A 72,089-nucleotide genomic window follows, 5' to 3' on the forward strand; every position below is an offset into this window, starting at 1 on the left:
CTGCCTAGGGTCTTTGTTCCTGCTGAGGTAATTAAAAAAAAAATAGAGTCAGTAGTGGGTGGGACTATCCTGAACTCTCTTTCAGTGCTTTGCTGAGTCGTGCAAAGTCTTTTGACTTCAGGGGATGGGTAGTTCGCTTTTTTCCTGATTCTGGGGGTGGATTCTTTACTAATCTCCCCTTTGTTCTCTGTGACACTCCTGCCTGCGGGAATTTGTGTGGAATCTGCTGCACTCCCCTGTGGCACTTTGACTAGGTGAGGCATCACCCTCACAGTTTCTCTGCCCCATAAAGGTATTTCTTTGTCTCTGCAGGTTCCCGTAAATGGTGTTAGCAACTCTAATGGGGTGCTTCTAGTGTCTGCATTTCCATAGGAGGATGTGGGGTCTAACTTTTCACATTTGTCGGAGTTGGCTGACAGGACAGTAGGGGTTTTCATCTGGAATTCCTCCTGGACTTCCTTTAACCTGCCCTCTTGGTCACTTTTACCCTTCCTTGTCTAACCTTTTGCCAACCTTGTGCCTGCCTGTCCCTTACAGTTCACCAGCTTTCTGCTGGAGGGTCCTCCTAACACTGGTACAGGACTTAGGGGTGCAGGTTTGTTGTGGGAGGAATGGGTTCTAATTCATGGGACATTGGTACCAGTACTGGGGAAGGAGGGAGCTGTTCCAATGGGATGGACTCCACCTGGATCATGCTGGGACCAGAGTCCTGGTGAATCACATAACTAGGGCTGTAGATAGGGCTTTAAACTAAATAGTGGGGGGGGAGGGGAGGGTTCAGTTGCATGGAAAATTAGGAAGTTAAAGGAAAAGGTAGGAGTGCAGGTTAGTGATGAGGCTGATTGTTACCAGAAAATAAAAGGTAGGGACAGAACGTGTGGACATCATATTGCACCAAGGAATCATACAAGAGTCGGGAAATTTGATAATAGAACAAACTTAAAGTTTGCATGAAGCATTCAGAATAAAATTAATGAATTAACAATGCAAATAGAGATGACTGTGTATGATTTGGTGGCGATTACTGAGACGTGGCTGCAGGGAAACCAGGTTTGTGAATTGAATATCCAAGGGTACTCAGTATTTCGGAAGGAAAAGGAGGTGGTGTAGCTTTGTTAGTAAAGGAAGAGATCAGTGCTGTAGTGAAATGATATAGGCACTGGAGATCAAGACGTAGAATCAGTCTGGGTAGAAATAAGAAATAGCAAGGGAAAGAAGTTCCTGGTGGGAGTAATCTATAGGTCCCCAAACAGTAGTTCTGCAGTGGGGCACAGTATAAACCAGGAAATACTGGGGGCTTGTAAGAAAGGTACGGCAATAATCATGGGTGATTTTAATATGCATATAGACTGGATTAATCAAATTGGCAAGGGTAGCCTCGAGGGAGAGTTCATTGACTGTATTAGAGATTGTTTTTTGGAGCAATATGTTGTGGAACCAACCAGGGAGCAGGCTATTCTAGATGTAGTATTGTGTAATGAGGTGGAATTAATTAATTATCTCATAGTTAGGGAAGAATGATCATAGCCTGCTAGAATTTCAAATTCAGTTTGAGGGCGAGAATCTGGAGTCCCACACTAGCGTTCTGGAGTTAAAGGTAATTACATAGGCACGAGGACAGATTTGGCCCTAGTGGACTGGGCAGGAAGACTAAAAGGTAGGACAGCTGATGAGCAGTGGCAGATGTTTAAAAAGATATTCAATTCCTCCCAACTAAAATATATTCCAGAGAGGAAGAAAGTTTGTAAGAGAGGGAAAAAATATCCATAGCTAAGCAAGGAAGTTAAGGATAATATAAAGACAGAATCTAAGGCATACCGTATTGCAAAGGCCAGTGGCAGGCTGGAAGATTGGGAAACTTTTAAAGATCAACAAAGGGTTATTAAAAAAGTAATAAAAAGAGAAAAGGTAAATTATGGAAGAAAACTAGCGCAAAATATAAAAACTGATAGCAAAAGCTTCTATAAATATATAAAAGGGAAGAGAGTAGCTAAAGTGAATGTTGGTCCCTTGGAGGATGAGACTGGGGAGTTAATAGAGGGGAACACAGAAATGGCAAAGACACTAAATCAGTATTTTGACTCAGTTTTCACGGTGGAGGACACTAGTACCATCTCAATAGTAACAGGTAATGCAGAGGTTATAGAAAGGGAGAAACTTGGAACAATCATCATCACGAGGGAAAAAGTACTGAGCAAACTATTGGGATTGAAGGCAGACAAGTCCCCAGGGCCTGATGGCCTACATCCTAGGGTCTTAAAGGAAGTGGCAGTGGAGATAATGGATCCATTGGTTATAATAATCCAAAATTCTCTGGATACGGGAATGGTTCCAGTGGATTTTTTTTAATTCATTCATGGGATATGGGCGTCACTGGCTAGGCCAGCATTTATTGCCCATCCCTTAGGTTAGGGGAAATTTATTAGCTTGGATAGAGGATTGGCTAACCAACAGAAAACAGAGAGTCGGGATAAATGGGTCCTTTTCTGGTTGGCAAGATGTAACTAGTGGGGTGCCACAGTGTTTGGTCCTCGGCCCCAACTATTTGCAATCTATATTAATGACTTGGATGCAGGGATAGAAGGTACTATAGCCAAATTTTCAGATGACTCTAAAATAGGTGGGATAGTAAGTTGCAATAAAGAAATAAGAAATTTACAAATGGATATGGATAGGTTAGGTGAATGGGCCAAAATTTGGCAGATGATGTTTAACATGGGTAAGTGTGAGATTATCCATTTTAGCTGGAAGAATAGAAATGCAAATTATTATCGAAATGGAGAGAAACTTCAGAGTGCTTCAGTGCAGAGGGATCTGGGTGCCCTCGTGCATGAATCACAGAAAATTAATATGCAGGTGCAGCAGGTAATAAGGAAGGCAAATGGAATTTTGGCATTTATCACTAAAGGAATAGAGTATAAAAGTAGGGAAGTGTTGCTGCAACTGTACAGGGCATTAGTGAGACCACACCTGGAGTATTGCGTACAGTTTTGGTCCCCTTACTTGAAGAGCGATGTAGTTTCATTGGAGGCAGTTCAGAGGAGGTTCACTAGATTGATTCCAGAGATGAGGGGTTTGTCTTATGAAGAGAGATTGAGCAGTTTAGGCATTTACTGTCGAGAGTTTAGAAGAATGAGAGATCAAATTGAGGTATGTAAGATGATTAAGGAGATTGACAAAGTAGAGAGGATGTTTCCTCTGGTGGGGCAATCTAGAACGAGAGGTCATAGTTTTAGGAAAAGGGGTAGCAGATTTAAAACAGAGATGAGGAGAAATTACTTCTCTCAAAGGGTCGTGAGTTAGTGGAATTCACTACCCCACAGTGTGGTGGATGCCGGGGCATTGAGTAAATTTAAGGAGGAGATAGACAGATCTTTAATTAGTAATGGGTTGAAGGGTTATGGAGAATGGGCAGGAAAGTGGAGTTGAGGCCAAGATGAGATCAGCCAAGATCGCATTGAATGGCGGAGCAGGCTCGAGGGGCTGATTGCCTACTCCTGCTCCTAGTTCCTCTTATGTTTCACTGTAGCTTGGGGTTTCCCCTCAACCTGGCACATGTGGCAACTCCTGCAGTACTCCACCACATCTTTGTGGAGTTTTGGCCAGTCAAACTACTGTCTTTAGCATGCTTTGGTCTTTCGTATACTGGCATGTACAGCTACTGTAGTCTCGTGAGCCCTTCTTAACATTCCTCTCCAGTACCTCTGTGGCACCACTAACTGGTGAACTACTGTCCACTCCTCGCTCTCAGTTCTGTGAGGAGAACTCCATTTCCTCATCAGTACCTCATTCTTTAAATAGTAGCAATCAGGGACACCCTGTGTTTCACTTTCAGACTGGGCAGCCTGTGCTAACTCTTGCAATACTGGGTCAGCTCGCTGAGCCTCAGCTAGGGAAAATCCATTTAATTCATTTTCTGGGTCTCCTAACTTTCCAAAGAAAGTCTCAGACAGGCAGACCTCATGGTCATCTGTCTGCAGTGCCAATGCAGTCTCCACTGGGGGACTGGTTTGATCATGGCCTGATCCGCTACACATTCAGGGAAACTGCAGGGGAACATCTCCGCCACTGCCCTGTCTCTCTGACCTCCTGTGGTCTTTCTTTCACCACTGGGGGGTGGTTACCACCTTCCCCCCACCACCCCCCTGCCAGATCATTACCTCAGAGCAGGACAACCCCGTCCACAGGCAAACTAGGGACAATCCCTACAGTTACTGGTCCCGAAACTAGGTCGCACTCCAGGTGCACCCGGTGTACAGGTGCAGGCATACACTGCCCTCCAATACCATTCACCTTTTCCCAGTAAAAGGGATCTAGTGGCCCCTGTGTCCCTGAGAATTACTATGGGCTTGCTGGCCCCACTCGAGGGATATGGAGTTACTTTCCCTTAAAACCAAAACCCTGACAACCTTCAGGAATCCTATTAGGTTTTCCTGCACTTGCAGTCGTAAGCTTCCTGGGTCTCACTCTTACTGCAGTTAAAGCCAAGCTTGTTCTGCTGTGCTTTCCATCAGGGTGCTGTCTTCACTGAGCGGGTGTTCCCTGATTAACCCTACCAGTTTTACCTTTAGTTTCCAGCAGTCAGCTCTTAAATGCCCTGCTTTATTGCAATGGAAACACACAGGTCTCCAAACATACGAATTAGGAGCAGGAGTAGGCCACTCGGCCCTTCGAGCCTGCTTCGCCATTCAATAGGTTTATGGATGAACTGATTACTCCACACTTCCACCTACCCCGATAACCTTCCACCCCCTTGCTTATCAAGAATCTATCTACCTCTGCCTTAAAAATATTCAAAGACTCTGCTTCCATCACCTTTTGAGGAAGAGAATTCCAAAGGCTCACAACCCTCAGAGAAAAAATGTCTCCTCATCTCTGTCTTAAATGGGCAACCCCTTATTTTTAAACAGTGACCCCTAGTTCTGGATTCTCCCAAAGGGGAAACATCCTTTCCACATCCACCCTGTCAAAACCCCTCAGGATCTTATATGTTTCAATCAAGTCACCTCTTACACTTCTAAATTCCAGCGGATACAAGCCTAGCCTGTCCAGTCTTTCCTCATAAGACAGCCCGCCTATTCCAGGTATTAGTCTAGTAAATCTTCTCTATACTGCCTCCAATGCATTTACATCCTTCCTTAAATAAGGAGACCTGTACCGTACACAACACTCCAGATGTGGTTTCACCAATGCCCTGTATAGCTGAAGCATAACTTCCCTACTTTTGTATTCAATTCCCCTCGCGATAAATGATAAACTCTATTAGCTTCCCTAATTAAGTGTTGGACCTGTACACTAATCTTTTGCGATTCATGCACTAAGACACCCAGATCCCTCTGCATCTCAGAGCTCTGCAATCTCTCACCACTTAGATAATATACTTCTTTTTTTATTCTTCCTGCCAAAGTGGACAATTTCAAACTTTCCCACGTTATACTCCATTTTCCAGGTCTTTGCTCACTCACTTAACCTATCTATATCCCCTTACGTCCTCTTCACAAGTTACTTTCCTACCTGTTTTTGTCTCATCAGCAAATTTAGCAACCATACCTTCTGTCCCTTTATCCAAGTCATTTATATAAATTGTAAAAAGTTGAGGCCCTGTGGCACGCCACTCATTACAACTTGCCAACCAATAAATGATGTATTTATGCCTACTCTCTGTTTCCTGTTAGCTTGCCAATCTTCTATCCATGCCAATATGTTACCCTCTACACCATGAGCTTTTATTTTCTGCAATAACCTTTGATGTGGCACCTTATCAAATGCCTTCTGGAAATCTACGTACAGTGTATCCACTGATTCCCCTTTATCCACAGCACATATAACCCCCTCAAAGAATTCCAATAAATTGGTTAAACATGATTTCCCTTTCACAAAAGCATGTTGACTCTGCCTGATTACCTTGAATTTTTCTAAATGCCCTTCTATACCGTCTTTAATAATCACTTCGAACATTTTCTCTAAGACAGATGTTAAGGTAACTGGCCTGTAATTTCTTGCTTTCTGTCTCCCTCTCTTTTTGAATAAAGGAGTTACATTCGCTATTTTCCAATCTAACAGAACCTTTCAAGAATCTAGGAAATTTTGGAAAATTAAGATTAATGCATCAACTATCTCACTAGCCACTTCTTTTAAGACCCTAGGATGAAGTGCATCAGGATCCAGGGACTTGTCAGCCTGCGGTTCCAACAATTTGTTCAGTACCACTTCCCTGGTGATTGTAATTTTCTTGAGTTCCTCCTTCCTTTCCATTTCCTGACTTACAACTAATACTGGGATGTTACTTGTATCCTCAGTAGTGAAGACAGATACAAAATATCTGTTCAGTTCATCTGCCACCTCCTTATTATCCATTATTAATTCCCCAGACTCACTTTCTAGCGGACCAATGCTCACTTTGTTAGCTCTTTTAAAATATCTATAGAAACTCTTATTATCTGTATCTTACTATCTCTGGGTCTCACTCTTGCTCACAGCACCTTCCTTTCTGGCTAGAGGAGGGCCCCCTGTGTCTCCTCCTTTTCTTTCCCTCCCAGGACTGCTTTGGCTGCTATCACCTTCCCACCCCTTGTCCTTTTCGGATTTGTGGGGGTGATTAGGAAAGGTTCTCCCCTGGGAAACTGACTTTTAAATTAAAGCAAACTCATCAGCCAGAACGGCCGCTTGCCGGGCTCTCTGGAACCACTGTTCCTCTATATGAGTCTTTATTGAGAGTGGGAGACAGTGTTTAAATTCCTCTAACAGAACTACTTCCCTGAGAGTCTCCTAGCTGAGCTGTATTTTAAGAGCCCTCAGCCACTGGTCAAAAGCCAGCTGCTTACTTCTTTCGAGCTCCAGATAAGATTGATTAGCTTGCTTCTTGAGGGTTCTAAACTTTTGGCAATAGGCTTCAGGTACTAATTCAGATGCCCCTATGATAGCATTTTTGGTCAGTTCATAATTTGATGAACTCTCATCTGGCAACAGGGAATAAACCTCATGGGCTTTTCCAGTTAGCTTGTTTTGTAGTAAAAGTGACCAGGTCTCAGCTGGCCATTTTAGCTGCCTTGCCAGTTTCTCAAAGGGCACAAAAAATGCCTCCACAGCTTCCTCATTGAATTTTGGAATTAGTTGAGCTAGTTTTAGCAATTCTGTACCCAGCCCTGACTTCTGCTCCTCCATATTGACCATGCTTTCACTGGGGCTACTCTGTCGTCCCCTAGTTAACTCAAGCCGCTTCAACTCTCTCTCTCTTTGCATTCTTTGCAGAATGTTCTTTCTCCCTCTCTCTCTCTCGTGTCCTTCGCCTGTCTTTGTTTTTCTTCACATTCCATCTGGAAGGCTCTCTCTTTCTCACTTTCCCTTTCCTCAAGTTCAAGTTTCCTCTGTTCCAATTGTATCTTTGCTAACAATACCCTGTCGGATTCTGCTTCTAACCCTGTTTCTGCTTCATCAGATTCAAGGGAAAGTGTTTGGCCACTAGCCTTAGGAGTTCAGTCTTCCTAGCTTTGCCACGTACAGTGATCCCACACTGATCAACCATTTTCCTCAACTCATCCCCAGACAGTGCTTTTAACTTATCCCAAGTTACTTCACCCTGGCTTGGGGAGCTGCTAGCTTTGATGCAGACATGTTAGTATTCAATCACACACAACCACAAGGAAACCTGTATTGAAAACTTGCTCTTTTTTTTGATTGGGAAAAATTTGGCTTCCCACTTCCAATTTCTCTCGTTTGTCTGTGGGTCAATTCCGGACGCTAGCACCCAAATTTCTGTTATGACCAGGTGAGAAAGAGGTCTAGGGTTCCCTTTCAGCCTTCACCTTGTCTTGCTGTAACAGGGTTTAATTTTAAACACACTGTGTTTTTAGCTCCTCCTTGGTGAATCCTTGTTCACCGCTTTCCAATTATTAGGCAAAGAAACCAGCACAAACAGACTTTCTTAGGTTTAAAGAAGAAAAGTTAAATTTTATTCAACTTAAACTTAAACTCTAATTTGGTTAATGACTACAGATACATGCCATATCCCATGCTAGCATACAGACGCAATACACACATGCAAATAGAGACAGAAAAGAGCAGAAAAAATAAAATGGAAAAGTTTGAGGCAATATCTGAAGAGTTGTTGTTACGGGTCTTCGAGCTCACTGTAGAGTCCTTGATTGTAGATAGATCTTGCTTTTCGTTGGGGTCCAGTATTCGTCTTAAACCTTGTTCATTGTAGGAGACTTTCTCTCTTGGGGTTCATGTTTTCGTTCTGTGAGAAAGAGATGGGAGCAGACAGGAGAGGCTGCAGTGATCCAGCCAGGAGAGGTCTTTTGAATCCAGGAGCCAACAGCTTTCTGCATGCTCTTAGTTCCAACTCTACAATTCAGAAACCCCCAGGTTGCCAAGCAGGTTAGTCATGTGACTAACTGGTCTGACCATGTCTTGGCTCTGTGTATTGTATGTCAGGGAATGGTCCTTTGTCTTTTCCAAGCACTGTCTGTTAATATGCAAGTGTATTTTTTTTCCAGCCAAGGTCTGGCAGTCCTTGTAACAGGCCTTCTCTTCTTCCCAGCAACAACTTGAAATTTAATGTCGATGTGGTGAAATGAATGTGCCTCATTCTTGGCAGATGGGAGCCTGCATGACAATATTTAAAAAAGAAAAGTTAACAAAGTGAGCGTTGGTCCTTTAGAAAGTGAGTTTGTGGAACTAATAACAGAAAATAAGGAGATGGCAGATGAATTGAACAGGTATTTTGCATCAGTATTCACCATAGAGGATACAAGTAACATCCCAGAAATTGCTGTAAATCAGGAAATAGAAGGGAAGGAGGAACTCGAGAAAATTACAATCACCAGGGAAGTGGTACTGAGCAAATTGTTGGAGCTGCGGGTTGACAAGACCCCGGGTCCTGATGGACTTCATCCTAGGGTCTTAAAAGAAGTGGCTAGTGAGATAATTGATGTGCTGGCTTTAATTTTCCAAAATTCCCTAGATTCAGGCAGGTTCCATTAGATTGGAAAATAGCCAATGCAACTCCTTTATTCAAAAAGGGAGGGAGACAGAAAGCAGGAAACTACAGGCCAGTTGGCTTAACATCTGTCATAGGGAAAATGTTAGAAGCTATTAGTAAAGATGTTATAACTGGGCATTTAGAAAAATTCAAGGTAATCAGGCAGAGTCAACATGCTTTTAGAACATAGAACATAGAACATAGAAAATACAGCACAGAACAGGCCCTTCGGCCCACGATGTTGTGCCGATCCTTTGTCCTCTGTCAAGGACAATTTAATCTGTACCCCATCATTCTCCTTTATCCATATACCTATCTAAAAGCCGTTTGAAAGTCCCTAAAGTTTCTGACTCAACAACTTCCCCAGGCAAGGCATTCCATGCCCCGACCACTCTCTGGGTAAAGAACCTTCCCCTGACATCCCCCTTATATCTCCCACCCTTCACCTTAAATTTATGACCCCTTGTAACGCTTTGCTCCACCCGGGGAAAAAGTTTCTGACTGTCTACCCTATCTATTCCCCTGATCATCTTATAAACCTCTATCATGTCACCCCTCATCCTTCTCCGTTCTAATGAGAAGAGGCCTAGAATGTTCAGCCTTTCCTCGTAAGACTTATTCTCCATTCCAGGCAACATCCTGGTAAATCTCCTCTGCACCCTCTCCAAGGCTTCCACATCCTTCCTAAAATGAGGCGACCAGAACTGCACACAGTACTCCAAATGAGGCCTTACCAAGGTCCTGTACAGCTGCATCATCACCTCACGGCTCTTAAATTCAATCCCTCTGCTAATGAACGCTAACACCCCATATGCCTTCTTCACAGCCCTATCCACTTGAGTTGCAACTTTCAACGATCTATGCACATAGACCCCAAGGTCTCTCTGCTCCTCCACATGCCCAAGAACCCTACCGTTAACCCAGTATTTTGCATTCGTGTTTGTCCTTCCAAAATGGACGACCTCACACTTTTCAGGGTTAAACTCCATCTGCCACTTTTCAGCCCAGCACTGCAACCTATCCAAGTCCCTTTGCAGACGACAATAGCCCTCCTCGGTATCCACAACTCCACCAACCTTTGTATCATCTGCAAATTTACTGACCCACCCTTCGACTTCCTCATCCAAGTCGTTAATAAAAATCACAAACAGGAGAGGACCCAGAACTGATCCCTGTGGCACGCCACTGGTAACTGGGCTCCAGGCTGAGTATTTACCATCTAAGACCACTCTCTGCCTTCTATCAGTTAGCCAATTCTTAATCCAACTGGCCACATTCCCCACTATCCCATGCCTCCTGACTTTCTCCATAAGTCTACCATGGGGGACCTTATCAAATGCCTTACTAAAATCCATGTACACCACATCCACTGGTTTACCCTCATCCACTTGCTTGGTCACCTGCTCAAAGAATTCAATCAGGCTTGTGAGGCAAGACCTACCCCTCACAAAACCGTGCTGACTGTCCCGAATCAAGCAGTGTCTTTCCAGATGCTCAGAAATCCTATCCCTCAGCACCTTTTCCATCAACTTGCCTACCACCGAAGTAAGACTAACTGGCCTGTAATTCCCAGGGTTGTTCCTATTCCCTTTCTTGAACAGGGGCACAACATTTGCCACCCTCCAATCACCTGGTACCACCCCCGTCAACAGAGAAGATGAAAAGATCATTGCCAGCGGCTCTGCAATTTCATCCCTTGCTTCCCATAACATCCTTGGATATACCCCGTCAGGCCCGGGAGACTTGTCTATCTTCAAGTTATTCAAAAACCCCAACACATCTTCCCTCCTAACGAGCACTTCCTCGAGCTTACCAGTCTGTTTCACACCGTCCTCTTCAGTAATACACCCCTTCTCATTCGTAAATACCGAAGAGAAGTACTCATTCAAAACCTCACTTATCTCTTCCGGCTCAACACACAGTCTCCCGCTATTGTCCTTGACCGGACCTACGGTCCCCCTAGTCATCCTCATATTTCTGACATACGCGTAAAAGGCCTTGGGGTTTTCTTTTATCCTACCCGCCAAGCATTTTTCATGCCCTCTCTTAGCTCTCCTAATCCCTTTCTTCAGATCCTTCCTGGCCATCTTGTATCCCTCCAGAGCTATGCCTGTGCCCTTTTTCCTCAACCTTATATACGCATCCTTCTTCTTCCTAACAAGACTCTCAACCTCTCTTGTCAACCACGGTTCCCTCACATGACCATCCCTTCCCTGTCTGACAGGGACATGCTTATCAATGGCCCCTACTATCTGCTCCTTGAAAAAGTTCCACATTTCGACCGTGCCCTTCCCTGCCAGCATATGCTCCCAACTTATGCTCCTCAGTTCCTGCCTGACAGCATCATATCTACCCTTCCCCCAATTGTAAACCTTGCCCTGTTGCACATACCTATCCCTCTCCATTACCACAGTGAATGCTACAGAATTGTGATCACTATCTCCAAAGTGCTCGCCCACCAACAGCTCTATCACTTGCCCTGGTTCATTACCTAGTACCAAATCCAATATTGCCTCCCCTCTGGTCGGGCAGTCTACATACTGAGTCAGAAAAGCTTCCTGGACATACTGCACAAACACTACCCCATCCAAACTATTCGATCTAAAGAGTTGCCAATCAATATTTGGGAAGTTGAAATCCCCCATAATTACTACCCTGTGACTTCTGCTCCTTTCCAAAATCTGTTTCCCAATCTGCTCTTCCACCTCCCTGCTGCTATTGGGGGGCCAATAGAAAACTCCCATCAAGGTGACTGCTCCTTTCCTGTTCCTGACCTCAACCCACAGTGCCTCAGTCGGCAGATCCTCCTCGAAAATTCTTTCAGCAGTTGTTACACTATTTCTAACTAACAATGCCACCCCCCCACCTCTTTTACCACCATTCCTAATCTTATGAAAACATCTATAACCAGGTACCTCCAAGAACCATTCCTCCCCCTCACCTATCCACGTTTCAGTGATGGCCACAACATCGTAGTCCCAAGTGCCCATCCACGCCTTCAATTCACTCACCTTATTCCTGATGCTTCTTGCGTTGAAGTATAGGAAAGGAAAATCATGTTTGACCAATTTATTGGAGTTCTTTGAGGGAGTTACATGTGCTATGGATAAAGGGGAACACGTGGATGTATTGTACTTAATCTCCAGAAGGCATTTGATAAGGTGCCACATCAAAGGTTATTGCGGAAAATAAAAACACATGGTGTAGGGGGTAACATATTGACATGGATAGAAGATTGGCTAGCTAACAGGAAACAGACAGTAGGCAAAGATGGGTCATTTTCTGGTTGGCAAGATGTAGTGAGTGGGGTGCCGTAGGGATCAGTGCTGGGGCTTCAACCTGTTACAATTTATATAAATGACTTGGATGAAGGGACCAAAGGTATGGTTGCTAAATTTGCTGATGACACAAAGATAGGTAGGAAAGTAAGTTGTGAAGAGGACAAAGGAGGCTACAAAGGGATATAGATAGAATTAGAATTAGAATTAGAATATTACAGCGCAGTACAGGCCCTTCGGCCCTCGATGTTGCGCCGATCATCTGACCTACACTATTCCATTTACATCCATATGTCTATCCAATGACCACTTAAATGCCCTTAAAGTTGGCGAGTCTACTACTGTTGCAGGCAGGGCGTTCCACGCCCCTACTACTCTCTGCGTAAAGAAACTACCTCTGACATCTGTCCTATATCTTTCACCCCTCAACTTAAAGCTATGTCCCCTCGTGTTTGCCATCCTCATCCGAGGAAAAAGACTCTCACTATCCACCCTATCTAACCCTCTGATTATCTTGTATGTCTCTATTAAGTCACCTCTCCTCCTCCTTCTCTCTAACGAAAACAACCCCAAGTCCCTCAGCCTTTCCTCGTAAGACCTTCCTTCCATACCAGGCAACATCCTAGTAAATCTCCTCTGCACCCTTTCCAAAGCTTCGACATCCTTCCTATAATGCGGTGACCAGAACTGCACGCAATACTCCAGGTGCGGCCTCACCAGAGTTTTGTACAGCTGCATCATGACCCCGTGGCTCTGAAACTCGATCCCCCTACTAATAAAGGCTAACACACCATATGCCTTCTTAACAGCCCTATTAACCTGGGTAGCAACTTTCAGGGATTTATGTACCTGGATACCAAGATCTCTCTGCTCATCTACACTACCAAGAATCTTCCCATTAGCCCAGTACTCTGCATTGCTGTTACTCCTTCCAAAGTGAATCACCTCACACTTCTCCGCATTAAACTCCATTTGCCATCTCTCAGCCCAGCTCTGCAGCCTATCTATGTCCCTCTGTACCCTACAACACCCTTCGACACTATCCACAACTCCACCGACCTTCGTGTCATCCGCAAATTTACTAACCCACCCTTCTACACCCTCATCCAGGTCGTTTATAAAAATGACAAACAGCAGTGGCCCCAAAACAGAACCTTGCGGTACACCACTAGTAACTAAACTCCAGGATGAACATTTGCCATCAACCACCACCCTCTGTCTTCTTTCAGCTAGCCAATTTCTGATCCAAAGCTCTAAATCACCTTCAACCCCATACTTGCGTATTTTCTGCAATAGCCTACCGTGGGGAACCTTATCAAACGCCTTACTGAAATCCATATACACCACATCCACGGCTTTACCCTCATCCACCTGTTTGGTCACCTTCTCGAAAAACTCAATAAGGTTTGTGAGGCACGACCTACCTTTCACAAAACCGTGCTGACTATCGCAAATGAACTTATTCTTTTCAAGATGATTATAAATCCTGTCTCTTATAACCTTTTCCAACATTTTACCCACAACCGAAGTAAGGCTCACAGGTCTATAATTACCAGGGCTGTCTCTACTCCCCTTCTTGAACAAGGGGACAACATTTGCTATCCTCCAGTCCTCCGGCACTACTCCTGTCGACAATGACGACTTGAAGATCAACAACAACGGCTCTGCAATCTCCTCCCTGGCTTCCCAGAGAATCCTAGGATAAATCCCATCTGGCCCAGGGGACTTATCTATTTTCACTCTTTCCAAAATTGCTAACACCTCCTCCTTGTGAATCTCAATCCCATCTAGCCTAGTAGGCTGTATCTCAGTAATCTCCTCGGCAACATTTTCTTTCTCTACTGTAAATACTGACGAAAAATATTCATTTAACGCTTCCCCTATCTCCTCTGATTCCGCACACAACTTCCCACTACTATCCTTGATTGGCCCTGTTCTAACTCTTATCATTCGTTTATTCCTGATATACCTATAGAAAGCCTTAGGGTTTTCTTTGATCCTATCCGCCAATGACTTCTCGTGTCCTCTCCTTGCTCTTCTTAGCCCTCCCTTTAGATCCTTCCTGGCTAGCTTGTAACTCTCAAGCGCCCTAACTGAGCCTTCACGTCTCATCCTAACATAAGCCGCCCTCTTCCTCTTGACAAGCGCTTCAACTTCTAGGTTAAGTGAGTGGTCAAAGATCTGGTAAATAGAGTATAATGTGGGAAAATCTGAAATTGTCCACTTTGGCAGGAAGAATAAAAAAAGAAGCATATTATCTAAATGGTGATAGATTGAAGAGCTCTGAGAAGCAGAGGGATCTGGGTGTCCTAGTGCATGAATCACAAAAGATTAGTAGGCAGGTTCAGCAAATAATTAGGAAAGCTAATAGAATGTTATTGTTTATTGCGAGGGGAATTGAATACCAAAGTTGTGAGGTTATGCTTCAGTTAAACAGGACATCGATGAGACCACATGGAGTACTGTGTACAGTATTGATCTTTTTTAAGGAAGGATGTAAATGCGTTTGTAGAAGTTCAGAGAAGGTTTACCTGACTAATACCTGGAATGGGCGGGTTGTCTTATGAGGAAAGGTTGGACAGGCTAGGCTTGTATTCACTGGAGTTTAGACGAGTAAGAGATGTCATGATTGAAACATATAAGATCCTGAGGCGTCTTAATAGGGTGGATGTGGGAAGGATGTTTCCCCTTGTGGGAGAATCTAGAACTAGGGGTCACTATTTAAAACTAAGGGGTCACTCATTTAAGCCAAAGATGAGGAGAAATTTTTTCTCTGAGGGTCGTGAGTCTTTGGAATTCTCTTCCTTAAAAGGCAGTGGAAGCAGAGTCTTTGAATATTTTTAAGGCAGAGGTAGATAGATTCTTGATAAGCAAGGGGGTAGAAGGTTAACGGATGTAGGTAGCAATGTGGAGTCATGGTTACAATGAGATCTGCCGTGATCGTATTGAATGGCAGAGCATGCTTGAGGGGCCGAGTGACCTGCTCCTGCTCCTAATTCGTATATTCGTTTATATGTTCATATGCCTTGGTTGTCGTAGATGAATTTAACAAGTGTATTGAGGCCTTCCCCCGTAGATTAAACACTGCACTCACTGCTGCCAGAATTTTATTGAGCAAGGTGATCTGTATGTGGCGACTACCACTACAGATTGATAGTGACCAAGGGTCCCAAGTTACAGTTCAATTTTGGGATGCAAGGGGAAGCATTAAAAGCAGTAGCTCAGTTTGGGCAGCCCATACCACCTTTGTCTCTAAATTTGAAATCTATAATAGAAAGACTGATGCCAACCCAAAAGCATCTTTGGTGAGGCAGAACAACGCACGAAGGAAGAAGCGATTAAATGATTGGGAGAAAGTAATTGGTGGGAGACCATGTACAACATAGGTCAGCACCCTTGGGTGAGGATGTTACCCCTAATTCTTTTGCTTGTGAAAGTGAGATTGATTGTACTTTCTTATTCTTGCGTTGCTTCATTAAAAATGCATTACCAAAAGACTTGCCCTTAGAGGCCCAATGTTTAATGAAATTACCTAATTAGGGGAAAAGTGATTAATCGTGAGGAATCAGTGCTATGTGCATTTTATCTTCAAGGTGGGGACTGTAAGAAATGTGAATTCTGTCATTTTTATTGGCCTTTTTATATCTTTTGTATTATGAATTTTATTAACTTTCATATATATAAAATGTTTTGTGTAAGCTTTTGGTAAATGAAGAGTTAATTTTAGCTGTTTACCTTACTGAAAAAAAAATGCTGCCTCGACAGTTTGAGTCAACCAGAATTACTTTGTGACACAGACTAATAACAAACAGATAAAGGGGAAGAAAAAAAATCAAACTATGTGACAAGTTGTGATCAAAATGTAACAGAAAAACAGGATGAGTCTCGCCGGAAATGTTTGATTTGATAACATGAACAGTTAAGGGGAAAGAAAAGAACAGATATCAAAAACTATGTCACTGAAAAGCAGGATGGGGCTCACCAAATATGTATGACCTAATGGACCTCAAGGTTATAATGGACAGTTTGTACACATTGTTTTGCGCAGGTGATCATGATTAATGTATAAACAGAAGTACTGACAAGTGTAATGGCAGGACCAATCGAAAAAGCAATATGTATGAACCAACCAATCAGTGCACAGGAGGAGCCACTGGCTACAAAGAATAAAGGAACAGCCCAGGAGAGGTTCAGTGCACAGATTTGAAGCTGACATCAGGAGAGACAAGGGAAGAGGAGTCATAAACCGGTACAGCAGAAAGGCCACCGTGACTAGGATATTGACTACCTCAGATTTGTTAAGAATTGCTTTTAGCCTTAATAAATCATCCTGATCGTACTACATCAGGTGTCTCTTTGTCCAAATTTTTATTTTCTGGTTCAAGAACAAATTATAAGTAAGGTTCTAAATCTTACAGATCTGATCGCTTACCAAATAAGTGAGTCTGTATAAATGTAACTCAGATAGAGACAGCTTGTGTCACAGTTCAGTGAGATCCGATCACTTACCGAGTATGTAAAACATAGCTCAGATAGAAACAACTTGTGTCATAGTTCAGTGAGATCTGATCACTTACTAAGTGAGTGAGTCTGTATAAATGTAACTCAGATAGACACAGCTTTTTAGAATAGATCTGGGAAGAAGAAAGCTCTGCACTAACCACTTGACGTTCTGTTCACCACAGTTGGGAAAAGGTGCCTTTTTCCATACATTCAAAACTATTAATAAATTCATGAAAGATCATTTGTTGTGAGATGATTTTTTTTGGTAAAATTAGAGTTACCAAGTGAGACTGACCCACAGCCTGAGTCACCACATTAAGGACAGGAAGACAAAAATCAGGAGAGGAGAAAAGAATTCGTAGTAAAACGGGTGCTGAATCTGGAACATTGAGCAGAGAAGGAGAGGAATGTGTGAGAGACAGGGATTTATAGATTTGGGGGAATGAAAGGAGGAAGAATATTCCATTAAAATTAGAATGGTCTGTTCTGAATTCCTATCCTTTAATTACAGTGATGACTTTTGTAAACTCCTTGTACAGAGTGTTAGAAGGGGAGCATTTGCAGATATGAAACTGAAACCAAAAATCTTGGCAAGATCTTACAGAATCACATAATTCCCATATGATTGGCCTCTGATTATGGAAGGAGAAATGTTTATTTATTCTGTCTGTGGGAGTAGATTTAAATTATCATTCAGGCTGGAAAAACATGCGCACACACACGCACGCACACAAGAGTGTTCCAGTGCACTGACTGTGGAAAGAGCTTTATCCAATCACACAGCCTGAATAAACATTGCACCATTCATAGCAGGGAGAAACTGTACACATGTTCTTATGTGCACAAGGCTTCAACCAACCGTCCAATGTGGAGAGACACAAGGGGATCATAATGGAAATGTTGGGTCTGTTAAAAGGGATCCAGTTGCCCATCCCAGCTGGAAACTCATTGAAGCAGTTACACTGGGGAGAGGTTGTTTACCTGCTTATGTGTGGGAAGGGATTCATAACAACATCCAGTCTCCAGAAAAATTAACATATTCACACCAGGGAGAGGCTGTTCACTTTCTCCGTGCATGGAAGGGATTCACTCAGTCATCCATCCAGCTGAGACACCAGTGAGTGACTGCAAGGGTTGGATTCTGGTGTTATTGCTGTTGCTAACCACATGTAACAATCAACTTTCATGTAACGCTTTTACCATGGTAAAACATCCCAAGGAGAAATATCAAACAAAAATTGACATGGAGTGACATAAGGGGCGAAAATTTGGGCAGATGACCAAAAGCTTGGTCAAAAAGGTAGCTTGGAAAGTTGTAGAGCTGGAGGAGATTACAGAGATAGGAAGGGCTGAGGCCATGCAGGGATTGAAAATGAGGAGGAGAATTTTAAAATCAAGGCATTGCTTGGGAGCCAACATAGGTCAGCGAGTATAGGGATGATAGGTGAACAGGATTTGGAATGTGTTAGGACACAGGCAGTAGAGTTTTGGATGATCTCAAGTTTACGGAGGGTAGAATATGGGAGACTGTGTTGGAATCATCAAGTTGAGAGGGAACAAAGGCAGAGGTGAGGTTGTGAGCAGCAGATGTGCTGAGTCAGTGGCAGAGTCAGGCAGTGCTACAGAAGTGGAAATACGCAGTCTAAGTGTCAGCGCAATATGTGGTCAGAAGCTCACCTCAGCATCAAATATGACACCAAATTTGTGAAAAGTCTGGTTTAGTCTCAGACAGTCGCCAGGGAGATTGATGGCGTCGGTAGCTTTTTTTTTACACAGGATGTGGGCGTCACTGGCCAGGCCAGCATCTATTGTCCATCCTTAATTGTCTTTGAGAAGGTGGTGGTGAGCCACCTTCATGAGCTGCTGCAGTCCATGTGATGCAGGTACACCCACAGTGCTGATAGGGAGGGAGTTCCAGGATTTTGACCCAGCCCATGAAGGAATGGTGATATAGTTCCAAGTCAGGATGGTGTGCAGCTTGGAGGGGTACTTGCAGGTGGTGGCGTTCCCATGCAACTGTTGCTCTTGTCCTTCTAAGTGGTAGAGGGTATGGGTTTGGAAGGTGCTGTCGAAGGAGCCTTGGTGAGTTGTTGCAATGCATCTTGTAGATGGTACACACTGCTGCTACTGTGCCTCAGTGGCTGTGGGAGTGAATATTGAAGGTGGTGGATGGGGTGCCAATCAAGCGGGCTGCTTTGTCCTGGATGGTGTTGAGGTCTTGAGTGTTGTTGGAACTTCACCCATCCAGGTAAGTGGAGAGTATTTCATCACACTCCTGACTTGTAGTGAACAGGCTTTGGGGAGACAGGAAGTGAGTTACTCACCTCAGGATTCCTAGCCTCTGACCTGCTCTTCTAGCCACAGTATTTGTATGGCTGGTCAATGGTAATCCACAGTATATTGATTGTGGGGGATTCAGCAATGGTAATGCCATTGAATGTCAAGGGGAGATGGTTAGATCCTCTCGTTGGAGATGGTCATTGCCTGGCACTTGTGTGGCGCGAATGTAACTTGCCACTTATCAGTCCAAGCCTGAATCTTGTCCAGGTCTTGCTACATATTAACATGACTGCTTCAGTATCTGAGGAGTCATGAATGGTGCTGAGCATTGTGCAATCATCAGTGAACATCCCCACTTCTGACCTTATGATGGAAGGAAAGTCATTGATGAAGCAGCTGAACATGGCTTGGCCTAGGACACTACCCTGAGGAACTTCTGCAGTGATGTCCTGGGACTGAGATGATTGACCTCCAACAACCACAACCATCTTCCTTTGTGCTAGGTATGACTCCAACCAGTGAAGAGTTTTCCCCCTGATGCCCACTGACTCCAATTTTGCTCGGGCTCCTTGTTGCCACATTCGATCAAATGCTGCCTTGACGTCGAGGGCAGTCACACTGACCTCAGTTAGGAAGTGAAAACAATGGCTTCAGTCTTCCAATATTAACCACTTTTAACCACTCTTTCAACCTGTCCTGCCATCTTCAATGACTAATGCACATATACACCTAGGTCCCTCTGCTCCTGCACCCCCTTTAGAATTGTACCCTTTATTCAATATTGTCTCTCCAAAGTGAATCACTTCACATTTTTCTGCATTGAACTTCATCTGCCACCTGTCTGCCCATTCCACCAACTTGTCTATGTCCTTTTGAAGTTCTACACTATTCTCCTCACAGTTGACAATGCTTCCAAGTTTCGTATCATCTGCAAACTTTGAAATTGTGCCCTGCACATCAAGGTCCAGGTCATTAATATATATCAGGAAAAGCAAGCGTGCCAACACTGATCCCTGGGGAACTCCACTACAAACCTTGCTCCAGCCTGAAAAACATGCATTAACCATTACTCTTTGTTTCCTATCACTCAGCCAATTTCGTTTCCACATTGCTACCATCCCTTTTATTCCATGAGCTACAAGTTTTCTCACAAGTCTGTTGTGTGGCACTGTATCAAATGCATTTTGAAAGTCCATGTACACCACATCACTCTCATCAACCCTCTCTGTTACCTCCTCAAAAAACTCCAGCAAGTTAGTTAAACATGATTTTCCCTTTAGAAATCCATGCTGGCTTTCCTGAAATAACTTTCATTTGTCCATGTGACCATTGATTTTGTCTAGAATTATTTTTTCTAGACGTTTTACCACCACTGAATTTAAACTGACTGACCTGTGGTTGCTGGGATTATCTTTACATCCTTTTTTGAGAAAGGGTGTAACGTTTGTAATTCTCCAGTCCTCTGGCACCACCCCTGAGTATAAAGAAGACTGAAAAATTATGACCAGTGCCTCTGCGATTTCTACCTTCACTTCCCTCAGTATCCTTGGATGCATCTCATCTGATCCACTTGAAGTACAGACTAATACTTCTTCTTTATCAATTTTAAACCCCTCTAGTGTCTGACTTACCTCCTCTTTCAACATTGTCTGGGTTGCATCTTCTTCCTTGGTAAAGATAGAAGCAAAGTATTCATTTAATACCTCAGCTATGCCCTCTGCCTCCATGTGTAAATCCCTTTCTGTTCCCTAATCGGCCCCACTCCTCTTTTTACTACCCTTTTACTATTTATATGCTTATAGAAAACTTTGGGATTTCCTTTAATGCTAGTTGCCAGTCTCTTCTCATGCTCTCTCTTTGCTTCTCTTATTTGCTTTTTCACTTCCCCTCTGGACCTTCTATATTCAGCCTGGTTCTCAATAGTATTTTCTTCCTGGCATCCGTCATAAGCACACTATTTCTTCTTTATCTTAATCTCTACCTCTTTTGTCATCCAGGGAGCTCTGAATTTGTTTGCCCTACTTTTGCCCTTCGAGGGAACATACCATGACAGTGCCTGAACTATCTCTTCTTTGAAGGTAGCCCATTGTTCATCTACCCGTTTTCCTGCCAACTTTTGACTCCAATTTATTCACCCCAGCTCCATTCTTACCCCATTTGAAGTTAGCCAGTTAATTATTCTTACCCTGGATTGCTCCTTGTCCTTTTCCATAGTCAGCCTAAACCTTCTGATACAATGATCACTGTCCCCTAAATGCTCTCCCACTGATACTTCATCCACTTGGTCCACCTTGCTGCCAAGAACTAGGTTTAGCAGTGCCTCCTTTCTCATTGGACTAGCAACATACTGTTGTAGAAAATTTTCCTGAACACACTCTAGGAACTCTTGCCCTTCACTGCCCTTTACAGTACAATTATCCCAGTCTATGTAAGGGTAATTAAAGTCCCCCATTATAACTACCCTATAATATTTGCACCTCTCTGTAATTTCCTTGCAAATTTGTTCCTCCATGTCCTTCCCACTAGCTGGTGGTCTATAGACAACACCGAGCAATGTAACCGCACCTTTTTTGTTCCTTAGCTCTAGCCAAATCGATTCTGTCCTCAACCCCTCTGTGACATCCTTTTTCTCCAGCACCAAAATGTTCTCCTTAATCAATACTGCCACCCCTCCCTCTTTTTTCCTTTTCCTATCTTTCCTGAACAGCTTGTATCTAGGAATATTTAACACCCAGTCCTGACCTTCTTTGAGCCAGGTTCTGTTAAAGCCAAAACGTTATATTTCCACAAGGCAATCTGCGCCTGTACCTCACCAGTCTTATTAAACACACTCCATGCATTCACTTACATGCACATTAACCCTGACTCAGACTTTATTACTTTCTCCATTACTCTGACCCCAACTAATAACTTACTATTCTCTACTCATGTGATATCTTTCTCTCTCAGTATTCTGTGCTCCTTGTTATTCCCCTCTGATACATGCTCCTGGTTCCCACACCTCTGACAAGTTACCAGTTTTGCTTCCCTCCAATCTGAGCTCCAGCTCAAGTTCTCATCCTCTTGATAATTTTGTTTAAATCCTCTTTAAGAGGGTTAGATCTTGAGGAAAGATTAGATAAACTAAAACTCTATTCCCCTTGAAATATAGAAGGTTGCTCACTTTCAACCATGGGAGGACTGTACTCAAAGTTGATAAGTCACCGGGACTGGATGAGATGCATCCAAGATACTGAGGAAAGTAAAGGTCAAAAATGCAGAGGCACAGGCCATAATCTTCCAATCCTCCCTCAATAGAGGGGTGGTGACAAAGGACTGGGGAATTGTAAATTCCTTGCTCAAAAAAGGTTGTAAGCACAAGTTTACCCTTGGTCGTGGGAAAGCTTTTAGAAACGATAATTCAGGACAACATTAACTGTCATTTGGACAAATGTGGATTAATTAAGGAATGTCAGCATGAATTTGTTTACAGCAAATCATGTTCAACTAACTTGATTGAGTTTTTCGATGAGGTAAAAGAGAGGGTCGATGAGGGTCATGTGGTTGATGTGGTGTACACGGACTTCCAAAAGGTGTCTGATAAAGTGCCACATAACAGGCATGTCAGCAAAGTTAGAGTCCATGGAATAAAAGGGACAGTAACAGTATAGATACGAAGTTGGCTGAGTGACAGGAGAATAGTGGTGAACAGTTGTTTTTTTGGATTGGAGGAAGGTACTTAGTGGAGTTCCCCAGAGGTTGGTATTAGGACCACTGCTTTCCTTCATCTATATTAATGGCCGAGACTTGAACGTGCAGGGCACAATGTCAAAATTCGAAGATGACACAAAACTTGGAGGATAGTGATAAACTTCAAAGAGGACATAGGCATGTTGGTGGAATGGGCAGACATGTGGTACATGAAATTTAATGCAGAGAAATGTGAAGTGATTCATTTTGGTAGGAAGAACGAGAAGTGGCAATATAAAACAAAGGGTACAATTCTAAAGGATGTGCAGGAGCAGAGGGACCTGGAGGTATTTGTGCACAAATCATTGAAGGTGGCAGGGCAGGTTCAGAAAGCGGTTCATAAAGCAGACTGCTTCATAAGTAGAGGTATAGAGTACAAAAGCAAGAAAGTTAGGGTAAAGCTTTATAAAACAGTGTTCTGCCTCAACTGGAGTATTGTGTCCAATTATGGGCACCACACTTTCGGAGGGATATGAAGGAAATAGAGAGGGTTCAGAAAAGATTTACGAGAATGGATCTGGGGATGAGGGACTTCAGTTATTTGGACAGGTTGAAGAAGCTGGGGCTGTTCCCCTCAGAGAAGAATAAAAGGAGATTTGATAGAGGTGTTCAAAACCATGAGGGGTCTGGACAGAGTAGATAGGGAGAAACTGTTCCCATTGGCACAAGGGGCAGGAACCAAATGACACAATTTAGGGTGATTGACAAAAGAAGCAAAGGCAACATGAGGAAAATCTTTTTTACTCATCGAGTGGGATCTGGAATGCACTGGTTGAGAGTGTGGTGGAGGCAGATTCAATTGTAGCTTTCAAAAGGGAATTGGATAATTATCTGAAGAGAAAAAATTTGCAGGACTACGGGAACAGGGCGAGGGAGTTGCTCATACAGAGAGCCAGCTCGGACACAGGGGCCAAATGGTCTCCTTCTGTAACCATTCCATAATTCTATGAGAGACCATTTAAACATTCTGACTGTGAGGAGAGCCTTAAAAGCAAAAGGAATCTGCTGAAATAACAACCCACTCACACTGCGGTGAGGCCGTTCACCTGCTCCCTGTGTGAGAATGGATTGGATGAACGTGTGACAGAAGACATTTAATGCAGAGAAGTGAGAAGTGATGCATTTTGGTAGGAAGAACAAGGAGAGACAATAGAACAAAGAACAAAGAACAGTACAGCACAGGAACAGGCCACTCGGCCCTCCAAGCCTGCACCGATCTTGATGCCTGTCTAAACTAAAACCTTCTGCACTTCCGGGGTCTGTATCCCTCTATTCCCATCCTATTCATGTATTTGTCAAGATGCCTCTTGAACATCGCTATCGTACCTGCTTCCACCACCTCCCCCGGCAGCAAGTTCCAAGCACTCACCACCCTCTGTGTAAAAAACTTGCCTTGCACATCCCCTCTAAACTTTGCCCCTCGCACCTTAAACCGATGTCCCCTAGTAACTGACTCTTCCACCCTGGGAAAAAGCTTCTGACTATCCACTCTGTCCATGCCGCTTATAACTTTGTAAACCTCTATCATGTCGCCCCTCCACCTCCGTCCTTCCAGTGAAAACAATCTGAGTTTATCCAACCTCTCCTCATAGCTAATACCCTCCAGACCAGGCAACATCCTGGTAAACCTCTTCTGTACCCTCTCCAAAGCCTCAACGTCCTTCTGGTAGTGTGGCGAACAGAATTGCACGCAATATTCCAAGTGTGGCCTAACTAAGGTTCTGTACAGCTGCAGCATGACTTGCCAATTTTTATACTCTATGCCCCGACCGATGAAGGCAAGCATGCCGTATGCCTTCTTGACTACCTTATCCACCTGCGTTGCCACTTTCAGTGATCTGTGGACCTGTACGCCCAGATCTTTCTGTCTGTCAATACTCCTAAGGGTTCTGCCATTTACTGTATACTTCCCACCTGTATTGGACCTTCCAAAATGCATTACCTCACATTTGTCCGGATTAAACTCCATCTGCCATTTCTCCACCCAAGTCTCCAACCGATCTATATCCTGCTATATCCTCTGACAATCCTCATCACTATCCGCAACTCCACCAACCTTTGTGACGTCCGCAAACTTACTAATCAGACCAGCTACATTTTCCTCCAAATCATTTATATATACTACAAACAGCAAAGGTCCCAGCACCGATCCCTGCGGAACACCACTAGTCACAGCCCTCCATTCAGAAAAGCACCCATCCACTGCTACCCTCTGTCTTCTATGACCGAGCCAGTTCTGTATCCATCTTGCCAACTCACCTCTGATCCTGTGTGACTTCACCTTTTGTACCAGTCTGCCATGAGGGACCTTGTCAAAGGCTTTACTGAAGTCCATATAGACAACATAACCTAAAGGATACATTTCTAAAGGGGATGCAGGAACAGGGACCTGGGGGTATCTGTGCACAAATTGCTGAAGGTGGCAGGGCAGCTTGAGAAATCAGTTCCTAATCCTAATTCCTAAACTGAACATCCTATCACCTACCCACAATCACTGTCTCCAATCCTAATCAATAACCACTAACCCCAACCACTGACCCCATGCCAATTAATAACCACCAACCCCAACCACAACCACTGAACCTACACCCTAACACTAGCCCTTAACCCCAGTCCCTGAATCTAACCCCAGCCCCTAACCCTATCCCAGCTCCTAGTCCCTGACCCTAACCCCTGCCCCAACCCTGACCCCAGTCCCTAACACTAATCACAGCCTATACCCCTAAGCCTAATCCCAGTCCTTAACTCTAACCCCACCCCTAACCCCAGTCAAAGATTATTAACAGGGATCAATGGAGGAGCTAAAGAATTTATAAAGGAAGAGATTAGATTAGAGATACAGCACTGAAACAGGCCCTTCGGCCCACCGAGTCTGTGCCGACCATCAACCACCCATTTATACTAATCCGACACTAATCCCATATTCCTACCAAACATCCCCATCTGTCCCTACCACCTACCTATACTAGTGACAATTTATAATGGCCAATTTACCTACCAACATGCAAGTCTTTTGGCTTGTGGGAGGAAACCGGAGCACCCGGAGAAAACCCACGCAGACACAGGGAGAACTTGCAAACTCCACACAGGCAGTGCCCAGAATCGAACCCGGGTCCCTGGAGCTGTGAGGCTGCAGTGCTAACCACTGCGCCAGTTTGAAATATTTCTCTTGATTAAAGAAGTGGTGCAAGGTATGTTCGTAACAAGAGATTAAATCAACAGGACCATCAAAATTAGCAAAGATAATGACAAAGACCAAAACATTCCACATGCACTGGGTGTGGAGGAGATTTAATAAATCAGATCCAAAAAGGGTGGAATGATACAGAAAATAAGAGATTTCAAATCTTATACAAGAGAGGTCTATGGTTCAAAGGAACTCCAGATGTGTGTAAAGTGAATCACTATGGTGCAATCTATGACACACACAAGCTGCGAACTCAAACGGAACAAGCTTGGGGTTTGATATGGTGAAAGGTGAACTAGATGAGAATTGACATAATCTCGAGTAAGGAAATGTCCAAAAAGTGAACAGTTAGTAACTGAATATGAATTAGTCTCCTCTTACCATGGAGAAAACAAATATTCCACATAATGCGTGTTTGAAACAAAGCTGATTTATTGAATATTTTACACCAGAATATTAAACTCCAGCCCTGTTACAGGGATTATTAACATCAGCAGAATCAAGCCCCAACTGTCAGAATGAACATGGTTCAGTCCTGGATGTAATTAACAGCAGCAATAACAGCAGAATCCAACCCCTACAGCCACTTGTGAACTGGCTGGTGTGTCAGCAGCTTAGATGACTGAGTGAGTCCCCTCCCACACGTCATCGTCATCGGCTGTCCCTCGATTTGAGGATGACGTCTACTCAAGTTTGCGAGTTTCTGCCATGGGTCTTCAGGTGACTGAACAGGCCGAATCTCGACCCCAAAGATCTTTAGACACATGCAGCAGGTAGTGGGATCCGGAGTGCAGGATTTGCTTCCTTTTCTTTCCTTCTCTGCTTCCGCTCTGCCTCATCATTAAGGCGTTTGGAATCAAAGCACGATGCAGCTCAATGAACAAGTTGTCGCCATTTTGAACGATTGATAGCAAGCTCCTCCCTGTCATCAATGTCAATGCTGCAGCGCTTCAGAGAGCTTCAGAGTGTCTTTGAAGCGTTTTCTTTGTCCTCCCTCGACACTTAAGAGTTGAGAAAACAGGACCTGGTGGGGGAGATGGTTTTTGGCCATCCGGACACAGTGTCCAGTCCATCGATGTTGCTTTTGCAGAAGCTTTGCCTGAATGCTGTGGAGCTGGCTTCAAGAATGACACTAATGTTTGTATGATGGTCCCCCCATTGAATCTGGAGGGTGTGGCGGAGATGTTGCTGATGAAATTTCTCTTAGCTCTCTTTTGTTTCGCTGATACACAGTCCAGGTCTCACTGCAGTACAGGAGCGTGGTGACAACAACTGCTCTGAACAATAGGACTTTTGTTGACATGCGGAGGTCTTTGTTGTCAAACACTCACTGCTGTAGTTTGGAGAAGGCTGAGCTGGCACAGCTGATCCAGTGTTGGAGCTCCTCGTCAATGGTGGCCTTTTGAGAGAGGTGGCTGCCAAGGTATGGGAAGTGCTCAACATATTCCAAAGTCTCTCCTCCAGCACATATGGGAGGTGGAGTATTTGGCTGACCAGGTGTGGGTTGATGTATGAGTTTCATTTTAGCAGCATTCTGGGACAGGCTGAGTCTCTTGTATGCAGAATTGATGAGATCAAAAGGGGCTTACAAATCTGATGCAGAGTGGGCAACGACATTGCAGTCATCCGCAAATTGTAGATCATGTATGTCTATGGTGGTCAGTTTAGTTTTGGCACGGAGGCGGCTGAGGTTAAAGAGTTTTCCATCTAAGTGGTATTTAATCCTCACACCAGAGGGCAGCTGATCATTCATGAGGTGATTAGCCACTGTCAGGTAGATTGTAAATGGTATGAGGTCTATCACACAGCCTTGCTTGACCCCAGCCCAAATTTTGAAGGCATCGGTTTCAGATCTCCCACTCAAGACATATCATCATGGAGCAATTGCAGGATTGTGATGACGTTTCCCAGACAACCAAATCTTTGGAGCTCAATCCACAGAGCCTCGCGATTTACTGAGTCAAATGCTTTGGTCAGGTCGATGAATGCAATGAAGAGTTCCTGGTGTTGTTCTCGACATTTTTCTTAGATTTGTCGGGCAACAAGGACCATTTCGGAGATTCCTCTGGAAGGTCTAAAGCCGCACTGTGTCTCTGGGAGGATTTCCTCAGCCACAGGAGTAGGCGAGTCTGGAGAATGCATGTCAGGATTTCCCTGCTCTGGACAAGAGGGAAATACTTCGATAGTATACACAGCGTGATTATTCTCCCTTCTAAAAGATAGTTACAATTGTCACATTCCTGATGTCAGAGTGGGGTGGGAATGGAGGGGGAGTTCTTTTTCCTCACAAATCCATTGGATGAGTACATGGAGTCTTGATGTGAGCAAAGGCCCACCAGTTTTGAAGACCTCAGCTGGAATACCATCGGGGCTCCAGGCTTCGTTATTTTTCATCCATTTGATTGCTTGTTGCAGCTCTCCCATCGATGGTGGTTCATTCATAGATTCTACCACAGAATACTGGGGACTAGCCGAGAGAATATCAGCTGCAATTGTGGATTCGTGGTTGAGGAGTTGTTGAAAATGTTCTTTCCAGTGTTGACGGATGGCATTGCCATCCTTAAGAAAAGAGACCCCATCCTGTGAGCGAAGGGGATTTTGTCCTTTTGACCTTGGTCTGTAGATGGCCCTGGTGGCTTTGAAAAAGCTTTGCATATCATGATGGTCGGCATATTGTTGGATCTCTTGGGCTTTCTCTTCCCATCACTTGTCCTTTATCCTCCAGACTTGTCTTCAGGTGTCAGCCTTAAGCTGTTGGAATTCTGCCTTCTTGACTTGTGACTTTGGGTTGTCCAGAAGGTCACATATTTCAGCATGATTTCGTTGAACCAGTCCTGGTGACGATGATGCTCGAACCCAATAGGCTGGACACAGGAGTCTAGTACAGCTGACTTTATTTGTTCAAACTGTTCTGAAATTGTGTTGGATGCGGGAGGATTTTCCAGATCAATTGTGAGCTGCATCTGGAATTCCTCTCTTCGGTCGGGCTGCTTTAGGGCTGAGACATTGATCTTCTTCCTCTTGGACTTTTGGTTTATGCAATGTCATGGTGCTAGGTGAATGTTCATGACCGATCAAACAAGTTAATGATCTGTTCAGCAGGCATCAGTTCCTGCATGAATCGAGTGATACAGACATCACTTTGACACAAACAATGACATAATCCAGGAGGTGCCAGTGCTTTGATCTAGGATGCCTCCACGTGGTTTTGTATTTGCCCTTCTTGCAGAAGGGGAATTTGTTATAATGAGGCCAGGCTGAATACACTTCGTCAGCAGGAGGACACCATTTGCATTGGCTTTTCCCACCCCATTTTTCCCACCCCATTTTTCCCAATGTTCTCTCCAGACATCGGAGTCATGGCCGACCCTGGCGTTAAAGACCCCAGAAGGATGATCTCTTCTTTTGGGATGGCAATGAAGACTTCATCAAGGTCAGAATAAAACTTTCCTTAACATTTTCATCAGAGTCAAGGGTCGGGGCATAAGCACTGATGATGGTAGCATATTGATTATGGCTGAGCTATAGGTGAAGTGTCATGAGTCTCTCATTTATGCAGTTGGGGAGTTCTGGTAGTGCATCCAAGATCCTGTTCCTATGGTCTCTGATCAGTGTGAACTTGCTGGTGTTGCTGTAGATTGAATGACCAAGTGAATTCCTTCCCAAACACAGAACCGGTGAACGACCTCTTCCCGGTGTGACTGCGCTGATGAGTTTCCAGCTGGGATGGAGAACCAAATCCCACCATCCCCACATTTCCACAGTTTCTCCGTGGTGCAAGTATCCTTGCGTCTCTCCAGGTCGGATGATCAGTTGAAGCCTCGTCCACACACAGAACATGTGTACAGCTTCTCCCCACTGTGAATGGTGTTATGTTTTTTCAGGCTGTGTAACTGGTTAAAGCTCTTTCCACAGTCAGTCACTGGAACACTCTCACTTGGGTGTGTGTGTCTCGGTGCTTTTCCAGTCACACTGATGTTTGAAATCTTTTCCCACAAACAGAACTGACAAACATTTCTCCTTCCACATTCATAGGCCGATGATGTTAAGGTCCAGATGAATCGAGTGATTCTGTAAGATCTTGATGTGATGTTTGTTTCAGTTTCCTGCCTGTAAATCCTCTCCTTCTAATATCCTGTAAAAGGAGGTTGCAAAAGTCATCACTGTACGTACAGAATAGAAATTCAGAACAGACAATCCTAGTTTCTTGTTACCCTGTCTATAAGACACTCTGTACCCAGAGGTGCCTACCGGTCATGAAAGGTACCAAGTGTACCAATGGATACCGTAGGCTCCCTTTGCAGGTTGACATGGGCATAGACAAAACCACGGAAGAGAACCCGGCAACGAGAATAACCTCCCACCCCTGTGGGCCCCACCCACCATGGACCTACGTATTGCTCTTTTAACCAGGCCCCAAAGCAGGTCCAGGAGAAGATCCTCCAACTTATCCACCCCCTTCCACATGGGGCAACCAAAGATTAGGAATGTGGGGCTAAACTGTAACCAAATGTTGAGGAGTGACCCCTTCAGCACATGCAGCCTGGCAGTGGGTGAAGCTGCCTAAAACCCTGTTGTCCAGGTTGCTGCATCTCCTGGGCACTATGATCCAGTTGGGAACAGAGACCATGAAGCCCATCCACTCTCCTTGCCCTCACCAAGGTGGCCGCACCTGTGCCCTGAACCTGCCCTCTCCAAGATGGTGGTCAGTGCCCCCGCTCCCCCGGGCCTGTCACCGCTGGGTAAACACGTGGCCTGTGGGCTCTTATTCGGGGCCTCAGGCCTACCCAAGTTGTTTATGAAGCTTCCCAGCCCACCCACAGCTCCAGTTCCTCCTCTGCGCCCACAATCTCCTCCCGCCTCCTGAGCTGCCTGTTCCATCTCAGTCTGTCTTCACCAGCTGCGTTGTGCATGCTCAGAGCACAATCTGATCCTGCGCTGGCGCACTGGGCTCCTGTAGTCATTGATAGGGGACTTGCTGATCTGCGGGGAGACCTAGGTAATTAATCCACCATTAAAAGCTCTAATTGTTGATTGGATGATTATTTTCATGTCATCCCATCGAGATTGGAGAGGCAATGAAAGAAATTATTAAATAAACTGGACAGAAACGAGTGCCTGGTGTTAATTGCCTATCAATTGTTTCATTATATGCAGGTGGAGCGTGTTATTTGAGGTCTGATTTTAGCATGTATAAGGAGACACTTACTGAGACTGGAGGAGGTTTTTGACTAAGGTGCCATATATTTGTAATCCTTTTACTTTGTAAAATAAATGTAACAGTGAATAAATATTGGCTCCAGTATCATCTTTCAACAACAGGCTGTCTGAAATTTAACATGGTAGCAGAGGATGGTTGTCTCAAGGGAAAGTTAGAAACTATTTTTTTAATAAAAAACTAAAATTTCAATGGCTAGTATGAAAAAATTGCAGAAAACAAGTTTAAATTGTCAGGTTATGATTACCCTCCGATGTTCTCTGAGTCGGAATCATATGAGCAGTGGAAGAATGAAGTGGATTTGTGGACACGGGTTACATCTCTATCAAAGAGGAAACAAGGTATGGCCTTGGCGTTGTCACTTCCGACCAAAAGTAAAATCAGAAGTAAAGTGTTTTGTGAACTGGATGCTCGTCAGCTGGATACTGATGAAGGGTTGGCAGTGAACGATAATGACCTGGAACTTGCAGCCTATCAGGGTGATGGAAGCAGAGACGATCAATGATTTCAGAAGGAAATTGGATGGGCACTTGAGGGAAATAAACCTGCAGGACTGCGGGAATAGAGCAGGGGAATGGGACTGAGTGGATTGCTCTACAGAGAGCTGGCATGGAATCAAAAAACTGAATGGCCTCCTTCTGTTCCATAATGACTCTATGACTCATTTTTGTAATCTCTCCTTGTAATTTAACCCTTGGAGTCCAGGTGTTATTCAGGTAAATCTACACTGCACTCCTTCCAAGGCCAGTATATCCTTCCTAAGGTGTGGTGCCCAGGACTGAACACAGGACTCCAGGTGTGGTCTAACCAGGGCTTTCCAGTCACATTGATACTTGAAATCTTTTGTCACAAACAGAACAAATCTTTTACCTTCCACATGGTATTCAGGTCCTGAAGAATCGAGTAACTCTGTTACATCCTAATATGATGCTTGGTTGAGTTTCCTGTCTACAAATCCTCCCCTTCTAATCCCCTGTAAAAAGAGTTTACAAAAGCCGTCACTGTCAGTCCAGGATAGAAATTCACAACATTCTCTCCTCCTGCTTCCAGGTCCAGGATGGCCGTGCGTGCTCCCTGCTGCAAATTGCCTCCTAGAAAGATGGCGGATGTTAACCCGGGCCTATCACCGGGAGAAGCCCTGTAGCTGCCGCCCCGCTCGGTGCAAACATGGGACTGATAACTTCTTGTTTGGGTTTGAGGCCCACACCAGGTGATCATGAAGCCTCCCTGCCCACCCGCCAGCTCCATCGCTCCCTCTGCCTCGCTGTGACTCACACGCATCTCTCCAACCCCATCGCTCACACTGCGCCTGCACCAAACACTGTTTGGCACTGCACCTGCACACTGGTCTCTTGTGCTGTGAATTGGGACCATTCTCCACTGCAGAGAATGTGGGGTGAAAAGCTGCCATTGAAGGCCCCACTGGGTGAATTGTGGTTCTTTTTTTGCTCTAATGGGGTGAAGACTGGGGCCGGACCAATCAATAAGATTAGGAAGTAATTTATACAGAAATCCCAGTGCATGGACCCTCCATTATTCACCAGAAAGAAGGGGAATAAAATTAGTGGAGAATGGAGAGTTCCCAAAACAGCAGCAATAACAGCGGAACCCAACTCTTGCAGTCACATGTGAACTCAGTGGTGTCTCAACAGGTGGGGTGAATGAGTGAATCATTTAAATCACCTCTCTCCAATAAGAATGCACCGATCATGCATCAAATCCTTCGAACTATTGAAGCTCAGATGTCAATAGGTGGGAAAAATACAAAAATCCCTTTGCACATGTGAACTATCTGAACAGTCTCTCTCCAGTGTGACAGTGCTGATGTATCAGTAAATGGGATTACCAAGTTAATCCCTTTCCACATTCAGCTGGTGAACCCCCTCTCCCCAGTGTGACTGAACCCAAGAGTTTCCAGCTCAAACAGACAAACAAATCCCCACCCAGTCACCAACAACTTGCATTTATATAGCACCTTTCACATAGTAAAAACATCTCAAAGCCCTTCACGGAAGCATTAAAAGTGCTTGCATTAAATTCATATGAAAGGTCATCAGCCAGAAACATTAACTTGTTTCTCTCTCCACAGATTCTCCCAGACCTGTTGAGTATTCCCAGTATTTTGTTTTTTATTTCAGATTTCCAGCACCCACTGTATCCTGCTTTTGCCCCACATTAAGACTTTTGCTTCACAACACTTGTAACCCCAATTTGGTCCCCAAATCACTGCTGTAATTTCCATACAAATAAAAATGGAAAAGGACATATTTTATGAGGTCCTGCAGACAGATTTTTGGGAGCTAGGAAGGAGACTAGCAAATAGGACCTCAAAGAGAGTAATCTCCAGATTGCTCCCAGTACTATATGCTACAGAGTATAAAAGTCGGAGGATAAAGCAGATGAATGTAAGGCTGGAAAGATAATGCAGGAGGGAGTGCTTTAGATTCCTGGGACATTGGGACTGTTTCTGGGGAAGATGAGACCTTTACAGACTGGACAGCTTGCACTTGAACATAGCCAGGACCAATGTTCTTGTGGGATGGTTTACTAATGCTTTTGGGGAGGGTTTAAACTAACTTGGCAGGAGAATGGGAACCAGGAGGTAATATTGGAAAGTAAAACAAGGTGCACAAAGAATTGGGAGAGACAGATAGCACTAGAGTAAGGAAGAGTAAGAGGGAATGCAATAAGGTTTAAATTAGGTTCACTGTACATGTATGTGAATGTAGGAAGTGTGGTAAATAAGGTTGGTGAGCTGCACGCACTGACAGTGATGCTGTGGTGATAACGGAGACCTGGCTCAAAAAAGGGCAGGACTGGGTACTGTAAGAATCCGGGAAACCCCTACATCAGGTTTTCTTGCTAACCAACAAAAACTAACTTAAGTACTATGACTGACTGTACACTTCTTTAATTTCATTGTTATACTGAACTATATTTTTAATCACGTTTGTAATGCACCCTGGGGAAAAGCAGCTGAGAGGTGACATGATGGGAAACTGCAGTTTGGGTCTTCATTGATCACAATGTTCTATTGGCCTGAAAGTTGTAAAAGGAGTTTGGTCAAAAAACAAAATGCAGGAGAAATCTAGTAAAGTGTGAAAACAGACAACCTGCTGCATGGGAACTAAAAGATAAGTACCTTCCAGGGACCCAGATGCAGCTAAGGCCAAGACACGATGAATGAGTGCCAAGGCCACCGTTTGTCCAGCCACGAGCATTGGAATGTTTATGAGCCGGTAGTTGCCGAATCATGGGAAACCCAAGATGTTGAGAGTTTGACCTGGCTTGCGCAGGCACAGATGATTCAATGACATATTCTGGAATTGGTCTGTTCAAATATAGTGAGGTAATGATTGGGTTAAATCAGGCTCCATAGACTTTGCTGAGAACGGAAAGTATAAAAATTGATCTCCTGGGCAGGGAGAGATATTCAGCCATAGGAGGTTTGGGATCATCCTGCAGATGGATCTTCACACTACAGCAGGACTGGCGAAGGCCGGAAGTGTGCATGTCACATTGACTGGTGTGACCAGGGAATGATTATGTAGAGATTACGCTTCTACTCAGAGTGGAATGGGAATGCTGCAGTGCTTTGCTATTGCTGTTCAGACATCAGCACGTGTCAAGTCTCACTTATACTGAATAAAATATAACCACTATCACCAATAAGGGTCACCACGTTGAATCATTTCAGAATTTGTGCAAAGGTAAATTTACTCCCTAATCCTGAATCCCGACAGTGCTAAATATTTCTGGATTAAAGGTGTTCAGGAAAGATAGGGAAGGAAAGAAAGGAGTAGGGGCTGACAGTATTGATTAAGGATATTATTACAGTGCAGGAGAGAATGTAAGTCCCAGTGGGGTCAAGGACAGAATCTATTTGGTTAGAGCTAAGAAACTATAGAGGAACTGTTACACTACTGTGTATATTCAATAGGCCAGCAACTAGTGGGAAAGATATAGAGGAACAAATTTGCAAGGAAATTACGGAGTTTGCTGGAAAGGGTGGGCGTATGACAAATGGAATTTAATGCAGAGAAGTGTGAAGTGATACATTTTGGCAGGAAGAACAAGGAGAGACAATATAAACTAAAAGATACATTTCTAAAGCAGATGCAGGAACAGGGACCTGGGGGTATATGTGCACAAATTGCTGAAGGTGGCAGGGCAGGTTGAGAAATCAGTTTCTAATCCCTAAATCCTTAACCTAACATCCTATTGACTACCCACAACCACTGACCCCAATCTCAATCAATAACTACCAACCCCAACCATTAACCATAATCCTAATCAATAACCATGAACCCTCAATCACTGACCAAATCCTAATCAATAACCACAAGTCCCAACACTAACCCCAGAACCTACACCCTGCATCTAACCCCAGCCCATGCATCTAACCTCAACCCCAGTCCTTATTGGGGAGATGGTGACGTAGTGGTAATGTCACTAGACTAGCAATCCAGAGCCCAGGCTAGTACTCTGGGGACATAGGTTCGAATCCTACCATGGCAGATGGTGAAATTTGAATTCAATTAATAAATCTGGAATTTTAAAAAAGGTAGTCTAATGATGACCATGAAACCATTGTTGTAAAAGCCTATCTGGTTCACTAATGTCCTTTAGGGAAGGAAATCTGCTGTCCTTACCTGGTCTGGCCTACAAGTGACTCCAGACCCATGGCAATGTGGTTGACTAATGCCCTCTGAAATGGCCTAGTAAGCCACTCAGTGCAATGAGGGATGGGCAACAAATGCTCGCCTGGCGCAACATCGAGGGCCGAAGGGCCTGTACTGCGCTGTAATGTTCTATGTACCCAGCGATGCACAAGCAGTGGACGAAAATGGAACAAGCTTGGGGTTTGATATGGTGGAAGGTGAACTAGATGAGAATTGACATAATCTCCAGTAAGGAAATGCACAAAAATGGAAACGTCAGTAACAGAATATCAAATAGTCTCCTCTTATCATGGAGAAATCAAATATTCCACACAATGTGTGTTTGAAACAAAGCTGATTTATTCAATATTTAAACCAGAATATTAATAATCCTTGTAACAGGGCTGGAGTTTATCAACAGAAACAAACCCCACTGTCAGCATGAATATGGTTCAGTCCTGGATTAACAGCAGCAATAATGCAGAATCCAACTCCTGCAGTCACATGTGAACTTGCTGGTGTCTCAGTACGTGAGGTGACTGAGTGAATCCCTTTCCACATATGGAGCAGGTGAACGGCCTCTCCCCAGTGTGAACTCGCTGGTGTGTAAGTAGGTGGGATGACTGAGCGAATCGCTTCCCACATAGGGAGCAGGTGAATGGCCTCTCCCCGCTGTGAGTGCGTTGATGGATCAGCAGATCTTTTTTCCTTTTAAAACTCTTCTCACAGTCAGAACATTGAAAAGGTCTCGTAGCAGTGTGAACTTGCTGGTGTGTCTGCAGGTTTGATGCATTAGTAAATCCCTTGCTGCACACGGAGCAGCTGAATGGCCTCTCCCCAGTGTGACTGCGTCGATGAATTTCCAATTCAGACGGATAATGGAATCCCTTCCCACAGTCCACACATTTCCATGGTTTCTCCATGGTGACGGTGCCCTTGTGTCTGTCCAGGTTGGATGATCAGTTGAAGCCTTCTCCCCACTGTGAATGGTGCAATTTTTTTTAGGCTGTGTAACTGGTTAAAGCCCTTCCAACAGTCAGTGCACTGCACCACTATCACTCAGGTGTGTGTGTGTGTGTGTCTCTTGATGCTTTTCCAGTCACATTGATGTTTTGGAATCTTTTCCCACAAACAGAACAAACATTTCTCCTTCTACATTCAAAGGTCGACAATATTCAGGTCCTGATGAATTGAGTCAACCTGTCAGCGCTTAATGTGATGCTTGAATTGAGTTTCCGGTCTTCAAATCCTCCCCTTCTAATGCCCTGTAAAAGGAGTTTGCAAATACCATCACTATCCTTAGAACAGAGAAGGCTGAGGAGGGACATGATTGAGGTACACAAAATTACGAGGGGCATTGATAGGTTAGATAGGAAGAAACTTTTTCTCTTGGCAGAGGGGTCAATAACCAGGGGGCACAGATTTAAGGGATTATTTATTTATTTTATTTAGAGATAATGGCCAATTTACCTATCAACCTGCAAGTCTTTTGGTGGTGGGAGGACAACTGGAGTACCCGGCGAAAACCCACGCAGACACAGGGAGAACTTGCAAACTCCACACAGGCAGTACCCAGAATTGAACCCGGGTCGCTGGAGCTGTGAGGCTGCGGTGCTAACCACTACGCCGCCCAGTGGGGCAGGAGGTTTAGAAGGGATTTGAGGAAAAAAAATTTCACCCAGAGGGTGGTTGGAATCTGGAATACACTGCCTGAAGAGGTGGTCGAGGCAGGAACCCTCACAACATTTAAGAAGTATTTAGATGAGCACTTGAAATGCCATAGCATACAAGGCTACGGGCCAAGTGCTGGAAAATGGGATTAGAATAGATAGGTGCTTGATGGCCAGCACAGACACGATGGGCCGAAGACTATCATCCAGGATAGAAACTCAGAAGTGACAAAAATTTCTCTTGGTTTGAGTTTGCTGTGTGTAAATCCTCCCCTTCCATTGCCCTGTAAAAAGAGATAACAAAAACCATCCCTGTCAATCCAGGAGATAAATTCACAACATCCTGCTTTCTGGTCCAGGATGCCAACGCATGCGCACTGCTGCACACTGCCGCCTAGAAAGATTGGCGGACACTAATCTGGGCCTTTCACCAGGAGAAGCGCCGGAGCTACCGCCCGGTTCATTGCAAACGCGGGACCGGAATCTTCTTACTGGGGGTGTTGCGGCCTACATCGGGTGTTTCAGAAGCCTCCCCGCCAGCTCCACTCCGCTCCTGCACTTGCCGGTTTCTCACCTGCTGCGGTCTCACAGAACCGTCTCCGCCCAGTTCCAGCAGCCGCACTGCGCAGGCTCCACACGTGACCCAATGAACCCGGGAGCAGTTGGGAACTGGGACCTGAGGCCCCGCCCACTAGACGTTCCTGCACAAAGATGGCGGCGAACTGAACCTTTCCCTCTATTTAAATATGGTGCCCGCACCTGCTGACTTGTCAGCTGATGCCCTTAAGTTTGTAAAATCTGTGCATTTCCCATGTTTATTTGTATGGAAATTATAGCAGTGTTTTGGGGACTAAATTGGAGATACAAGCACAGACATGTGGGGAATCAAACTTCTTAATGTGAGGACTGTTACTGCTCCTGTGAAGAGTCTCGGGACGTTTTTACTATGTTAAAGGTGCTATATAAATGCACATTATTGTTGTTGACTGTGGGCAGGGATTCTATTGCCAGTCTGAGCTGGAAACTCCTAGGTGCAGTCACATTGGGAAGAGGGCCTTGTGGGGGCCAGAAACTGGATTAATAACCTACAGGGACGACGATTGCAGGTGTTGCGCTTTCTCCCAGTAACAGGCCCAGGCAAACGGCCGCCATCCCAGTAAAGGATAGTAGGCCCTGCAGTTATTCGCAATTCATTCAAAAACCTTGGTGTTGTAGCTGACCAGCCAGCACAGAAGCTGTTCATCCACATCTACAAAGCCAGTATTGCTGCAAGGCACAGGAAATGATCGAGGAGCGAGGCAGGGTGACCGCACGGTGCAGCGATGCCTCCTTGTTCACTCTCCTCCAGGCTGCACAGGCAAGGAGGGAGGTCCTTTTCCCCAGCGATGGCAAGAAGAGGCCCTGACCAAGCAAGCCTGGATAGAGATTGCAGAGGAGGTATGCTTGACATGGTGACACCCGCTGAGACTGGGTCCAGTGCTGCAAGAGGATGAAGTATCTCATTCGCACGGCAAAAGTAAGTGTCACTTTTTTGCGGCTCCATCTGACCTGGGTTTGCCCACATAAAGTGGCACATGGATGCTACTGCCATGCCAAAGACAGAAAGGTCGGGCGGGGAGGATTGATTCCACATGGGCGGTCGATGTGTGAAAGAGTCAATCCCTCATTTGTACCCCAGAGCATGGCACCTACATGCCAGGCTGAGTCCGTCTGACACACTGACTGTTCCCCACCTTTAGTTGCAGTGACCATGTTGTGAAAGGTGTCATGTTGTTGTTTGGCAATGTTATACACCTGCATCCTTGCTCTTCCAGGCAAAGAGGGCGCACAATGAGAGGGAGTCCTCCAGGACTGGCGGAGGGGGGCCGGACATCTGACCGCAATCCCAGGGCGAGGAGGAGGCCTTCGAGCTACGTGGCAGTCAGGGAGGATGTGCCATTTCAGACATGGAGCTTGGGGTCCCGGGTGAACATACAGCTCTTCGACAAACACAATGATTAGAATAAACATTTCATTTGTGGACACAATGCTGTCATATTAGTGATATGTACACCAGTCAACCTAAAACTGTGCTCATCACATTGTATCGTGCAGGGTGACGCTCCGAGGTGGCATCGGAGGCCCCAGAGAGTGTCAGCACCTCTGAGGAAGAGACAATCTCAGAGGATGCAGCGTCCCATGGTGCACCCGCACCTTCCAGCGCAGAGACACTCACCTTGGTGGGAATCTGTTCGGTTTTAGAGTCTGGGTCACAAGCTGGTGAGAGCACCACACACACGCCCGAACAGCTGGTAGAGGCTGAGACTGCCGAGGCCTCTGATAGGCAGAGGACTATGGGTGGCCAGGCCTGTACTGAGCCCGAGGTTGATGATGATCCTCTGGTGTCGATAGCACAAGGCATGCTGGAGTTGCAGGGAGAGGTAAGGCAATATGTGGTGGAGATGCCACAGGCCATGCACAGCCATGAGCATGGGGGAGTCCATCCAGGCCATGACAGCTGCCATCTCCCGGGAAAATGAGTGCATGGGTTTCTCAATGGAGAGGATGACGACCCTCATGGAGAGTCACATTCCACCGATGTGCACTGACCTGCAAACCCTCGCCTTGGCCATGTGCTGGATGCAGCAGTGGCTGGGCAAGAGAGAGACCAGGGGCCTGGAGAGTGTCCCTGCTCCTGGTCCTTCCCGGGAGAGCAGTGAGGTTCCCATGAACCTTGAGAGGGAGGAGGCGATCCAGCACTCCATATCTGGGCTCTCCCCTCAGGGTGATTCCAATGTGGGCACTGGCTCCTTAGCCTCTCTGCCAGTGAGTCCAGCTCCAGCAGTCACGACATCTGAGGAGAGCCCTGCACTGGTGCAGGAGACCCTCAGATAGCTGTTGCCCTCCAGTCCTCATGCGCCTAGAGGACGACTGCCCAAGTCATCCAAAGCCAAAGGACGTCCTGATCAGCAGCCTGCCTCCAGTCAAGCTGCTAGGACAGAGGTTGCACAAGGAAACAACACCTGCAAGTGGCTAAAAAAGATACCATGACACATAACGGGTTATCACGGGTGAAACGTATATGTATTGATTACTTCTCATTGAATGTGTTTCTCTAACAGGTGTCTCCTTTCTACTTTGTAAATGACGTATGCCAGCATGTGCTGATTATGTCTCTTCCCATTACATCATTGACCTGAGAGAAATGCCAATGTATGGAGAAACATCATTGCTATGCCAGTATGTGTGATGTGGCACTGCACGGATGCAGTCACATGGGCAATGGCTCAGTCATCTGCTGCCAGTAATGGTGGAGACACAGATGTTACAGATGCAGGAAACTGCCTACCAGATGCAACACGGTGATGTGTGAGATGGGGAGCATATTCTACTCCTCAGGGATAGGAAGCGCTCAGCAATAAAGCATTGCCGAACATCCCTTACTCTTTGCTCTCCCTGTCTGCGATACCTCGATGATCTCTGTCCTCCCATGTGCATGTGCTGCTGCACCTCCTCTGTGTCCTCACCATCCAGCAATGTCTCCTGCTTGTGTGTCTCATCATCCTGCAAGGTCTCCCCCCACCCCCCCCCCTCCCCCCAACCTCTGCATTGCAAAGTTGTGCATTTCCAGCAACGATGTGTGCTACCCTTTCTGGTTTGCACTGTCGGGCCCCATCCGATCTATCCAGGCAGCAGAAGTGCATTTTCAGGATGCCGGTGGCCTGCTTGATGGTAGCTCGTGTCGAGCCCTGGCAGATGTTGTATCTCTTCGCTATCGCTGGTGGGGTTTCTCACCAGCGTCAGGAACCATGGCTGCAAGGGGTAGCCTTTGTCCCCAAGAATCCACCCTGGATCTGAGCCGGTGCAGTGAAGAGCATTGGCACCTGGGACTGGCGCAGGATGGATGAGTCATGGCAGCTGCCTGGAAAGCGGGCACACAGTTGGAGGAAGCGCTTCCTGAGGTCACAGACTAACTGTAGGTTGAGTGCGTAGAAGCCCTTTCTATTCAGGAATGTGGCTGGTTGTCTGACTGGAGCCTTGATGGCCACATGCGTGCAGTCAATGACCCCTTACGCCTGTGGGAATCCCACGATGGCCGCAAATCCGATGGCTCTTTAGGACTGACCCTCAGGATCTGTCCCAAAGCAAACTTAATCACCGGCCCTCCTGTACAAGGCATCAGTGATCTCCTTGCTACAGCTGTGCTCTGGTGACTGTGAAATGCCACACAGGTCACCGGTGGGTCCCTGGAATGATGCGGAGGCGCAGAAGGTACGAGCCATGGTGACTTTGGGGGCCGCAGGTATAGGGTGCCCAGCAAACCCCATCAGCTGCAGCTCATCATTCAGCAGGGCACAGAGATGTGTCACTGACTCTGTGGCCATCTGCAGTCACCTCTGACACTGGCGCTCCGACATCTGCAGGTATGTCAAGCGGGGCCTGTAGAGCTGCTGCCTTCTCAGGCGTTGAATGTGTCTTGGTGGCAGCTGCTGCTCCCTTCCATGAGATTCCACGTGGGCTGTGCCTGCCTGTTGGTTCAGTCTCCGGCGGTTATGCTTCCTCACGGCACTTGGATCCTGAAAGACAGGATGGACCAGTCCCATATGAATGCTGCAGGTGAACTCGGTGCCTTCAGTGAATCAATGGCACCTATCAGGGCAGGGCAGGGAGTGATATAATTTGGTGCTTCAGCTGCGTTCTGTTATCACCTGTATGGTATGGTCTGACATTGCCTGTCTTAGCTTCGCATAAGAACGGGGCAGCACGAGCGCGGTCATATTACTGCCATTGCACCCTGACCTTCAACCCGCTACCAGGTCTGGCCCCTATCCCAATACAAAGGGGTCATGGAGTGCTATTTCTCCCCCCCCCTCTTCCAAACAGCGTTGGCCGATTGCAGGGTCAGCCCCCTTCACCCTCCTCCAAACGTTAGCGGGCGCAGAGTGGCCCCCTTTATGGAAGAAAGACACGGAGTACCTCCCTTCTTACATGCAGAGTTTAAACCCACACATTTCAGCCCCCCACCCATCTTCATAGGCTTTGGTGTTGCTGGCGTTTCACGGACGTGAAAGTTAAAGCACGTGAGTGCCGCACATCTGAATGAAGATCACAACCTGCTGCCTGAATCGCGGCGGCCTGCATGTTAATGAATGGTAAGTGCCCATCTGCGGTGGGGGGCCCCCATGAAGCCTCGTCACCCCCGGCCAGATCGAGACGGGCCCAGCCGGCCTTGAGGTCTGTGGCGGGCCTCATCCGGGGCAATCTTCATGCCCTGGATCCCAACATCGCGGCCTCTATTAAATCCAGCCATCCTATTCCATTGTTAATTCTTGCTTCTGTTTTTTCTTATTTTTTATTCACTATCTTAATCCATTTCCCATCTGCATCCACCCCAAATCTCCAGATTTTATTCCCAGAGTTGGTAAGGATGTAAGATGTGCCATGCAGCCTGATATCTAACACTATCTTGGTAGTGGTAGATTGCTGAGCACAATGCAGTATTTCCAACTGTTTGACATCAGAAAATGAAGTTTGGATCTCCTCTGTTGCTGGAGGTATTCTTTCTTAAGGATTCTCACCTGAAACATTAAACATTAATCTCTGTTCACAAGGGAGCTTCAGGTCAACAGGAATAAGGGAAAGGGATTGGAGGACTGAGTGGGAGAGTCTGTACCTGGATCTCACTCATTGTTTAAAGATTGACAACATTTTTTAAACACTTTTCTGTTGTGGTTTTAAAAAGATGAAACCCTGTGGGTGTGGAGCAAACATTTCAACATTTGTTAGTGAAATGGATTCGTTCAGGATAGACAGCAGGGATTATTTGAGGGAATAACACAGTGTAGTGAGAAAGGAAATGCACTGGATGTTGTGTAGATGCTGTTCAATTAACTGAATGGCATCAACAGAACATCCACAGCAACTGACACCTCTGCAGGAAACGCAATGTAGAAACAGGTCTCCTTTAGTATAGTAATGAGTGTTTTTGCCTGTCCCGTGGAGCCTGCCCTTCAATTCACGAACCAGGATGGTATTGAACTATGTTCATATTTATTGCTGTAGATTCATGTAAAAAGCTAGAGAATTTTTTCTTGAGTGGGATCTTTTTGGGGAATAAATGTCCTTCTGTTGCAGAGCAATGGATAATTGTGATTTTAATGGAGCAACTGTGAGTGAGGCATAAATGGGTGGTTGTTGGTCGGCACAGACTCGGTGGGCCGAAGGGCCTGTTTCAGTGCTGTATCTCTAAATAAAGTAAAATAAAAAAAATAGCTGTGTAGCCATGGCCAAGTCATTAAGGTGTTGCACAGCAAGATCATTGGCGGCTTTTCTCCTGGGCTTGGATCCTGTTGTGAAGATCTTTTCAGTTCAAAGTTTAACGAGGTTGCTGTTGCACTAATCGAGTTGTTTGGCGAGTTGATTCTTGGTGTCAGTCGGTTGTAAAGTGATGGACGATTGCGATTTCAACTCAGCAGCATTTCAAAATTCAGCAAACTTTTACATCTGTTGAATCTGCATCAAACAAAGAGATGATATGAAAACAAAGATTCCATATTTCTATGTAATTCTTTAGATGCTACTTTGCCATCTCCAAATCTGCATTTTTCCTCCAACACTGTCCTTCCATTACAACAGTGACTACACTTCAAAAGTACTTCATTGGCTGGAAAGTGCTTTGGGGTGTCCTGAGGTTGTGAAAGAAGCTATAAAATGCAAATCTTTCTGTCTGTCACTCTCAACAAACACAGAGATGGAATTGTGAAATGTATCTACACCTTTCATTGGTCAATTTCCAAAATTCTATAGATTCTGGAGCATGTAACCTCGCTATTTAAAATGGAGGGAGAGAAAAAACAGGGAATTACAGACCAGTTAGCCTTACATCAGTAGTGGGGAAAATGCTAGAGTCTATTATAAAGGATGTGATAACAGAACACCTGGAAAACATAAATGGGATTGGACAAAGTCAGCATGGGTTTACCAAAGGGAAATCATGCTTAACAAATCTACTGGAGTTTTTTGAGGATGTAACTAGTAGAATAGATAAGGGAGAACCAGTGGATGTGGTGTATTTGGATTTTCAGAAAGCTTTTGATAAGGTCCCACCTAAGAGGTTAGTGTGCAAAATTTAAAGCACATGGGATTGGGGGTAATATACTGGCATGGATTGAGAATTGGTTGACAGACAGGAAACAGACAGTAGGAATAAATGGGTCTTTTTCTGGATGGCAGGCAGTGACTGGTGGGGTACCGCAGGGATCAGTGCTTGGGCCCCAGCTATTCACAATATATATTAATGACTTGGGTGAGGGAACTAAATATAACATTTCCAAATTTGCAGACCACACAAAGCTGGGGGTGGGGAATGTGAGCTGTATGGAGGATGCAAAGAGGCTCCAATGTGATTTAAACAAGTTGGGTGAGTGGGCAAATGCATGGCAGATGCAGTATAACGTGGATAAATGTGAGGTTATCCACTTTGGTTGTAAAAACAGAAAGGCAGATTATTATCTGAATGGTGATAGATTGGGAAAGGGGAAGGTGCAACGAGACCTGGGTGTCCTTGTACACCAGTCACTGAAAACAAGCATTCAGGTGCAGCAAGCGGTTAGGAAGGCGAATGGTATGTTGGCCTTCATTGCAAGATGATTTGAGTCCAGGAGCAAGGATGTCTTACTGCAGTTATATCTGGTCTTGGTGAGACCACATCTGGAGTATTGTGTGCAGTTTTGGTTTCCTTATCTGAGGAAGGATGTTCTTGCCATGGAGGAAGTGCAAAGAAGATTTACTGGGCTGATTCCTGGGATGGCAGGATTGACGTATGGGGAGAGATTGGGTCAACTAGGCCTATATTCACTAGAGTTTAGAAGAATGAGAGGGGACCTCATAGAAGCCTATAAAATTCTAACAGGACGAGACAGGCTAGATGCAGGGAGGATGTTCCCGATAGCTGTGGAGTCCAGAACCAGGAGCCAGTCTCAGGTATGCCATTTAGAACCAAGATGAGGAGGAATTTCTTCACTCAGAGGGTGATGAACCCGTGGAATTCTCTACCGCAGAAGGTGGTGGAGGCCAAGTCATTAAATATATTCAAGAAGGAGATAGATATATTTCTTGATTCCAAAGGGATCAAGGGATATGGGGAGAAAGCAGGTACAGAGTACTGAATTAGACGATTAACCATGATCTTTTTTGAATGGTGGAGCAGGCCTGAAGGGCCGAATGGTCTCCTCCTGCTCTTATTTTCTATGTTTCTATGTTGTGATTCCTGCACTAGAACACCTCAATCCCTCTGCACCTCGGAATTCTGCAGTCGTTCTCCATTTAAGTAATACTCTGCTTTTCTATTCTTCCTGCCAAAGTGGCTGACTTCACATTTTCCCACATTGTACACCATCTGCCATACTTTTGCCCACTCACTCAACCTATCTATATCGGTCTGCAACCTCATTATATCCTCCTCACAACATACTTTCCATACTTTGTGTCATCTGCAAATTTAGCTACCATGCCATCGCTCCCCTCATCTAAGTCATTGATATAAATTGTAAAAGGTTGAGGCCCCAGCACAGACCCTGGCGCGACTCTATTCATCACATCCTGCCACTCACAAAAGGACCCATTTATGCATACTTTCTGTTTTCTGCCAGCCAGCCAATCTTCTGTCCATGCTAATATGTTACCCCCTACACCATACGCTCCTACTTTGCGCAATAACCTTTTATGTGGCACCTTGTCACTAGGAAAGAGGTTCTGCTTAATCACTATAAGAAGCTAGACACCAAATTGAAGAGCAGAACCTCAAGGGTAATAATCTCTCGATTATTACCTGAGACACGTGCTAATTGGAAGAGGGCACACATTAGTGAAATGAATATGTGGCTCAAAGACTGGTGTGGGAGAAGGAGGTTTCTGTTCATGGGGCACTGGCATCAGTACTGGGGAAAGTGGGGGCTGTACCGTGGGGCAGTCTGCACCTGAACCGTGCTGGGACCAGTGTTCGAGCAAACCATATAACTAGAGAAGTAGAGAGGGCTTTAAACTAAACAAGGGGGGCTGGGGGAGTGGGCTGAGGGATCAAGCCTGGGTATATGTAGAAAACGAAGGGGTAGAGTCAAGGCAGGAGAGCAGATTAGTAATATGGGAATGCATGTAGCATTCATAACAAAGTAGACAAACTGATAGCGTACATTGAAGTAAATAAATATGATCTGATAGCCATTACAGAGACATGGCTGCAGGATGACAAGGATTGGGTCCTGAATATTGAGGGATATATGACATTCAAGAAGAATAGGAAGCTAGGTAAAGGTGGAGGGGTAGCCCTGTTAATCAAGGATGGCATTGGTGCAATAGTTAAAGATGACCTTGGTTCAGGAGATCAGGGTGTAGAATCTGTTTGGGTGGAGATGAGGAATAGTAGGGGAAAGAAGTCACGAATGGGAGTGATGTACAGGCCCCCTAACAGTAACCATAATGTAGGACGAAGTATACAAGAAGAAATATTGGGTGCTAGTGATAAAGGTATGGCAATAATCATGGGTGATTTTAATCTACATATAAACTGGAAAAATTGTATTGGCAATAGTAGACTGGGTGAAGAATTCAAAGAACACTTTTGAGATAGTTTCTTAGAGCAGCACATTCTGGAACCAACCAGAGAGCAGGTTATATTAGACTTGGTATTGTGTAATGTGACAGGATTAATTAATGACCTCAGAGTACCTCTTGGTAGCAGCGACCACAATATGATTGAATTTATATCCAGTTTGAAAGAGAGAAGAGTGGATCTAAGACTAGTATTTTAAACTTAAAAAAGGGCAACTATGTGGGCATGAAAGCTGAGCTAGCTGAAGTGAACTGGGTTAAATCAATAGAGAAGCAGTGTCAGACATTCAAAGGGATATTTCAGAATACTCACGATAAGTATATTCCTACTACAAAGAAAAATTCCAAGGGGAGGATCCACCATCCGTGGTTAACTAAAGAAGTTAAGGAAAACATCAAATTTAAGGAAAAGGCATATAGTTGCAGTGGCAGATCGGATGATTGGTCAGAATATAAAGAATGGCAGAGAATGACTAAAAGGTTAATCAGGAGAAAGAAATTAGAGTATGAGAGGAAACTAGCTAGAAACATAAAAATGGATAGCAAGAGTTTCTACAGATATTCAAAAAGGAAGAGTAAGTAAAGTTGGTCCTCTAGAGATTGAGAATGGGGAGTTAATAGGAGATAATAAGGAAATGGCGGATGAAATGAACAAATATTTTGCTTCTGACTTCACTATAGCAGATACAAAAAACATTTGGGCAATAGCTGTAAATCAGGATATGGAAGGGAGGGAGGAACTTGGTGAAATTACAATCACCAGGGAAGCGGTACTGACCAAACTGATGGAGCTGTGGGCTGACAAGTCCCCGGGTCCTGATGGACTTCATCCTAGGGTCTTAAAAGAGGTGGCTAATGAGGTAGTAGTTGCATTGGTGTTAATTTTTCAAAATTTGCTAGATTCTGGAAAGGTTCCATCAGACTGGAAAATAGCAAATATAACTCCTGTATTCTAGAAGGGGTGAAGCAGAAAACAGGTAGCCATAGGCCATTTAGCTTGACGTCTGTCGTAGGGAAGGTGCTAGAATCGATCATTAAGGAGGCTACAGCTGGACACTTAGAAAAGCTCAAGGTAATCAGGAATAGTCAGCATGAAAGGGAGATGGTGTTTAACCAATTTATTGGAGTTCTTTGAAAGAGTAACATGTGCCATGGATAAAGGGGAGCCCGTTGTTATAATGTACTTGGATTTCCAAAAGGCATTTGACAAGGTGCCACATAAAAGGTTATTGCGCAAAGTAGGAGCTCATGGTGTAGTCAGTAACATATTAGCATGGATAGAAGATTGGCTGGCTGGCAGAAAACAGAGAGTATGCATAAGTAGGTCCTTTTCTGATTGGCAGCACGTGACGAGTGGAATCCCGCAGGGGTCTGTGCTGGGGCCTCAACTTTTTACAATTTATATCAATGACTTAGATGAGGGGGTGATGGTTTGGTAGCTAAATTTGCAGATGACACAAAGATAGGAAAGTATGTTGTGAAGAGGGCATAAGGAGGTTGCAGACTGATACAGATAGGTTGAGTGAGTGGGCAAAAATCTGGCAGATGGAGTATAATGTGGGAAAATGTGAAGTTGTTCACTTTGGCAGGAAGAATAAAAAAGCAGAGTATTACTTAAACAGAGAACGTCTGCAGAATTCCGAGGTGCAGAGGGATCTAGGAGTTCTAGCGCATGAGTCACTAAAAGCTAGTATGCAGGTACAGCAAGTAATGAAGAAGGCTAATGGAATGCTATCCTTTATTACGGGATGAATTGAAAATAAAAGTAAAGATGTTATGCTTCAGTTATACAGGGCATTGGTGGGACCACATCTCGAATACTGTGTACAATTTTGATCTCCTTATTTAAGGAAGGATGTGAATGCATTGGAGGTGGTTCAGAGGAGGTTTACTAGATTGATACCTGGAATGAGCAGGATGTCTTATGAGGAAAGGTTGGACAGACTGGGCTTCTTTTCACTGGAGTTTAGATTGAAGTTTGTAAGATCCTGAACGGTCTTGACAAGGTGGATGTGGAAAGGATGTTTCCTCTTGTGACTGAGTCCAGAACTCGGGGGCACTGTTTTAAAATTAGGGGATGCCCTTTTAGGACAGAGGTGAGGATAAATTTTTTCTCTGAGGGTTGTGCAACTTTGGAACTCTGCTTCAGAAGGTGGTGGAGGCAGGGTCATTGAATATTTTTAAGGTAGGGGTAGATTGATTCTTGTTAGGCAAAGAAATCAAAGGTTATCGGGGGTAGATGGAAGTGTGGAATTCATATCATAAGAACTAGGAACTAGGAGCAGGAGTAGGCCGTCCGGCCCCTCGAGCCTGCTCCGCCATTCAATAAGATCATGGCTGATCTTTTCGTGGACTCAGATCCACTTACCCGCGCTCTCACCGTATCCCTTCGAAATTCGAAACACAAACAGATCAACCATGATCTTATTGAATGGTGGAGCAGGCTTGAGGGGCCAAATGGCCTACTTCTGCTCCTAATTCATATGTTCATATGTATGTAGGTCTTATTCTCTGCTCTGCAAGCAAGCCCCAGCCAGATTTCACTGCATGCTGCTTGTCCAGGTCACTGGTCTTTCACATTGCAAAAGTGAAACTAAAACTCCAACAATCAAGTCATGTGACCTGTTATTTCTCTCTGCTGTGTTGTTTAGAAACAGTTGCCTTGTGGTCTGTTTTCACTCAGTTCAAACACCAAGTTTCAGCATTCAATGTTCACAGAAAAAAATCCCTTTTCTCTCTTTTTAAAAACACATAGAATTCTAAGCTTTCAATTAAAAAGACAAAACTCTTGTAACACAATGTACATTTGCATCACCTATCCAAAAACTTTCTCTGGTGCATACAGCCCGAGGGGTATTACACGGGTTCCAACCTTTCAGTTCACCTTGGTGGGGGGGCCCTTACACAGTGGTCTTTCCCCATTGAGCCTTTGAGGTGGCTGCCCCAAGCTTTATTGCATCCCTCAGCACATAGTCCTGGACCTTGGAATGTGCCAGTCTGCAACACTCGGTCGTGGACAACTCTTTGCGCTGGAAGACCAGTAGGTTTCAGGCGGACCAAAGAGCATCTCACCGAGGTGATGGTCCTCCAGCAGCAGTTGATGTTTATATCAGTGTGCATCCCTGGGAACATGCCGTAGAGCACAGAGTCCTGCATTATGGAGCTGCTCGGGAGGAACCGTGACAAAAAACACTGCATCTCTTTCCAGACCTGCTTTGCAATGATGCATTCCAGAAGGAGGTGGACAACTGTCTCTTCCCTGCCACAACCATCTCAAGGTCAGCGTGCAGAGGCGGTGAGACTCTGGGTGTGCAGGAAGGATCTGACGGGGAGGGCCCTTCCCACCACCAGCCGAGCTACATCTTGGTGCTTGCTTGAAAGTTCTGCTGATGAGGCATTCTGCCAAATGACTTTGGCAGTCTGTTCAGGGAACCGTCCTACAGGATCCACCATCTCCTTTTCCCGCAGGGCCTTGAGGACATTCTGTGCAGACCACTGCCTGATGGTCTTGTGGTCAAAGGTGATTTTCTGCACAAACTTTTCCACGAGGGACAGGTGATATGGCACGGTCCAACTGAATGGAGCGTTCCGCGGCAATGTGGCCAGACCCATCCTTCGGAACACTGGGGACAGATAGAACCTCAGCACGTAGTGACACTTGGTGTTTGTGAACCGGGGTCTACACACAGCTTGATGCAGCCGCACACAAAGGTGGCCTTCAGGATGAGGGCGACGTTGGGTATGTTTTTTCCCCTTTATCAAGAGGTTTCAACACCATGTCCCTCCGGACACGGTCCATTTTCAATCTCCACATAAAGCAAAAGATGGCTCGGGTAACTGCCATGGCGCAGGAGTGGGATATGGGCCAGACCTGCACCACATAAAGTAACAACGTGAGCACCTCATACCTGATGACCAGGTTCCTACCCACAATGGAGAGGGACATGACCAGTTTCTGTTTCACCATGGCTGTTCACTCCTTCCAGGTTTTGGCGCACGCCCCGGCCCCTCTGAACAATATCCCCAGCACCCATAGTCTGACCTGACGGTGAAGGGGACAAAGGATCTGTCAGCCCAGTTCCCAAAGAACATGGCCTTGCTCTTGTCGCCATTTTTTTTGGCTCCCAAGGCCAGTTTGAACTGGTCGCAGATACTCATCAGCAGATCTGAGCAGAAGATGGTGATGTCATCCATGTACAGGGAAGCTTTCACCTGAGTGCCTCCGCTGCCTGGGATTGCCAACCCTCTTATGCCTGCATCCTTCCTGATGGACTCAGCAAAACGTTCAATACAACAAACAAACAATGCAGGGGAGCGAGGACAGCCCCGTTTGACTGCAAATTTGATCGGAAACCTTTCCAATTCCCACCCGTTGATTGAGACTGCACTAATGATGTTTATGTAGAGCAGTTGGATCCAATTGCAGATTCTCTCCCCAAACCCGATTTTGGAGAGCACGTCCATCATGTAGGTGTGCGATATCCTGTAAAAAGCCTTTACCTGTTCCAAGCCGATGAGACAGGTGTCCACCCGATCGCATCCCTGAGTAGTGCGAGGCGATCACAGATCTTCCTGCCGGGTACAGTACGGGTCAGATCAGGATGAATCACCAACTCCAGAGCAGACTTGACCCGATTGGCAATGACCTTGGACAGAATTATGTGTCCACATTAAGCAGTGAGATGAGCCGCCAATTTGTGATTTCCGCCCTCTCTCCTTTCCGCTTGTAAATGAGGGTGATGATGCATTTCCTCATGGATTCTGACACACTGCCAGCCAGAAGCATACTCTCATACACTTCCAGCAGGTCTGGGCCGATCCAGTCTCACAGAGCCGAATACAACTCGACTGGTAACCTGTCACCTCCGGGAGTTTTCCTCCTTTCGAAGGACCTGTCGGCCTTTGTCAGCTCGTCCAGAGTTAGTGGTTTGTCCAGACTCTCTCGCGTACTGTCACCAAATCATTCTGTGATAGATAACAGGAAGGACTCAGATCTGTGGGCTTCATGTCATACAGCACGGGATAAAAGGATTTGCTGATCCTCAATATGTCAGACTGCGATGACTTTACTGAGACGTCCTCTTCCTTCAGGCTGCTGATCACAGAGCTCTCTCTGTGTACTTTTAAAGAAGAAGCAAGAGCATGTCTCATCCTGCTCCACGGACTGGACTCTGGACCGGAAGATGATCTTGGAGGCCTACATGGCAAAAAAATGAGGCCTGCTCGATCTTCACCTCTTGGAGATCCTCCTTGACCTCGGCCCCCATTTAATGCAAGCAGGAGCAGATTCTGCATGTTTTTCTGGAGTCAGACATTTCTCTCTGTCTCTCTCTTGCCCTCTGAACCCCTTTGAGGATGAAGAACCTCTTGATGTTCGCCTTGATCGCTTCCCATCAGTGCGCCGGAGACTCAAAGAGGGGTTTCACGGTTCTCCAATCTTTGTAATCTCTTTTGAGTTTCTCAATGTTCTCTATGGTCAACAGTTTTATGTTCAGCTTCCATGTCCCTCTGGTCACCCTGGAAGTGACAGCTGGCCAGTAGAAGGCAGTGGTCAGAGAAAACACCGGCTTGACGTCGGATCTGACCGTGAATGCTCAGGACACAAACAGGAAGTTAATCCTGGAACGGGCAGACCCGTCCGGTCTTGGCCAGGTGTATCTACGCTGCGCTCTGTCTGCAGGGTTGCTGAAGATGTCATGCAATTTGGCATTTTTTACCGTTTCCATCAAGAGTCTGGACGTAGCGTCCATTTGACTTCAGCCCTGCTGGATTGTCCAGCTGCATTGATGATGCAGTTGAAGTCACCCCCAAGAATGACCAGCCTGAATGTCACCAGCAGCAGTGGGAGCTGCTGGAGGGCGATCAACCGCTCACTGTATTGAACTGGGGCGTATACGTTGATTAACTGGAGAGGATCTGTTTTGTACATTACATCTGGTACAATGAGGCAATCACTCACCACCTCCTCAACATTACTGTAGATTATTTCAGTTCTCAGACCTTCAAGTATCTCACGGATAACCCCCAGGTCCCCAAACATTCCAGAGTGCCTCTCCTAGTCTTGGTATCCAGGAAATGAATCAGTAACATACCTGTGTATGTGCCCTGGGACAGTGTTCAGTGATTATTTGAATTTGATGTCCCCTAGTCACCAACTAATAGAAATAGTTTTTCCTCATTTACCTGATGACATTTTGAACTCCTCCCTCAGATCGCCAATGGCCCTTTGTTCGAATGAAAAGAGCCTCAGTTTCTCTAATCTCTCCTGATAACTAAAGCCTCTCTTCCCTGGAATCATCTCAGTGAATCTCTTCTGCACCTTCTCCATGGCCTTGATATCCTTCCTGGCGTAAGATCCCAAAACTTGACACAATATTCTAACTGCAGCCTAACCAATGATCTGTACAGGTTTACATACTCCACACCCTGAATTATAAAACATAGGATCCCATGGACTTTTTAACCACTTTATCAACTTGTCCTCCCACTTTTAAAGGTTTTTGTCTCTGGACCCCTTGTAGGTTTGAGATATTAACATAACATGGATAAAATACATGACATCAAAAGTCTGATTTAATGTGTATTATGGGATGGAGAGGTTAAGTCTGAGTTCGAAACTCAAAGAGGCACTTCACAGCAGGCAGGTCACCATGGCAACACTGAGACATTTCATTCCACAGAATTGGCTCAGTGGAAACTCTAATCAGATCAGGGGAAAGGACAGGGTTTGTCTGTTATTAACCACAACATAAACTTAAATCAGAGTAAGTAATAGAATAGATTAAATTACAGTGAGTGATGTTTATACCTATAATTGTAAAACTATAAGAAATAACATTAGGCAGGGTGGTTTAGGGATAATGAGAAAATTAGTGAAGAAAAGTAACTGCTGGGAACCAGGTAATGTGTCCTTGTAAATCACAGATTAGAGAAGTTCCAGCTGTCTTTTCCTCACTTCCTGCCAAAACCCAGCAGAGAAAACAAGGAAGAGTCAGGTACCAGAGCTGGATCACTACAGGGTATAAAAGTGAGGGGATACTGATGTAAGGGGGCAGTCGGGACTGGAGACATCGAGATCAAGCTCAGGGTGCCCGAGGTTCCACCCAGCAGGCTGACCTGACTTGCATGTTTACTCTGACTTACGTTCGGGAGTGGAGAGGAGTCAGACCTGTGAGGGAGCACCTTAACGGCTTCAGGAGTTGGTACGCACTGACTGAGTTTGAAACAAATTCAAACAGTGACCTCACAGGAAAGCTGTAAGGTGATTGGTTGTGAGTAACTGCTGTTAGTTGGTATATGTAAATAGCTAGGTTAGTACACTGCTGTTAGGGTATGTGTGTTAATAGCTGGAAATTAGAAAAACATAAAATTTATGTCACTCCCTAATAATTAATTATAATTAATAACGACAGACAAGCAGAAGGGAAGTAAGCTGGTGAGACTACTGTTTTGTTTTATTTTTAATTGGTAAGGTTTATTGTATTACCAAGGTTTAAGTGCTGGTAAGAATGACAGGACAGGTGATGTGATACAGCGGCAGTATGTGGGAGCTCGTGGACACCAGTATGATTCACAGCAACTACATCAGCAGCAATAGACTGGAGACAAAGTGAGAGAGCGAGGTGCAGGGCGGGAGCGGAGGTTTAAAAAGTGCACCAACAGCCAGAGTCAGAGACTGGAGAGAGAGCGAGAGAGGAGCACGGCGGGAGCGGAGGTTTAAAAAGTATGCCAAAAGCCCTAAGTCAGAGACCGGAGACAGAGAGAGAGCGATGGAGAGAGAGAGGAGCACGGAGGGAGGGGAGAGAAAGAGGAGCATGGCGGGAGGGGAGAGAGAGAGAGGAGCAGAGTGGGAGGGGTGAAAGAGAAGAGAACGCCGGGAGCGGAGAGAGAGAGAGAGCGAGGAGTATGGAGGGAGGAGGGAGAGAGAGGAGCATGGAGGGGGGAGAGAGAGAGAGAGAGAGGAGAGAATGGCAGGAGAGGAGAGAGGAGCATGGAGGGAGTAGAGAGAGAGAGAGGAGAATGGCGGGAGAGGAGAGAGAGAGAGGAGAATGGCGGGAGTGGAGAGAGAGAGAGGAGCACGGAGGGAGTGGAGAGAGAGAGGAGAATGGCAGGAGAGGAGAGAGGAGAATGGCAGGAGAGGAGAGAGGAGAATGGCAGGAGAGGAGAGAGGAGCGCAGGGGGAGTAGAGAGAGAGAGAGGAGAATGGCAGGAGAGGAGAGAGAGAGGAGAATGGCGGGAGACGAGAGAGAGGAGCACGGAGGGAGTGGAGAGAGCGAAAGGAGGGTGGCGGGAGTGGAGAGAGAGAGGAGAATGGCGGGAGTGGAGAGAGGAGCACGGAGGGAGTAGAGAGAGAGAGAGGAGAATGGTGGGAGAGGAGAGAGAGAGGAGAATGGCGGGAGTGGAGAGAGAGAGAGGAGAATGGCGGGAAACGAGAGAGGAGCGCGGAGGGAGTGGAGAGAGAGAGAGAGAGAGAGAGAGAGGAGAATGGCAGGAGAGGAGAGAGAGGAGCATGGAGGGAGCGGAGAGAGAGAGAGGAGAATGGCGGGAGAGGAGAGCGAGGAGCACGGAGGGAGTGGAGAGAGAGGAGAATGGCGGGAGAGGAGAGAGAGGAGCACGAAGGGAGTGGAGAGAGAGAGGGGAGAATGGCGGGAGAGGAGAGAGAGGAGCGCAGAGGGAGTAGAGAGAGAGAGAGAGGAAAATGGTGGGAGAGGAGAGAGAGGAGCACGAAGGGAGTGGAGAGAGAGAGGGGAGAATGGCGGGAGAGGAGAGAGAGGAGCGCAGAGGGAGTAGAGAGAGAGAGGGGAGAATGGCGGGAGAGGAGAGAGAGGAGCGCAGAGGGAGTAGAGAGAGAGAGAGAGGAGAATGGTGGGAGAGGAGAGAGAGGAGCACGGAGGGAGTGGAGAGAGAGAGGAAAATGGCAGGAGAGGAGAGAGGAGCACGGAGGGAGTGGAGAGAGAGAGAGAGAGAGGAGAATGGCGGGAGAGGAGAGAGAGGAGCACGGAGGGAGTGGAGAGAGAGAGGAGAATGGCGGGAGAGGAGAGAGAGGAGCACGGAGGGAGTGCAGAGAGAGCGAGGAGAATGGTGGGAGAGGAGAGAGAGGAGCACGGAGGGAGTGGAGAGAGAGAGAGAGAGGAGAATGGTGGGAGAAGAGAGAGAGGAGCACGTAGGGAGTAGAGAGAGAGAGAGGAGAATGGTGGGAGAGGAGAGAGAGGAGCACGGAGGGAGTGGAGAGAGAGAGAGAGAAGGGAATGGCAGGGGAGGAGAGAGGAGAATGGCGGGAGAGGAGCGAGAGGAGCACGGAGGGTGTGGAGAGAGAGAGAGGAGAATGGTGGGAGAAGAGAGAGGAGCACGGAGGGAGTGCAGAGAGAGAGAGGGGAATGGCAGGGGAGGAGAGAGAGGAGCACGGAGGGAGTGGAGACAGAGAGAGAGGAGAATGGTTGGAGCGGAGAGAGAGGAGCACGGAGGGAGTGGAGAGAGAGAGGAGAATGGCAGGAGAGGAGAGAGGAGCACGGAAGAAGTGGAGAGAGAGAGAGAGAGAGAGAGAGGAGCACGGAGGGAGTGGAGAGAGAGAGAGAGAGGTGCACGGAGGGAGTGCAGAGAGAGAGGAGAATGGTGGGAGTGGAGAGAGAGAGAGAGAGGAGCACGGAGGGAGTGGAGACAGAGAGAGAGGAGAATGGTTGGAGCGGAGAGAGAGGAGCACGGAGGGAGTGGAGAGAGAGAGGAGAATGGCAGGAGAGGAGAGAGGAGCACGGAGGAAGTGGAGAGAGAGAGAGAGAGAGAGAGGAGCACGGAGGGAGTGGAGAGAGAGAGAGAGAGGAGCACGGAGGGAGTGCAGAGAGAGAGAGAGAGAGAGAGGAGAATGGTGGGAGTGGAGAGAGAGAGAGAGAGAGGAGCACGGAGGGAGTGGAGAGAGAGAGAGGAGAATGGTGGGAGAGGAGAGAGAGGAGCACGGAGGGAGTGGAGAGAGAGAGGGGAGAATGGTGGGAGAGGAGAGAGAGGAGCACGGAGGGAGTGGAGAGAGAGAGGGGAGAATGGTGGGAGAGGAGAGAGGAGCGCAGAGGGAGTGGAGAGAGAGAGAGAGAGGAGAATGGCGGGAGAGGAGAGAGAGGAGCACGGAGGGAGTGGAGAGAGAGAGAGAGAGAGAGAGGAGAATGGCGGGAGAGGAGAGAGAGGAGCACGAAGGGAGTGGAGAGAGAGAGGGGAGAATGGCGGGAGAGGAGAGAGAGGAGCGCAGAGGGAGTAGAGAGAGAGAGAGAGAGAGGAGCACGGAGGGAGTGGAGAGAGAGAGAGAGAGGAGCACGGAGGGAGTGGAGAGAGAGAGAGAGAGAGAGAGGAGAATGGCGAGAGAGGAGAATGGCGGGAGAGGAGAGAGAGGAGCGCGGAGGGAGTGGAGACAGAGAGCGAGGAGAATGGTTGGAGCGGAGAGAGAGGAGCACGGAGGGAGTGGAGAGAGAGAGGAGAATGGCAGGAGAGGAGAGAGGAGCACGGAGGAAGTGGAGAGAGAGAGAGAGAGAGAGAGAGAGAGAGGAGAATGGCGGGAGAGGAGAGAGAGGAGCACGAAGGGAGTGGAGAGAGAGAGGGGAGAATGGCGGGAGAGGAGAGAGAGGAGCGCAGAGGGAGTAGAGAGAGAGAGGGGAGAATGGCGGGAGAGGAGAGAGAGGAGCGCAGAGGGAGTAGAGAGAGAGAGAGAGGAGAATGGTGGGAGAGGAGAGAGAGGAGCACAGAGGGAGTAGAGAGAGAGAGAGAGAGAGGAGAATGGCGGGAGAGGAGAGAGAGGAGCACGAAGGGAGTGGAGAGAGAGAGGGGAGAATGGCGGGAGAGGAGAGAGAGGAGCGCAGAGGGAGTAGAGAGAGAGAGGGGAGAATGGCGGGAGAGGAGAGAGAGGAGTGCAGAGGGAGTAGAGAGAGAGCGAGAGGAGAATGGTGGGAGAGGAGAGAGAGGAGCACGGAGGGAGTGGAGAGAGAGAGAGAGAGGAGAATGGTGGGAGAAGAGAGAGAGGAGCACGTAGGGAGTAGAGAGAGAGAGAGGAGAATGGTGGGAGAGGAGAGAGAGGAGCACGGAGGGAGTGGAGAGAGAGAGAGAGAAGGGAATGGCAGGGGAGGAGAGAGGAGAATGGCGGGAGAGGAGCGAGAGGAGCACGGAGGGTGTGGAGAGAGAGAGAGGAGAATGGTGGGAGAAGAGAGAGGAGCACGGAGGGAGTGCAGAGAGAGAGAGGGGAATGGCAGGGGAGGAGAGAGAGGAGCGCAGAGGGAGTAGAGAGAGAGAGAGAGGAGAATGGTTGGAGCGGAGAGAGAGGAGCACGGAGGGAGTGGAGAGAGAGAGGAGAATGGCAGGAGAGGAGAGAGGAGCACGGAAGAAGTGGAGAGAGAGAGAGAGAGAGAGAGAGAGAGAGGAGCACGGAGGGAGTGGAGAGAGAGAGAGAGAGGTGCACGGAGGGAGTGCAGAGAGAGAGGAGAATGGTGGGAGTGGAGAGAGAGAGAGAGAGGAGCACGGAGGGAGTGGAGACAGAGAGAGAGGAGAATGGTTGGAGCGGAGAGAGAGGAGCACGGAGGGAGTGGAGAGAGAGAGGAGAATGGCAGGAGAGGAGAGAGGAGCACGGAGGAAGTGGAGAGAGAGAGAGAGAGAGAGAGGAGCACGGAGGGAGTGGAGAGAGAGAGAGAGAGGAGCACGGAGGGAGTGCAGAGAGAGAGAGAGAGAGGAGAATGGTGGGAGTGGAGAGAGAGAGAGAGAGGAGCACGGAGGGAGTGGAGAGAGAGAGAGGAGAATGGTGGGAGAGGAGAGAGAGGAGCACGGAGGGAGTGGAGAGAGAGAGAGGAGAATGGTGGGAGAGGAGAGAGAGGAGCACGGAGGGAGTGGAAAGAGAGAGGGGAGAATGGTGGGAGAGGAGAGAGAGGAGCACGGAGGGAGTGGAGAGAGAGAGGGGAGAATGGTGGGAGAGGAGAGAGGAGCGCAGAGGGAGTGGAGAGAGAGAGAGAGAGAGAGAGAGGAGAATGGCGGGAGAGGAGAGAGAGGAGCACGAAGGGAGTGGAGAGAGAGAGGGGAGAATGGCGGGAGAGGAGAGAGAGGAGCGCAGAGGGAGTAGAGAGAGAGAGAGAGAGAGGAGCACGGAGGGAGTGGAGAGAGAGAGAGAGGAGAATGGTGGGAGAGGAGAGAGAGGAGCACGGAGGGAGTGGAGAGAGAGAGAGAGAGGAGAATGGTGGGAGAAGAGAGAGAGGAGCACGTAGGGAGTAGAGAGAGAGAGAGGAGAATGGTGGGAGAGGAGAGAGAGGAGCACGGAGGGAGTAGAGAGAGAGAGGGGAGAATGGCGGGAGAGGAGAGAGAGGAGTGCAGAGGGAGTAGAGAGAGAGCGAGAGGAGAATGGTGGGAGAGGAGAGAGAGGAGCACGGAGGGAGTGGAGAGAGAGAGAGAGAGGAGAATGGTGGGAGAGGAGAGAGGAGAATGGCGGGAGAGGAGCGAGAGGAGCACGGAGGGTGTGGAGAGAGAGAGAGGAGAATGGTGGGAGAAGAGAGAGGAGCACGGAGGGAGTGCAGAGAGAGAGAGGGGAATGGCAGGGGAGGAGAGAGAGGAGCACGGAGGGAGTGGAGACAGAGAGAGAGGAGAATGGTTGGAGCGGAGAGAGAGGAGCACGGAGGGAGTGGAGAGAGAGAGGAGAATGGCAGGAGAGGAGAGAGGAGCACGGAAGAAGTGGAGAGAGAGAGAGAGAGAGAGAGAGAGAGGAGCACGGAGGGAGTGGAGAGAGAGAGAGAGAGGTGCACGGAGGGAGTGCAGAGAGAGAGGAGAATGGTGGGAGTGGAGAGAGAGAGAGAGAGGAGCACGGAGGGAGTGGAGACAGAGAGAGAGGAGAATGGTTGGAGCGGAGAGAGAGGAGCACGGAGGGAGTGGAGAGAGAGAGGAGAATGGCAGGAGAGGAGAGAGGAGCACGGAGGAAGTGGAGAGAGAGAGAGAGAGAGAGAGGAGCACGGAGGGAGTGGAGAGAGAGAGAGAGAGGAGCACGGAGGGAGTGCAGAGAGAGAGAGAGAGAGGAGAATGGTGGGAGTGGAGAGAGAGAGAGAGAGGAGCACGGAGGGAGTGGAGAGAGAGAGAGGAGAATGGTGGGAGAGGAGAGAGAGGAGCACGGAGGGAGTGGAGAGAGAGAGGGGAGAATGGTGGGAGAGGAGAGAGAGGAGCACGGAGGGAGTGGAGAGAGAGAGGGGAGAATGGTGGGAGAGGAGAGAGGAGCGCAGAGGGAGTGGAGAGAGAGAGAGAGAGGAGAATGGCGGGAGAGGAGAGAGAGGAGCACGGAGGGAGTGGAGAGAGAGAGAGAGAGAGAGAGGAGAATGGCGGGAGAGGAGAGAGAGGAGCACGAAGGGAGTGGAGAGAGAGAGGGGAGAATGGCGGGAGAGGAGAGAGAGGAGCGCAGAGGGAGTAGAGAGAGAGAGAGAGAGAGGAGCACGGAGGGAGTGGAGAGAGAGAGAGAGAGGAGCACGGAGGGAGTGGAGAGAGAGAGAGAGAGAGAGAGAGGAGAATGGCGAGAGAGGAGAATGGCGGGAGAGGAGTGAGAGGTGCGCGGAGGGAGTGGAGACAGAGAGCGAGGAGAATGGTTGGAGCGGAGAGAGAGGAGCACGGAGGGAGTGGAGAGAGAGAGGAGAATGGCAGGAGAGGAGAGAGGAGCACGGAGGAAGTGGAGAGAGAGAGAGAGAGAGAGGAGAATGGCGGGAGAGGAGAGAGAGGAGCACGAAGGGAGTGGAGAGAGAGAGGGGAGAATGGCGGGAGAGGAGAGAGAGGAGCGCAGAGGGAGTAGAGAGAGAGAGGGGAGAATGGCGGGAGAGGAGAGAGAGGAGCGCAGAGGGAGTAGAGAGAGAGAGAGAGGAGAATGGTGGGAGAGGAGAGAGAGGAGCACAGAGGGAGTAGAGAGAGAGAGAGAGAGAGAGGAGAATGGCGGGAGAGGAGAGAGAGGAGCACGAAGGGAGTGGAGAGAGAGAGGGGAGAATGGCGGGAGAGGAGAGAGAGGAGCGCAGAGGGAGTAGAGAGAGAGAGGGGAGAATGGCGGGAGAGGAGAGAGAGGAGCGCAGAGGGAGTAGAGAGAGAGCGAGAGGAGAATGGTGGGAGAGGAGAGAGAGGAGCACGGAGGGAGTAGAGAGAGAGAGAGGAGAATGGTGGGAGAGAAGAGAGAGGAGCACGGAGGGAGTGGAGAGAGAGAGAGAGGAGAATGGTGGGAGAGGAGAGAGAGGAGCATGGAGGGAGTAGAGAGAGAGAGGAGAATGGCAGGAGAGGAGAGAGGAGCATGGAGGGAGTGGAGAGTGAGAGAGAGAGAGAGAGGAGCACGGAGCGAGTGGAGAGAGAGAGAGGAGAATGGCGGGAGAGGAGAGAAAGGAGCACGGAGGGAGTGGAGAGAGAGAGAGTAGAATGGCGGGAGAGGAGAGAGAGAGAGGAGAATGGCGGGAGAGGAGAGAGAGAGGAGAATGGCGGGAGACGAGAGAGGAGCATGGAGGGAGTGGAGAGAGAGAGAGGAGAATGGCGGGAGAGGAGCATGGAGGGAGTGGAGAGAGAGAGAGAGAGAGGAGAATGGTGGGAGAGGAGAGAGAGGAGCATGGAGGGAGTGGAGAGAGAGAGAGCGAGGAGAATGGCGGGAGAGGAGAGAGAGGAGCACGGAGGGAGTAGAGAGAGAGAGAGGAGAATGGCGGGAGAGGAGCATGGAGGGAGTGGAGAGAGAGAGAGAGAGGAGAATGGTGGGAGAGGAGAGAGAGGAGCACGGAGGGAGTGGAGAGAGAGAGAGAGAGGAGAATGGCGGGAGAGGAGAGAGAGGAGCACGGAGGGAGTGGAGAGAGAGAGAGGAGAATGGTGGGAGAGGAGAGAGAGGAGCACGGAGGGAGTGGAGAGAGAGAGAGAGAGAGGAGAATGGCGGGAGAAGAGAGAGAGGAGCACGGAGGGAGTAGAGAGAGAGAGAGGAGAATGGTGGGAGAGGAGAGAGAGGAGCACGGAGGGAGTGGAGAGAGAGAGAGAGAGAAGGGAATGGCAGGGGAGGAGAGAGGAGAATGGCGGGAGAGGAGAGAGAGGAGCACGGAGGGAGTAGAGAGAGAGAGAGGAGAATGGTGGGAGAGGAGAGAGAGGAGCACGGAGGGAGTGGAGAGAGAGAGAGAGAGAGAGAGAGAGAGAGAGGAGAATGGCGGGAGAGGAGAGAGAGGAGCACGGAGGGAGTGGAGAGAGAGAGAGGAGAATGGTTGGAGTGTAGAGAGATGAGCACGGAGGGAGTGGAGAGAGAGAGGAGAATGGCAGGAGAGGAGAGAGGAGCATGGAGGAAGTGGAGAGAGAGAGAGAGAGAGAGGAGCACGGAGGGGGCGCAGAGAGAGAGAGAGAGGAAAATGGTGGGAGTGGAGAGAGAGAGAGGAGCACGGAGGGAGTGGAGAGAGAGAGAGAGAGGAGCACGGAGGGAGCGCAGAGAGAGAGAGAGGAGAATGGTGGGAGTGGCAGGAGCAGAGCAGGTAAAAATCGAAGTGACATCAATGTGACGGCACAATCAACAGAGAGAACAGGGAAACAGAGAGCCGCCAGGGTGAGTATACAGGTAAGCTTTTAATTTAATTTAATTTGATCAATTATAGGCTCAATCGTCACAGGCAACAGGTAGGTGATTGGTTTGGGAAGAAGCTACTTGTTTGGTGAGTATCTGGTAAGGTTCATTCTAATCCTAACGTTTAAAATAGTAAAGGAAATAATGATAAGCTTAATAAAAAAATATATTAAAAAAGGAAGATAAAATAAATAATTGAATAAAATAATTAAGTAGTTAATTAACACACATTAAGGATGGCAGGACAGGTGATGTGTCATGGGTGCAGCATATGGGAGCTCCTGGATGCCAGTGTGATCCAGGGCAATCAAGTCTGCATTAAGTGTTTGTGGCTCGAAGAGCTTCAGCTCAGAGTCATTGAACTGGACTCTGAGCTGCCAACACTGCGACACATCAGGGAGGAGGAAAGTTACATGGAAATTTTGTACCAGGAGGCGGTCACACCCCTTAGGATAGGGTCTTCTGATTTGGTCAGTGGTTAGGGACAGGAGAGATTGGCTGCAGCTGAGGCAGGTAAGGGGACCCAGAGGGCAGGAATGCAGGAGCCTCAGCCTTTTGCGATTGTCCAACAGGTTTGAGGTTCTTTCAGCTTGTTTGGATGAGAGTGGGGGCTGCAGAGTGGATGAGCAACCTGACCATGGCACCATGGTACAGGAAGCCATTCAAGTGGAGGGAGAAAAAGGAATGTAGTGGTAGTAGGGGACAGTATGGTTAGGGGGATTGACACTGTTCTGTGCAGCAAAGAGGGAGAGTCCAGGTGGCTGTGTTGCCTACCCGGTGCCAGGGTTTGGGACATCTGCTCAGAGCTGGAGAGGAACTTACAATTGGAGGGGGAGCATCCAGTCATCGTGGTCCATGTAGATACCAATGACATAGGCAGGACAAGGAAAGAGGTTCTGCATAGTCAGTATGAGGAACTAGGCATCAAATTAAGAAGCAGAACCTCAAAGGTAATAATCTCTGGATTATTACCTGAGTCACATACAAATTGTCTTAGGGCAAATAAGATTAGAGAAATTAATGCGTGGCTCAAAGACTGGTGTGGTAGAAGTGGGTTCTGGTTCATGGGGCACTGGCATCAGTACTGGGGAAAGCAGTGGCTGTACCATTGAGATGGTCTACATCTGAACCGTGCTGGGCTGGTGTTCTAGTGAGTTGCATAACTAGGGAAGTAGAGAGAGTTTGAAACTGAATCGTGGCGGTAAGGGTTCAAATTTGGGAAGATATGGTAAATCAAGGAGTACAGACAAGGCAAGAGAGAATTGTATTACTATTGGAAATGATAAACAGACTGTGACAGGAAGGGACAGAGCATACAAATCTAAGAGTAAATCAACAGAAAAGGCTTGAGGTTCAAAAATAATAAAAGGACAATACTAAAGGCTCTGTATCTGAATGCATGTAGCATTGAAAACAAAACAGATGAATTGAGTGCAAATAGAAATAAATAAGTATGATCTGATAGCCATTACAGAGACATGGCTGCACGACAACATAGATTGGAACCTGAATATTGAAGGGTACATGGCATTTAGGAAGGACAGGAAGCTAGGAAAAGGTGGAGGGGTAGCTCTGTTAATTAATGATGGTATTAGCGCAATAGAGAGGGATGACCTAATTTTAGGAGACCAGGATGTTGAAGCAGTTTGGGTAGAGATGAGAAATCATAAAGGCCAGAAGTCACTTGTGGGAGTGGTGTACAGGCCACCTAACATTAACCACACTGTAGGATTGGGTATAAAGGAGGAAATAATGACAGCTTGTCAGAAAGGTACAGCGATAATTATGAGGGATTTTAACTTACATATAGACTGGAAAAATCAGATGGGCAGAGAGGTAGCCTTGATGAGAAGTACATTGAATGTTTTCGGGATAATTTCTTGGAACAATACGTTCTGGAGCCAATCAGAGAGCAGGCTATACCTGACCTGGTATTGTGCAACAAGATAGGATTAATTAATGACCTCATAGCTAAGGCGCGCCTAGGTAGCAGCGATCATAATATGATTGAATTTTATATTCAGTTTGAGGGAGAGAAGAGTGGGTCCAAGACTAGAATTTTAAACTTAAATAAGGGCAATTATGAGGGCTTGAAAGTGAACTGGCAAAGCAGGTTAAGGGATAGGTCATTAGAGATGCAGTGGCAGACATTTAAGGGGATATTTCAGAATACACAGAATAGATACATTTCAACGAGAAAGAAAAATTCCAAGGGTGGGACCCACCATCCATGGTTAACTAAAGATAGTTAAAGATAGTATCAAACTTAAAGAAAAAGCCTATAATTGCGCAAAGATGGGAGGCAGGTCAGAAGATTGGACAGAATATAAAAAAAACAGCAAAGAATGACTAAAAGATTGATCAGGAAGGCATAATTAGAGTACTAGAGAAAGCTAGCTAGAAATATAAAGACAGATAGCAAGAGTTTCTATAGATATTTTAAAAAGAAAAGAGTTAACAAAGTGAGCATTGGTCATATAGAAAGTGAGTCTAGGGAATTAATAATAGATAATAAGGAGATGGCAGATGAATTGAACAGATATTTTGTATCGGTCTTTACTATTGAGGATACAAGTAACATCCCAGTATTAACTGTAAGTCAGGAAATGGAAGGGAGGGAGGAACTCAAGAAAATTACAATCACCATGAAAGTGGTACTGAACAAATTGTTGGAGCTGCGGGCTGACAAGTCCCCATGTCCTGATGGACTTCATCCTAGGGTGTTAAAATAGTGGCTAGTGAGATAGTTGATGTGTTTGTTTTAATTTTCCAAAGTTCCCTAGATTCAGGGAAGGTTCTTTTAGATTGGAAAATAGCGAATGTAACTCCTTTATTCAAAAAGGGAGGGAGACAGAAAGCAGGAAACTATAGGCCAGTTAGCTTAACATCTGTCATAGGGAAAATGTTAGAAGCTATTATTAAAGACATTACAGCAGGGCATTTAGAAAAATTCAAGGTAATCAGGCAGAGTCAACATGGTTTTATGAAAGGGAAATCATGTTTAACCAATTTATTGGAGTTCTTTCAGGGAGTTACATGTGCTGTGGATAAAGGGGAACCGGTGGATGTATTGTACTTAGATTTCCAGAAGGCATTTGATAAGGTGCCACGTCAAAGGTTATTGCAGAAAATAAAAACTCATTGTGTAGGGGTAACATATTGGCATGGATAGAAGATTGGCTAGCTAACAGGGAACAGAGAGTAGGCATAAATGGGTCATTTTCTGGTTGGCAAGATGTAACGAGTGGTGTGTCACAGGGATCAGTGCTGGGGCCTCAACTTTTTACAATTTATAAAAATGACTTGGTTGAAAGGACGGAAAGTATGGTTGCTAAATTTGCTGATGACACAAGGATAGGTAGGAAAGTAACTTGTGAAGAGGACATAAGGGGGCTACAAAGGGATATAGATAGGTTAAGTGAGTGGGCAAAGATCTGGCAAATGGAGTATAATGTGGGAAAGTGTGAAATTGTCCACTTTGGCAGGAAGAATTAAAAAAAAGCATATTATCTAAATGGTGAGAGATTGCAGAGTTCTGAGATGCAGAGGGAAGAGCGTCCTAGTGCATGAATCGCAAAAGGTTAATGTGCAGGTACAGCACGTAATTAGGAAAGCTAATAGAATGTTATCGTTTATTGCGAGGGAAATTGAACACAAAAGTAGGGAGGTTATGCTTCATCTATACAGGGTACTGGTGAGACCACATCTGGAGTGTTGTGTACAGTACTGGTCCCCTTATTTAAGGAAGGATGTAAATGTATTGGAGGCAGTACAGAGAAGGTTTACTAGACTAATACCTGGAATGGGCCGTCTGTCTTAGGAGGAAAGATTGGACAGGCTAGGCTTGTATCCGCTGCAAGTTAGAAGAGTAAGAGGCGACTTGAGATGTTTACTAGGGGTCACTGTTTAAAAATAAGGGGTCACCCATTTAAGACAGAGATGAGGAGAAATTGTTTCTCTCAGAGGTTCGTGAGCCTTTGGAATTCTCTTCCTCAAAAGGTGGAGGAAGCAGATTCTTTGAAAATTTTTAAGGCAGAGGTAGATAGATTCTTGATAAGCAAGGGGGTGGAAGGTTATCGGGGGTAGGTGGAAATGTGGAGTAATCAGTTCATCCATGAATTTATTGAATGGCGGAGCAGGCTCGAAGGGCTGAGTGGCCTACTCCTGCTCTTAATTCGTATGTTCATATGTTTATAAATGTCTGCAGCTCAAGGAGCTTCAGCTCAGAGTCAGTGAGCTGGAGGCCGAGCTACAGACACTGCGATGCATCAGGGAAGGGGAAAGTTACCTGGATACCTTGTTCCAGAAGGTAGTCACACCCCATATGATAGGGTCTTCTGATTTGGTCTGTGGTCAGGGACAGGAGGATGTGACTGCAAGTGAGGCAGGTAAGATCGAGAAGGCAGAAGTGGAGGAGCTTCAGCCCTTGCAGTTGTCCAACGGGTTTGATGTTCTTTCAGCTCGTCTGGATGAGAGCGGGGGCTGCAGGGTGCATAAGCAGACTGACCATGGCACCGTGGTACAGGAAGCCATTCAAGAGAAGGGAGTTAAAAGGAATTTAGTGGTAGTAGGGGATAGAATAGTCAATGGATAGACACCGTACCCTGCAGCCAAGACCGAGAGTCCAGCAGGCTGTGTTGGCTGCCCAGTGCCAGGGTTTGGGACATCAGGGTTGGAGAGGAACTTGCAGTGGGAAGGGGAGGATCCAGTTGTTGTGGTCCATGTGGGTACCAATGATATAGTTAGGGCTAGAAAAGAGGTTCTGCTGAGGGAGTATGAGCATCTGGAGGCTAAATTTAAAAAGTAGAACCTCAAAGGTAATAACCTCTGGATTATTATCTGAGCCACGAGCAACTTGGAGTAGGGTAAATAAGATTAGAGAGTTAAATACGTGGCTCAAAGATTGGTGTGGGAGAAGTGGGTTTTGATTCATGGGGCACTGGCACCAGTACTGGGGAAAGTGGAAGCTGTACTGTTAGGATGATCCTCATGTGACCGATGTTCTGGCGAGTCATATAACTACAGCAGTAGAGAGGGCTTTAAACTTAGAAATGGGGGCAAGGAACAAGTGAGAGAAGATATGATAAATTAAAAAGCGAAGGCAAGGCAAGAGAGCAAAGTAGCATGAAGGGAAATAATAATCTGAGAGTGGTAGGAAGGGACAGAATGTACAAAATTAGGTGTGTGCAAGCAGCTAAGGCTAGAAGTTGCATAAGTAGTAAAAAGACAGAACTAAAGGCTCTGTATTTGAATGCATGTAGCATTCATAACAAAACAAAGGAGAGTTGGTGGTATGTGGTAATGTTATTGGACCAATGTAGAGGCCCAAGCTAGTTCTATGAGGATTCTGATGAAAGGTCACTGACCTGAAATGTTAACTCTGCGTCTCTCTCCACAGATGCTGCCAGACCTGCTGAGTATTTCCAGCATTTCTTGTTTTTAGTGCTCTGGGGACAAGGGTTGGAATCCCACCATGGCAGATGGTGAAATTTGAATTCAATTAATAAATCTAGACTTGAAAGCTAGTCTATTGCCGACCATTGCCGATTGTTGTAAAAATCCACCTGGTTCATAATGTCCTTTAAGGAAGGAAATCTGCTGTCCTGACCTGGTCTGGCCTACATGTGACTCCAGACCCATAGCAATGTGGTTGGCTCTTAAATGCCCTCTGAAATGGCCTCGCAAACCACTCAGTTCATGGGCAATTAGGGATGGGTAATAAATGCTGGCCTCGCCAGTGACACCCACATCTCATGAATGAATAAAAAAAATCAAGGAAGGAGGAAGCCAGAAAGCAGGAAACCACTGGCCAGTTAGCTTAACATCTGTCATAGGGAAAATGCTGGAATCTTTTATTAAGGAGGTTGTAACAGTCCATTTAGAAAATCTCAGTGCAATCAGGCAGAGTCAACATAGTTTTGTGAAAGGGAAATTGTGTTTAACTATTTATTAGAATTCTTTGAGGAAGTAACTCAAGCTGCACTTGATGAGGAGGATGATGATGAAAAATCAAAACTTACAGAAGTAAAGGGCAACCTGTGGATGTGGTGTACTTGGATTTCCATAAGGCATTTGACAAGGTGCCACATCAAAGGTTACTAAACAAAAAAAAGTCCATGGTATAGGGGGTAACATATTAGCTTGGATGGAAGATTGGTTAGCTAACAGGAAACAGAGAGTAGGCATAAATGGGTCGTTTTCAGGTTGGCAAACTGTAACTAGTGGAGTGCCACAGGGATCAGTGCCGGGGCCTCAACTATTTACAATCTATATCAACGACTTGGATGAAAGGACGGAATGAATAGTTGTTAGATTTGCTGATTACACAAAGATAGGTAGGAGAGTAAGTTGTGAAGAGGAAATAAGGAGTCTGCAAAAAGATATAGATAGGTTAAGTGAGTGGGCAAAGATTTGGCAGATGGAGTAGAAGGCGGGAAAGTGTGAACTTGTTCACTTTGCTCGAAGAATAGAAAAGCAACATATTTAAATGGAGAGAGATTGAGGAACTTTGAGATGTAGAAGGACCTGGGTGTCCTTGGACTTGATTCACAAAAAGTTAGACAGCAAGTGATTAAGAAGGCAAATGCAATGTTGTCATTTATTGCAAGGGGAATGGAATATAAAAGTAGAGATGTTTTGCTACAGTTGCACTGTTGAGAGCACATCTAGAGTATGTGTAATTTTGGTCTGCTTACTTAAGAAAGGATATAACTGCATAAGAAGCAGTTCAGAGAAGGTTCACTCAACTGATTCCTGAGATGAGAGAGTTATCTTATGAGGAAAGGTTGGACAGGTTGAGTCTGTATTCATTGGAGTTTAGAAGGATGAGAGGGGATCTTATTGAAACATATAAGATCCTGAGGGGACTGGACAGGGTGGATGTTGAAAGGATGTTTCCCCTTGTGGGAGAGACTAGAAATAGGGGGCACAGTTCAAAAATAAGGGATCTCCCATTTAAGGCAGAGATGAGGAGAAATTTTTTCTCTCAGAGGGTTGTGAGTCTGTGGAACTCTCTTCCCCAGAGAGTGGTAGAGGCAGGGTCATTGAATGTTTTAAAGGCAGAGGTAGATAGATCTTTGATAAACAAGGGAGTCAAAGGGGGTAGGCTGGAAAGTGGAGTTGAATCCACAAACAGATCAGCCACGATCTTATAGAATGGCGGAGCAGACTTGAGGGGCCGAATAGCCTAATCCTGCTGCTAGTTCATATGTTTGTATGTATGTTCATATGATGGATCAATATAAGATATGGTAGAGGACAGAGAATCTGCTCAGTTTATATTACTGAAGTATAAAGCTGCTCAACTCACAATTTTTGTTGCCAATTAATAAGACAAGGTGTCAGCTAGAATCTTAGATTCCTAAGTCTCTGCTCCTCAATTCCTTCTAAACATTTACCATTTACTGTATCAATTATCTTTCTTTATGTCACAAAATATATCACCTCATATTTTCCACTGTTAAATTGAATCTGTTGTTAAATTGAACGTGCCCCATTTACTACTTTGTGTATTCACATTGAATCACATGTAATTCTCTTCACAGTTCCCACACTCCCTATTTTAAAGTGATCTTCAGATTTTGATCTTGTGACCTAAGTCCAGATCATTTCTCTATATTGAGAAGAGCAATGATCCTAACACACACCCTGGGAGACCCCACTGTTTCTATCCCTCCAGTCTGAAGAACATCCATTAACCACTGCTGGGATGTGTTTTAGAGTCATAGAGAGATACAGCACTGAAACAGGCCCTTCGGCGCACAGAGTCTATGCCGACCATCAACCACCCATTTATACTAATCCTACATTAATCCCATATTCCCTACCACATCCCCACCTTCCCTCAATTCTCCTACCACCTACCTACAAAACAGGCAATTTATAATGGCCAATTTACCTATCAATCTGCAAGTCTTTGGCTGTGGGTGGAAACTGGAGCACCTGGCGGAAACCCACGCAGTCACAGGGAGAACTTGCAAACTCTGCACTGGCAGTACCCAGAATCGAACCCAGGTCACTGGAGCTGTGAGGCTGTGATGCTAACTACAGGATGTTCCAGCTCTCCGCCCTGGGATTCTCAGTATGAACAGGATGTGATGTGTTTTGAGACAGGATGTCCCGGTTCTCCGCCCTGGGATTCTCAGTATGAACAGGGAGGGATGTGTTTTGAGACAGGATGTCCCGGTTCTCCGCCCTGGGATTCTCAGTATGAACAGGGAGGGATGTGTTTTGAGACAGGATGTCCCGGTTCTCCGCCCTGGGATTCTCAATATGAACAGGGAGGGATGTGTTTTGAGACAGGATGTCCCGGTTCTCCGCCCTGGGATTCTCAATATGAACAGGGAGGGATGTGTTTTGAGACAGGATGTCCCGGTTCTCCGCCCTGGGATTCTCAGTATGAACAGGATGTGATGCGTTTTGAGACAGGATGTCCCAGCTCACCATCTTTAAATGGACAAGGAGAGGATCAGCTGGGCTGAAAGGCATTTGTTTATGACATCACTGCAGTGCCTAGTAACCAATCTCTCTGAGTTCATTATGTGCTGGGAGTGTTTGATGGGACAGTATATTCAGGAGTTTTAACCCATGCTGTACCCTACACATACCATAGCAAAATCACGATCTGACTGAATGTTGGAGCAGGTGCTCTGTTTGTCACTGTCTCTCTATTTAAAATCTTTAATACACAAAAACATGCCACACACAGAAATCTGAGTTGAATAATTTCAGAGCATGACTAGCCTTTATTTATATTTTTCTAATTTATTTTACTTTATTTTTTAACTATGTGCCCCTTTTTCATGTAGACAGAGCTGTTCATTATTCTGCTATTAACACTCTCTCTGGACTAATGCTTTTTCTTTCACCACAAGCATTAACACACGCTTTGCCTTTGTCCCAGGACGGCTTTGTTATTTAATCTCTCCAGCCCTCTGTCCTTTCAAACACCTTCCCATTTGTTCTCTCCCACCACCCCCCACACCCTCCCTAGTGCCGCCCCACCCCCACCCCCACTCCCCTTCACTTGCTTAAAACCTAATACTTTTCTAACCTTTGTCAGTTCTGATGAAAGGTCACTGACCTGAAATGTTAACTTTGCTTCTCTCTCCACAGATGCTGCCTGATCTGCTGAGTATTTTCAGCACTTTCTGTTTTTATTACAGAAATTTGATGTCGTTAAAATGCCTAGACAGAAATATTTCAATGCACTTTTCAATTAAGATTCCATCTGAGATAAAGAGAAAGAGACAGAGATATGGACAAAGAGAGCAGGAGAGTGAATGAGAGGGACAGAGATGCAACCTTGAAAAGAATTTAGGAGAAGAGAATTAGGGAGAGTCAGGAACAGAGAGAGACAAGTGACAGGGATAAAGAGAGGCCGAAGGGCCTGTTTCAGTGCTGTATCTCTCTATGACTCTATGACTCACACATAGGGTAGGTG

The 72,089-nt window shown here is 46.3% G+C and overlaps 1 protein-coding gene across 2 annotated transcripts; it reads right to left on the reverse strand.

The window, feature by feature from the left end:
* Positions 1 to 36,189: 36,189 nt before the first annotated feature.
* Positions 36,190 to 38,155, reverse strand: LOC137381602 (zinc finger protein 664-like). 2 transcript variants are annotated; one of them, XM_068054306.1, is made up of 2 exons: positions 38,084 to 38,155; positions 36,190 to 37,104 (listed from the first exon to the last, which is right to left on the reverse strand). In XM_068054306.1, exon 2 carries the CDS (start codon positions 36,760 to 36,762, stop codon positions 36,340 to 36,342), a length of 423 nt encoding a protein of 140 aa, XP_067910407.1. In that variant the 5' UTR covers positions 36,763 to 37,104; positions 38,084 to 38,155; the 3' UTR covers positions 36,190 to 36,339. The 2 variants fall into 2 exon arrangements, with proteins under 2 accessions (XP_067910407.1, XP_067910408.1); XM_068054307.1 differs by having other exon boundaries at positions 38,002 to 38,089.
* Positions 38,156 to 72,089: the final 33,934 nt, after the last annotated feature.

This window comes from Heterodontus francisci, chromosome 22, assembly GCF_036365525.1.
Source record: "Heterodontus francisci isolate sHetFra1 chromosome 22, sHetFra1.hap1, whole genome shotgun sequence".
Taxonomy (NCBI): Eukaryota; Metazoa; Chordata; class Chondrichthyes; order Heterodontiformes; family Heterodontidae; genus Heterodontus; species Heterodontus francisci.

Coding starts and splice junctions, on each gene's coding strand:
- LOC137381602 (XM_068054306.1), bottom strand. CDS start 36,762: ATGGAGAAACCATGGAAATGTGTGGACTGTGGGAAGGGATTCCATTAT.